At 41.3% G+C, this 72089-nt stretch overlaps 2 protein-coding genes and 2 long non-coding RNA genes across 4 annotated transcripts; all 4 read right to left on the reverse strand.

Annotated features, from left to right (window-relative positions):
* Window positions 1-996: 996 nt before the first annotated feature.
* On the reverse strand, window positions 997-15549 carry HTATSF1 (HIV-1 Tat specific factor 1). Its single transcript, XM_053990322.1, has 9 exons — window positions 15259-15549; window positions 11529-11733; window positions 11173-11220; window positions 9845-9999; window positions 8661-8824; window positions 6980-7079; window positions 6361-6450; window positions 5741-5878; window positions 997-5372 (listed from the first exon to the last, which is right to left on the reverse strand). The coding sequence occupies exons 1-9, from the start codon at window positions 15427-15429 to the stop codon at window positions 5088-5090; spliced, it is 1356 nt and encodes a 451-aa protein (XP_053846297.1). The 5' UTR covers window positions 15430-15549; the 3' UTR covers window positions 997-5087.
* Window positions 15550-19438: 3889 nt separating this feature from the next.
* Window positions 19439-25840, reverse strand: BRS3 (bombesin receptor subtype 3). The gene is made up of 3 exons (XM_053990229.1): window positions 25342-25840; window positions 22349-22700; window positions 19439-21753 (listed from the first exon to the last, which is right to left on the reverse strand). The coding sequence occupies exons 1-3, from the start codon at window positions 25770-25772 to the stop codon at window positions 21346-21348; spliced, it is 1191 nt and encodes a 396-aa protein (XP_053846204.1). The 5' UTR covers window positions 25773-25840; the 3' UTR covers window positions 19439-21345.
* Window positions 25841-34399: 8559 nt separating this feature from the next.
* On the reverse strand, window positions 34400-38456 carry LOC128814420 (uncharacterized). The gene is made up of 4 exons (XR_008439371.1): window positions 38287-38456; window positions 37596-37697; window positions 36052-36210; window positions 34400-35381 (listed from the first exon to the last, which is right to left on the reverse strand). It is a non-coding gene; the product is annotated as an uncharacterized LOC128814420 (long non-coding RNA).
* Window positions 38457-68348: 29892 nt separating this feature from the next.
* On the reverse strand, window positions 68349-69000 carry LOC128814610 (uncharacterized). The gene is made up of 2 exons (XR_008439422.1): window positions 68741-69000; window positions 68349-68523 (listed from the first exon to the last, which is right to left on the reverse strand). It is a non-coding gene; the product is annotated as an uncharacterized LOC128814610 (long non-coding RNA).
* Between the last annotated feature and the right edge of the window lie 3089 nt (window positions 69001-72089).

A 72089-nucleotide genomic window follows, 5' to 3' on the forward strand; every position in this document is an offset into this window, starting at 1 on the left:
TACGTATGAATCCACCCTCTGCCCTTCCCAGAACAACTTAACTACCAGGCTGGGAGAGTTCCTGTGACAGTGCTTAGTCTTTTATTGACACACTGTTTGCGTAAACACGTTTTCATTGTGAGACAGACTGGATTCCAGTCCACCAGCAGGGCAAGAGTCTTCAACATCTCCATTCCTCCTTCTCTCACTCCCTTTTCTAAACTGTCTCATACAGCAGAGATTTCCTCTGCTAAAGCTTTTCAAGACCTTAATTGAGATCTTCCTCTCATGCTGACAGTTAAAGCTCTCCTCAGGTTAAGATGGCATCAGTTTAAAGCTCCTAGAAAGGACTACAGGGTAAAATGGGATTTCAGTCCCTATTCTTCAATACAGGAATTGAATGACTGATTTCAGGTGCTTTTAAAGCATCCAAAGTGTCAAAACTTTGAAGAAAAAAAAAATTAAAAACCTTTGAGAATAAAAATTAAAATTCTACTTGTCCTTATTAAAAACATCTTCACAATCTCAATTTTAACTACGGTATCTGCAGTGATCCCTCCTGCTCCTCTTCTCTCCATGCAGGTCCATAAACACCCCAAGCCAGGAAGAAGGTTGAGACCAAATCCATAAATAGGGAACAAATACCACGCTCCCACTTACAGTTCCAGCAACGTGCCTAACGGGTCCAGCTGGAAGGTCTGGCATGTTAACACATGTGGTTTATAAACTGAAGCCCCTGTGCACCAAATGCTATGGTATGTTTTACTGAGGAAAAAAAGACAAATGCGTTACCTTGAAACTAATCAGCAGAGACTTGTTCTGTTCATGAGTTTGTTTATTAAAAAGGTAGTATAAAACACAACCCCTTTAAGAAACAAATCGAAGACAAACAAAGGGTATTCTCAGATGCTGTCACAAGTCTAGACATTATTCAAATAGCATTTGCTTTGTAATGTTTTTCTAAAGGATAAATGAAAATGATTAATTTATTGAAAGAAAATCACCTGTCTGAAAAAATTTCCAAGTCTACTTACTGAAAAGTTTAATCTAACAATATACTTTTCATATTACAGAATGAGCAAAAAACCAGTTTGCTGCAAAAGATTTCATAATTCTATAAATATTTTACAGAACTTTCAGAGTATTCTGACAGTAAGATGTCAAGCTATAAAGAGCACTACAATATACACAAGTCAAATCAACACAAATACACAACTCACAGAATTCATTTACCATACTGCAGTATGTTTTCTCAAATGCAGAAATAAAAATAAGAATTTAAAATCCAACTAAAATCTATAAAAATGTATTTTTAAATTTTTTTCTCAAATTTGGTTTGGTTTAGTTTCAAGAATTGCAGGTATGAATATTGATGAAAGGCAAGTTTGGGTTTCTATGAAGCATCCAACACCTTCAAGTTTTCTTAAGTGAATTAAGCTAATTATTTGTAACTGTTAATAGGTTAACCTTAACTGAATAATGTGTAGGATATGTTTTAGCTAAAATGCACTGCATTTAACATACTAAAGATTTTAAGTGAATTGCAATCCTTATACAAAACCTAAGCTGTACGAGGGACTGAAATTCAATTTTAAAAATTTTAAAAAGCCAGCAGGAAAAGCAGATACACATTTTGATGCAAAATGAAACTAATTCTCTCTTTACACCGGTATACAAACATTTGAGAACCCACAAAAAAAGAGAAAACCTTCTAAAAAGCCTTTTATTTTGAGGCTTTTTGTCTCCAAGTGTCTACCTTGGTCATGCTCCTCCAGCCACGTAATGTCTGGTGAATACCTGTAACTCCATAAAAACTCCTTCCCAGCAAACCAATGAATAGCATTTGAGTCTAAAGCAAACTACCAATTTATCCTGAAGCTAAGCAATTATTTTGGATGGTTCAGAAAGTGATTCTGCCAAATTACGCTGAAGGATCAGTTAATAATCTGTTGTGTTGTATTTAAGTGGCTTTACATCCATTTTATTACACTGAAAATTGGTAGAAATAACTATTTCTCTAGTTCAAAACTGAGCAAAAATAATCATCCACAAATTGTTTCAGCCTGCTGCTAGTTATTGTTTTCATCATATACAGAGGAAAGAAGACAGAGTCTCTTAAAATGAACCTCTCACCAAAAGCATAGGGATGGAGGAACATTCAGTATACTTGAACACTGTAATGGGACCTAAAAAAACCCTAGAAACTGAGCAAAAAGGTTATTTTTTCACTTCTAATGAGCAAGGAAAGTAATTAGAAAACACTTTTAATTAAAGAAAAAATAAAGTGAGAATTCCTTTAGGGTTTTAATTTCTTACCAATTTGTGTATGATGTTGATCACTAAGAAAAATACGTAAGTTAAAAAAGCAACTTTGCTTGTTCAGATTTGTTAAAATGTCTCAAACATTACTGCTCTATACTATAAGAATTCCATAATCATACTTCAAAATAGCAATTTTAACTTCTGTGAAAATTCTTGATTTCTGTTCAGATTTATAGAAATTTCATAAATTCAAAATAATTTCATAAATAATTTCAAAAAGGAAATATCTAAAGAATTTGTTTTTAATGAAAATCTGCTGAAAAGAGTCACAGCTGCATTAACCTCTCCTTGGACTACTAAATGTATCAATAACTCAATGAATAGTTTATAAAAATATATTTTGACATTCTACTGGGGAAAATGGAGGTAGACAAAAGGAAAATACAAGTTTGAGTGTAATTCCACACTTGCACATTTGCATGGAAAAAGAGCTGTTATTACTTAAGATCCTAGTTAATAGGAAAGCCAGTAAAGCATTTGGTCTCAGTCTTTTTTGGTGCTCTACTTTAGTGTGATGTCTAAAGAAGGTGAAAAGACTAAGAGCACATTGAACTTCCGCACCAAGCCAGTCAAATTTGCACATGAATTGGAGAGAGGAAAGTTTACTGCACATACAGCAATTCCTTGTTTTTCAAAGTCTTATTTCAAACACTAACACTAACCTTGTTCTCCATATCTGATACCATGATAAGACTTCATAGAACTTTACAAGTTTTTCACATTTTCACAAGTTTCCCTGTATCAGTTGTAATTCCTCTGTAAAACAGGTGATTTAACTGTGTAGTGTTACACAACTGGGCTCCCTTAAAAAAAAAAAAAAAAAGGAAACAAAAGACAAGAGATCTATAGCCTAGAGTCTAGAAGCTGGATGAAAAAAAGGAGCACTGAAAGCAATATTCACCACACTAAACTACACTCCTCATATGCAAACACTTCCAGCTCTTAAAGGTCTGTGGTGCTTCTTACCCATAAAATAACTAAGGCAGAATCAACACAACCCAGAAATGTGTCCGAATACACCACTACATGCAGCTACTAACCAGGCAGTGTTCCAGATTCCCTGAATTCTTCAAACACCTGCTTTACTGAAACACACAATCCACACACCTGGAAAGATGAGAAATTTGACTTTTTTTTAGCTGGCAAGAGCTACATCTCTTCTTTATAATGCAACTCAAACTGGGAAATTTGTCATATCAGGGTATTATGAGCCCCCAGACTTTTAACCCCTGAATTCAATTATGACAGCTATTTTTGTCACAAAAGAAGTAATTTATAACCACAATGGCAAGTGTTAACTTAGATGCTCTCGCTGGCATAGCCACCCACACATATTGACTATATATTAAAAAACCCCAACAAAATAAACTTAGACAACCATATAGAATTCAGGAAAAAAAATCTGTATGGCAATCTCAGAGCACAAGGTTTGAAAATAATATTTTCAGAGTATTCTGATTACCTCATGATGGAAACACAGCATCTATAGTTTCTTGCAATCCAATATGAATTAAAAAAAATTAAAAGGATCCTCCTTGCAAATGTGTAATGGTAGCCATCCATATAAACAGCATGCAATGAATTTTTAATTGTTTAGTGCCTAAATCCATGTTCTTCTATCCTCACTTTACAACACAGTGCAATTCTAAATTAAGAATGACTATGCCCAAAACAGCTCCCCCCAGTTATTTTTGACAGCCTGCCACTTATTAAGATATCTTAAGTTAGAATATCTCCTAAGTCCTTGCTTTTGGAAATATTTTGAAGAGGCTAGCATTTGCTTTTTCAATATAAGAGCATTATTTGAAAGCATATTTTAAAGTATTCAACTCTTGCACAACAAACTGCAGTTTGAGCTGCCAAAAGCATTTAAATTTCATGAAATATGGAAGATCCTCCCCACTGTGAAGAGCACACAGAGCTAAACAAAAATGTTGAGAACTCACGCTCATCATGCTAACAGAGTTAACAAAAAACCCTTACTCTAATATAAAAGCAAGAACTAATAAAGCCACCAAAAAAATCAAAAGCCTATTTTGATACTTACTGCATACAGACCATGAGAGTGTAAAACCAATGTTATTGTGGCCTAGAATACATGTGTTCATGCACTTCTAGTCTCCTTGAGATAATTCCAGCTTCTAACATCAACAGAAGGGGAAGGAAAACTTCATTTGCTGAATGCTGTGATTTAATAACCCCTCTTCACTCAGTTTGCCTTAGGGTTGCTACAGCAACACTGTCTGCCACTTTCTTTAAGCTTGTGACCTGATACTACTAATCAGCCACCTAATACATAGCAACAAATCCAATGCATTCACCCTATCTGGATCACAGCAGATGTTCCATAAAATGATCCAACATACCAGGACACAAATTAGTGAAATACCGAGTTCCGAGGGAACTTGACAGGAAAATTAACAGTACAATCCACAAATCTTGTAAAAGCTTTGCATTACATAAGTTACATATAGTTACATCAACTTAAGGGTTGAAACATATTTCACACTCACATCATGAAACGCTGACAAGCATAGTTAGAACAGAAGAAGCCTGATGAGTTTTACTGTGTTCTTGAAAACTTGAGTTACTTCACGTGAACAGCCAATTAATACAAAGTTTTTGAACCCCATTAAATGCTGCTTTTAATGAAAACTTCAAACCACACAGTTGATGACATTCTAATACACCTACATTCATATGAATATTGCCTGCAGTCACTCTGAAGAAAGGGATACACTCAAACATCACCCTAAAAATCATGCTTTCATAAAGCATTAAAGATGTTATATATCAGCTTCACCATCACTGCCTGCAAGGCTGCTGTCTGTGGATGGAGCTCCATCTTCATGAATACCCTCACCATTATTCTCCCTCTTATGAGTTTCATCATTTGCCTCCTCTTTAGGTGTCTCATTAACCTCTGGAGGTTGACTCCCTTCGGGCAATTTAACATTACTTGATGCAGAACCCGAATCAGATGTAGTTTGCTGCTCCTTTGCATCAGGATCCCCTAAAAATGACTCCCACACCTTGAGCCTTTCTTCCCTTTCTCTTGCAGTCTCCTCCACCTGTTAAAGAAGTATTTATACACATCATTAGAGTCAGTCATACTTGTCAAAATGAGTATTTACTCAGATGAAACTAAACAAATATTTACATTTTATATATATATACAGAAATCTCAATGCTGTGAACTAATGATCTGTATATCCAGCGGCTAATCCTCTAAGTTGACACTTTCAGTACTCAAACAGGTCCTCTAATTTTTTTCTAAGTTGAATAATTGAGAATTATTTTTAGAGACATTCTACAACTTTTGAAGAGAAGCAAGATAACACAGGCATAGTCAGGGGAAGGAATGCCAAGGACTCCTAGAAATCAAGGAGATTTACTGTTTGGAAGACATATTGGATAAAATAGAACCACAAAAAGCTACCTGATAATCTGTTACACCATCCCATGTTTCAGCACTGAGCTGACGGCCACCAAACCACCTTCCATTTAGAGTCAGCTTGCACAGATCAGCTTCTGTCGCTTCTTTAAATGACACAGAAGCGACGCCATCAGGGTGCCTCTGTAAGGACAGGCAACTCACATTTAATAACATTCTAAATAATGCATTCATTCCAATAGCCTTTATACTGTCTTATAAAATCAATCAGGATATAGCTCCATTCTGATCATACATAATCATGTTTTAAAAGTTCAGTTTTCAAGTTTCCATACGTTGTTCTATTGGCACACACAACACAATTTTTGAACACAAAACAAAAACTATTTCAGCTAGCTTAGCTACAAATAATGTATACATACAGTTTCAAACTTGTAACATATATCCAAGCTCCTGGGAAGAGTTAGTTGTCTTTACATAGGCTGAAGTATACCAGTGCTAAGACAGTAAGTTCCAAAAGTTTTAAAGTACTGAAAGATTAAGTCAAGTTTCCATGGAGTAAACACACCCAAATGAATGCTCCACTCATATTTAGAGCAGCCTAAATGTTTTGCACCTTTGCACATTACATCAATTCTGCCAACACAACATATAAAAATACATACATCAAATATGAGAACCTTCTTTACTTGACCAAACTTTTCACATTCTGTCCGCAGATCTTCTCTTATTTCATTTAGCACTAGAGGGTCCTCCTAAAAAGCAATTACACAGCTTTAATTAAACACAAGCACTCACTTCTCTCAGCTCTATTTTAGCACCATCAGCAGTGGTACACATCTGTCAATCTGTTAAAAGTACATAAATTAAGTGCTGTTATGTTGCATTTTCAAAGCACCTGGGAGTTGGCAGACAGTTATTATTTGAATTTAATAAATACTACTTGTTAATAAAGCTATTTTGTGCTCATTTCTCCATTCTAACTACTACTGTTGTTTACTCCTCTTTCCATCCCAAAAAAGAGTATTGTCAGATATATAGGTTTTTCAGGCAGTGAAAAACCTTGACTTGAAAAATACGTTCTTATCAACATTTTCTCCTTGGTTTTGGAGAGAGATGAATGAATTTAAAGCAGATGTTTGGCACAGGAGAACACCATTCCCAAACAGCAAGTTTAGTTTTGTTTTCATTTGCTTGGCATTTTGCTACAATTTGTATGGCAGAAAGCTGAGACATGTTAACTTCTAACAGCAGAATCTACAGAAGCAAACTGCATTTTCCTACCTCGAAGTCCTTGGGGTGAAACATATTCCTGATAATAACGATGCGTTCATGCCGCATTCGAGTTGCCCCATCTTTCTTCTCCGGCCTCCAATCCAGCTGTCTAATGAAATGAAGCAACAGTAAGAAGATATTGTTGCGGCTGTCTTCAGTTTCTACAAGTATTTGTTGAAAAAAAAAATCATTAATTCTGCATTTCTTGCAATATATTAACATGTATTTTGACACAAAGAGTTATGTTATTCTTCTAAAAAAACACAGTAATTACCCAGGTTTCCTACTGCTACAACACATTTGAGGTTTTAAGGTACTTAAAGGCTCATAGAGGGAATATAAATAATTTTTCAAAGTAAAGTATTTTTTAAAACACTGACAAAATATTTATGAAATATTAATTCCTTCCTAATAGCAACTCAGATACAGGAACCAGCTGTTTTCAAGTGCAATTCAAGTGTCAATATCTGGAAAAAAGGAGATCCACTATTCCCCTAGGTAAAATTTAACTGCTTTTATTTAAAAGAACATGCCAGGACACATTGACTCTTACACAGTTATTACTACAAGATGTATTTTGTTCCCCAGTGTAGAGCCACTAACACAAACTAGTCAGATAACCCAGCACATCTATTCTAGGACTTTGCCTTCTCACAGCAAATCTTACTTCTCATAGAAATGCCTACTTCATATCCTATTACAAAAACCCCCACATGTTTACTTACACTTTTAAATCTCAACATCATATACTGGGGTGGGGAAATCTTAAGTTTCTTCTTGTACCTGCTACTTTATCTGAAGAAAACTTGGATTTCCAATAAGAGTAGTTATACCAGTAAATTATGCTCTTCAACTCAAAAGGAACACAGTCCTTTTATTCACACAAATTGCTGTCAAATGCAATTTCATAATTTTCATACACCCGCCTACACACTGGAGACTTCTTACAGCAAGAACCATCAGTGTATTTTTGGGGCAGACATATTTCTGGCTTTAATTGATAAGATATCAAGTAGCCTTGCGCCCCTTAACTATGGGAAAACATTTCTGCACTACTATTTACAATGCTTCGTGAATGTTGCTTTCACTGAAGTATCAAAAATATTCCAACTTTTTTCTTCTTTAATCTACATATTCTTGGTTCCAAAAGGCAGAAGAACAATTTTTAAGAGACAAAATGAATCGAGGTACAACTCAAAGCCCACTATATTTTATAGCAGAGCGAGAGATGTCTGGGGGAATCTGCAGAGATAATTTAGTATTTGCTCCTGACAGCAAGCATTTCTTGCCCTTTGCAAGGGCAACTAGTGCAGTATGGCACTAAATATATGTGAGCAGCCACAGTGTTATGACCTTCCAACAGCCCAGATATTGTGACAGGACTTGCACGCCCACATCCACTGAAGAGGAAGAAAATCTTTTATTTCCCCAGAGTTGTAATATTTTCTTCTACATCTGAAGGCACCATTGCTCCCTGTGTATTGATTTAATGTGTGAATGACAAAGAAGTTAATCATATAAACACTTAAGTTCGGAGTTAGCCCCCTTCAAACGTGCAATAGTTAAGCTATTGCACGTCAGGTAAGACTTTAACCTTTGCAAAATTTAGTACTGTATTTGAAAGAAAGCACCGCTTTACTAATAGCACTTAGAATTCAAGCAATATTTTACTGAAATAAAAAATACCAACTTCTGCTGTTGCGACAATTTCTTCTTGTAGTCTTTACATTTCTTCTTCTTTTTGCTTGCATCATACTCCCCCTTCAGCTGGAACTTTGCAACTTCTACATGCAATTTATAGCCTCGGATTTCTGCTTCATCCAGAAGCCTCAAAGCAAGTTGAACTGATTCTCTCTATTTGAAGACAAAACACAGCACAAACTTTAAAGCACATGGCAAAATCAAATTGTATTCCAATAACATGCCATTAAGTATACTGTGCTAAGAATCAAGTCCCTGTCACTGAAAACCATAATGTCATCTTCTGACACACAGCTGGCACTGTTTTCTTGATGAAAACTCAGTATTTCTTCCCTCCTGTTGTAATTGATTAATACTTCCAAAAGCAGCTGCATATATTTCATTCAAATATGTCACAGACACTAATCTACAATATCTAAGCAAGCTGATGAACTTAAAAGCAAGAATAAAAAGGTTTCAGGGGACTGATTTCGTGTAAAACTTGTATCACTTTTCCAAGAACAGCAGATGTTGAGACTCTTAAGTAATTTTTCATGTTTTCCTAAAAGTCCTTTAGAGTGAGGACCGTGTTTACGCTTGTGTACTCCACCATCCTAACTACTACAATTACAAAAATAGCAGAGACTACAAGCCATTTGATTTAGTACTGCCTGGTGCTTCTTGCAGAACTAAAGCCGGCTGCACTTCCAATCACCAACTTTCCAAATGATTCACAAGTGCAACACATAAGGAAATAGTACTGCAGCCTAAATTTTTATGGCTTAATAAAGAATGAAAGCAGAATTCTGAACCAAACCAGTTCTCAATTAAAAGCTGTAAATACAGGACTACAGTATGTTTCTTCCTGGCTCATTATTTCTCTATTTTTGGTTACACAGAAGTGTATTGTCAAAGCAAAAGGTGAGAATCCTCCCATTTCAGCCCATCATCTCTGGCACCCACGATGACAGTACGTAGAGACATGTTCAGCAGGTATTATGGCCATTTGCAGGCTGAGGTTGGATAAGAGGAAACAAACGAGCTAAGTGGGCATTTCTGTGTGAAACTTTAAAACGGACACCCATATTCCAAATTGTGCTTTAGATTTTCAAGAATCTTCTGAACGTGATTCTGAAACAATGGCCATATGTGCCTTCAGTGGGATGGAAAACAGCATTTCAGTGCACCACTGACCTTCAGATAACAACAGAGGCCATCTCCTTTAAGATTTCCTTCCTTATCTTTATACAGTTTGATCTTGTGTTCTTCTGTCTGAGGATCTCGCATGATGATACCACATTTTGACATGACTTGTACAAATTCATCTTTCGTAATGTCTGGAGGTAAACCTGCAAAATAAATTCAAACAGAAGGTTTAAATATAGTCTATTTTTTAAATAGAACAAATCATTAGAACAAATCTTCCCGTAGCCTTTATTTAAACTAAAGATATCAAAAAGGACAACAATTTACATACACTGCAAGAAACCACTGCCCTTCGGCATTACCTTCTAAGCATTACTTCATACCAGCATTTTGAAAATCCTTGTACTTTGTAATAGGTGTAACGCACAGAAAAATCTCTGTGTTCCCTAATATGCACACCTAGAGATTTATTGTCACACATCATCAACACTGCAGTGGACACAAAGGCCTCTGCAAACATAACTCTCCTGCCCAAGCTTCAAGTTCCACTGCACTTCTAGGTATCAGAGACAAAAAAAAAAAACCCATAAGAACACAACCTATAAACAGACAACTGTTTTCTCCACTCACAAATTCAATAAAAGAGTAACTGATAATGTATAGATATTTTAAGAACTGAACTCCGAATTGAGAATAAGAAAAAAACCAAAATGGATGAGAAAATTATGTGTATGTCCCATGCTAGTTTGGCCTGCATGAAGATTTTTGAAAATGATTGTGAAAATGTAAGTATGTGCACTCCTGCGACTGCTCACAACCACCAAGTGTACCCAAGTATATGTATCTAAAAATAGCACCCCACCATCCAAAAGAGGTAGAAAAACACAATAAATAAGTGCACAGATAATTTCATTTGAACTTTCATATTACTTTCCCACTCTTTTCCCAACTTTTTTTTACTGTTTCCTCCTTCTTACCTAATAATTTTATTAGAACAAACGAAAATTATAGATTAAGTGACGCATATAGTTGATCCACTGTCTCATCATAAACTTGTCATTATCCTACCCCTTAAAAGCCTGCAGAAACTGTTGCTCTTATAAAAGAATAAATTAGTGACTTGGCTGACACAGCTCACAGAATATCCCATTTAACAAATGGGATACATCCATTCTATCCCATGTATTCAAAATCATGGAATACATCCATTCTACTTCTTTCCCACATCTGCAATTTAAAGGTCACAAAGACATTACTCAGTCAAGAATATAACATTAAGAGCTTGCAAGTGACAGACTGAATAGATAATATTAGAGACATATGAGTCTCTTTTACCATCTTTAGCTCAAAGTAGATAAATAAACACTATTACTTACCTGTCACATAAACATTTGTGTTCCTGTCTTCTTCAACATGAAACCACCCTAAATACAAAAGGTTTAATTCAGTTATGGTAATACATTAAACATAGGAGCATAAGCATTTATATTCCATCAGATTTATAAGAATTTTTGCTTGCTCACAGAGAAGTTCTGAACATGCCTTGCTTTCTTTCCTTTTGTATACAGATTCAGGAGGATACCTATGAAGCACCACACAGTTTTAGAACTATTCTGCAAATTACCAGCATAACCTTATCTTTGCTATACCAGGCAGCAACAATCAACTACCAGTTTTCCCTCAGTACAATACAGGTTACGGCCTACACAGAGGAAAGTGCTTTGTCACTTACCTGGCTCTAGCTTCCTTTTTTCCAATTTTTGTTTTGGATCCGTTTGTTTTTGTCCTGTCTCATCTGTTGATGCTTGTGCTCCTGATTTCTTAGAACTTACTGGTTGCTTACTTTCAGTGGCTGTACCAGAAGCAGATGAAGTATCTGTCTCATGTGGATGGAAGCCATAGTTGGCATGATAGGTTGCCAGGAAATCTTCTGTTATCTGAAAAGAAATTAAGAAAATTAATATAAAATTTCAAAGAAGTATAAATATAGGTTTGTATTTCAAAGTTAGTTAGGTGACGGTCATTTTCTGATCTGGCAACATAGAAAATAATATTTTAAAGCTTTTTAAATTATCTTTGCAAAGCCATACACACAACAAGAACAATCAGTTCAGGCACTACCTGAACTAGACCAAAACACAAATTCCATATGTATGCATATGTAGTTTTTACACAAATGTTTCACAAGTTCTGCGATTTTTCAAACAAAGCTTTCTGCTTTCCATGCAAGTTGGATCTGCCTGAAGGACAGAAACCAAAAGCTCCTGGCCGTGGCAAAGTGTTAAAGTGATACTGATGATAAGCCAACAACTTATCCACAGATGATGAATGACTGACATTTACAGGCATCTGCCTTTTCATGGAATCATTTCCAGAGATGACATATATTTGTGCTGACAGGCAGTAAATATTGCACTTAATTGGAGATGTATTTTAACACATTGCTTCTAAGGCAATAGGCTTTACTTTATATCCTACAAATAGACAGAGACTGACTATATTTGGATAAAATATAAGATTGGCCAACGCCTATGCTTTAGAGATCAAAATAAAAGAAAAAAAACCCACAAATTGCACACAGTACTTCCAGCCACTGGCAATCGCAGGCAAAGAGATACGTCACAGCTGCTTTTTTCAAAGCAAAAATCCCTGCATTATGAAGTAATTTCTGAAGTTGCACACTCTGAAATATTTTTTTCTCAAAACTGTGCTTTAACCTTTGAAAATCTTATCTGACTCTGACCTTTGCTGCACTTGCTTCACTTGTATTCAAAAGGGAACAAAACTTCATGCCATTAAGCTATTGTAAGAGTGCAATTTCAAGTGTCAGTGATGAAAATGTAATCTCTTATCTTTCATAATGATTTGAAGCTTGATGTTTCAACTCTAAAATTTCATTATGACAAATCAGAAATGCAAAACTGACAGTAACAGGCTTGTCAGGAATAACGCAAGATGGAGTTGGAGTCCAATAACTTTAAAGGTTAGCATAAAATAGCTCTTAGGCTAAACAAGATTTGCCACACACCTCAATGAAGAATGTAAATGGCTGCTCTTACAGGTATGATGTAACACAGCATCAAGACAAAGTACAAAGTACATTTAGTGGAAAAAAGAAGACTCTGCTCTAATCAGATTCATTATCTTTGACATTAGCCATCTTAGCAAATCCTTAGTGCCACAGCTGATGAGATCCAGAGAATTAAGAAGCTTCTGCACTTGCTGGTGAACAGCATTATTAATTTTCACCAGAGAATCTACTGGTAAATTAGTGATTAAACCTGCAAAAGCATTACTTTTCAGCTTCCAGGGGAATTGCACTGTGTGTAAACTTCCATTTATTCTTAGCAAGTTATCTACCAAAGACTAGCAAATTTTGCCACTCCGTAACAAAGATGTTTTTTGCATAAAATGTTATCATCCTACCACGTAACCACTACCACTACTTCACCTTAAAATGTCTTTTTACAAGCACAGAGGAGTTTATATACATATAAAGGCTTTTATTGGAACTTCTGTCATACCTGATGGCACTAAAAATAAGTAGTCACAGAACTATTTACTGGGGACTTCAATCCAGTTCTGGTGGAGAACATCACAGAGATCAGTACTACATACACACCCACACAGTCACGCAGTTTGGGGTGATTAAGCTTATAGAAAAAGAAACACAATACTACAGGACATGTGAGCATGTAATTAACTGCTGGTGCCACTGAAACGGAAAGGCATAGAATAACCAAATGAAGAACAGATATCCTGTGCTTGCAGATGACAGCCAATGTCTGTATTTTCACAGCAAGTGATGCAAGCAGTAGATGAATTCCATGTTATTTTGTGCTATGTCTGTGAAACGCTAAAAAAGTTGGTATTCATCAATACAGTACCATTGAAATAAAAATAACTAAATAATAAACAACACTGCAATTGCTTCTATTAAATATTTTACTGTCTCCAAATTTTTCTGGGGAATGCTGGAAGATAATATCATTCACTTTTTGCACTGCTTTGAAATATGCTTTAGGGGAAGTTCAGGAGAGCAGCAGTGCAATCCCAGTCAATAGGTAACAATTACTTAGACCAGTCAGAATACTTTCTTTTGTCAAGAAACAGAGATTAAAAATTTCATTACTGCCCAAGGAGAAAGAAGTACAGCTTCTGGTTACAACAGTCTCCTCAGTTTATCTGGATAAAATTTCTGTTATTAATCAGCACAAGAATTCTATGGTGTCCAGCTGGATAAAGAATCTTTGCGCAGCACTGTGGGTCATAGATAGGTCACCAACTTCTATTACACATCATACTCACTAATGAACTTTTCTGCTCCTATTTAACCTGCCCAACCCTTAATGCTATCTCCTCTCCAAGACAGAACAGATAAGAAAAGCACTTAGGAAAGATAAATGCTACTGACAAGAGACACATTTCCCCTTCTTCAGAAGAAAGGGAAGAAATGGGAGCAAAACAAGAATCCTCTTACAAATTACTATACTTACTAGATATAGCATCCCACAAGGAGACAGTAATGCTCATTTCTCCACTGCTCTGCTTTCTGAGTCTGGATTTTTCACATTTTTGCCCCTCCATAAGCCATCTGCTCCACAGACACCTGCCTAGGTTTACACGCATTCAAACCTGGCACTACAGGCTTCACTCTGCCTCAGATTCTTTGGATTACAATGAATTCAGTCACAAACTAGAATTGGCACATTACATCCATCAAGTAGATGCCATAAAATGTCTTAATATTAAATTAAGTAATTGCCCTCATTCATTGCTATACGAAAAGAAAACTACTATTTCACTCACAAATCAGTAGATTGGCTCGACGTATTAAATTTATGTTCATTCACCCCTTGAGGAACCATGTTATTATAGCAAGATCATATTTTATAGTTAAAACATTTAACCAACTTAAATAAACCTAAAAACTGTAACATATTTCCATGCCGTGAAATGCCACTAAGACAAATACCGTTATTGTTCAAGTGCACTTCTAAGACTGAACGAGATGGAACAACACATCTCTTATTTGACATAATCTTCAGATAACAATAAAAGAGGCATAATACTACTCTTTTTTCATCTAGACTTCGTAACATATTAATTAATTTCTACACTGCCCACAAAGAGATCACCACAACTACTGTGACAGAGACCTAAGCACACCCCAGGCACCTCCGATCAACATCCACAAGCATAACCGTGACTTCACCCCAGGTCCGAGCAACTCTACAGATTCTCCGCCCAGGCGAATAGCCAATGCGCAGCTCCTCACGACAGCGCAGCCGGTCAAGGACGGAGACGACAACGTAATTTAAAAAGGTGTGGTTTGGTGCTGCTGAGACTCGCAGCAGACACGATGTGTCTGATGTGGGTGAATGCGGACACCTGCGTACCGACGAGATCCGGCATCAACTGCTCCTTCTTCTCTCCCTTCCTAGGGGCTTCCCCGTACCTACCTTGGGGAACCAGGCTTTCTTCTCCAGGTCCCACTCGTAGGCAGCCCCGTCCGCCGGGTCCACGTAGGTAAAGGGGTCGGACTCGCCCTCGCCCTCGGCTGGCTTGGCCTCGTACTGCTGCTGGAGCTGCAGCTGCCGGTAGAACTCCTCGTTTCCATCCTCGCCGCTCATCCTGCCCCGTTCACTGAGCCTAGGGCACCAGCGGTCCTACCGCCGCCGTCTGAGGCACGCCCGCTCTGCCCCTCTCGGTGGCGGGAGCCCGCGCGGACAGCCCCACACCTCACGCCGCGGCCACCGTCCCGGGCCCCGACGCGCGCACAAGACCGGAAATACTCCACGCGCCGCCGTACCTTCCGCCCGCCCCGCCTCTTTACCCCGAGCTATAGCCAATGAGACGAGCGGCATTGGGGCATGCGGGGAGCGGCGGAGCCAATGGGGAGCGGGAAGCGGGGGAAGAAAGCCCTTCCTGGGGAGGGCGGACGCAGGGGGTCGGGCTCTGAGGTCAGTGGGTCCGTCGTGGGACAGGGGCTGTCGCCGCAGCGGCCCTGCCTCTTTTTTCTTGCCGAGTTTTTTTTTTTCCTTTCTTTTCACCCTCAGACTGCAGCACTATTTCAGCACAGGCAGGGGCTCTGCATGAGGGCAGCTGCCTCTGGCGCACCAGGCTGCTTTGGGCAAGAAGCTGTATCTTGATCGGCCTTGCATGGGAACTACTGCAGCTTTACTTACATGAGAAATAAAAGTTTAGGGCACAATAAAAGTTTAGGGCACAGAAAGTCCTCCCTGCTGCATGCTTTTGCCTGTTGCGCCTACGACAACACTGGACAGTGAAGCGGCTTGCTGCCAGTGGTGCTGTGCAAGGCTGGCTGCCGTTCAGCACTGGAAGTGCGCGCATGTCCTAGTAGAGGCAAAGGTAGAACCAAAAATAGAAAAATGAGATTGAAATGGCACTCTAAAAGTCAAGATATCACATTGCTTCTCTCTGCCCTCTTGGCTGAGGGTGTCCAGCGGTTGTGTTCACGTAGGAAAGGGTTGGTACGTCATATTAGTGGGATGAAGCTCAGCTTCAAAACACTCAATTCCTTTTGCAAACCTCAACCTAGAGTTATAAAACCGTGTGTATCAGTGTGCATGTTATAAATAAAAATTTAGCTGAACAGCCCCAACAAAGCTGGCAGTGGCTGGTTTCCAGGGGCAAAACAATCTTTCCACTCAGAAATAAAAATTATAAAAAGAATTTTTCTGCAAATCAGTATACCAGGAACGAATGGAATGATAATAAAATCAAAGACGTGTGATTGTGAAGCCCTTGCAGGGAGAGATGAACATCAGCTCCCTGCTTGGGCACCAGCTTGTCAGACAAAATTGCTGAGGATATAGAATTCTAGTAACCTTTGCTGTTGCACAGGGAACGTACAGCCTAGTTAATGACATCTTTGATGCTTCAAGAATTTTCTCTAGGCAGGTCTATTACAGTAGTTGTCCAAAGATTGCTTTGTGATCCCTTATAAACTTACCACCTAAGGGACATTTGTCTTCACTTTCAAACAGTTATTGGATTTTGGAGTGGAGCATGAGAGGCTTGATATAAACTGTACTTGCTTATAAAATTTGGAATTGGATATATATTTGGAAATCAGGTAATGACAGTCCTGAACTTTGTAAGAGAAATATAATTTAAGTCTTAAACTGCTTGTTTTATTTTTGCAGGGTTTTTAATGTTTATTACCTGAGTGTTTGCAGTAAGGTCTGTACAGCTTTTCCTGGTGTGTAGATCTGCATACAGCAAGGCACTGGGTTAGTCCTGGGGAGCAGGAAATCCAAATTTATTCTCAATCCAATGGGAGTGAGAGAGTGCTTCTTGTGCAGCAGGGTTAATGCTCAATAAATCTGCTCTGCACACTTTGATGTAGTTATGAGGACAAACTGCCTCGAGTTCCCTCACACTTCCTTTGCATAACAGAACGTGTGACAGCAGCTGCTGCAGCGCAACTTCCAATGATGTCACTGCCATCTGTTCCCTCCTCCTTGGTAAAGACACAGTGAACAGCCCAGGGAGACGACTCAGCTGGAAACTCGTCATTTTGTGGGGTCGAGACAACTTTCCTCTCAATCTCACCCTTGAAATTACATAGATCATGGCTGCACGAGCACTGCTGCTGCAAGCTGCATCTTCTGAGGAGGGTGCCAAGAGCTCAAGCATTCCACAGCTCAGATCAGTCCAAGCTGTCAAGAAACGATGTTTTAAATTCTGGCAAAATGTCTCAAAGTAAATATTAAAAGGAGGAATTAGCATGATGATTCTGTATCTGTGTCTGTGTGACATGAGCCAATTTTGGCTCATCAGAGCTGATTGATGTTCTAAAGATACAACCTGAATGTTGTTCTAGAGGGACCACCTACTAAAAATACAGATAAATTGGTTTTTCTGAAGTGTTTTGCTCCCTTTAATAGGGGAACCAGCAATTTACTGGCTAATCCTTAATTAGGTAGACACTATTTTCCTGAGCTGTTTTGTTAAGTCAAGGCAGTAACTAATGACTAAGTACAGACAGGCTACTCCTCTTTGAGCTTTTCAGGGGTCTGGAGCCTGTAGCTGTTACATAGATTACTGAGAGTGATGAGGAGTCTTCATGGTAAGAAAAATTACAGAACCAGTACAGATGTACTAAAAATTCAATATTGTGTCCCATACATGGAAATTCCACGTCACAGTTCACCTTGCACTGAGGGGACCATCTGTGGCAGACCCAACAATTAAATGCTGATTAAAGCCCATATTACATTTTTAAAGTAACACTGATAAAATGTGTAAGTGCTGTAGCTGTGTGTAGTTTTGGGTTATTCTTTAATTGTAATATTCTCGGCAAAAACACAGGAGCGTCAACAGGCAACCCATGTAAAATAAAACAACAATTTTTATGGGAACAGGAGCAGGAGCTTTGAAATGGCTATAATTGTGTAACTAACTTTTATACCCCAGTCACTCTCACTTTAGCAGTGTTGCACATAGGCTTCTTAGTTTTTGTGGATTTTGGGGGGTGGCGATTAACTAACTACAGATATTGAAACTGTTGCTAATGTGCACATGAAATGTGTACATCTCATTCACAAAACAAATGAAAAAAAAAGTACATCCTAGAAATTGTATTTACTTTCTCAGTATGACTCCGTATGGACAGAACCTTTGAGGGAGTCAGCCTTTCAGCACTTTGTGCCTTTTTTTCTACCTAGTCTTATGCTGTGGACGTAAATAGGGAACCCCTAATTATTCATCCCTTTTATTTGCGAGATAATACTCAGTACTTATGTAAATAGATGATATTCCCATACGCTCTTATAGAATCACACTTGTATTACTTAGGTGTGAAATAATCTGATTTTGGAATGCCAAGAAAAGATTGCCAAGGAAACAACCCTTTTCCCTTAAATCCAGTTATGGTAATGTGGGGAGTAGATGTAATAAATAATGATGTTTGTGGGGAGTAGATGTAATAAATAATATCACATTGGTTAGATAAAAATATATGTTGACCCATATATCACTCCAATACATCATGCCATGAAGATTTGAATATACAGAATTATCAATTCATAAAGTACACAGAATAATTAAATTGTGTCTTGAAATATTGCCAGTCTTTAAAAAGAAAATGTGCAGAATATAGCAAAAACATTAGTTCTGGAACAGAATATATTCACACTAGAAAGACAATCCAGTTAGAGGAGGAGTTACACAAGCAAAAAGTAGCTGCATGCAAAGGAAGAAAAATGGTGATTTAGGAAACTGGGTTTTAAGGGTTAGCCAAAGATTTTGCAGTGGGAAATTTGGTCTGTGACAGAGACAAATTGTGAAGTCCAGAAACATGTAGATCTGTTTCCCAAAGGCATTACTAAGCTAGAATAAAAAATGCTGTAAGCAATGGTATTGTTGGTGGATATTTCTTTTGTTTAGAATTCCCTGTAGTAAGATCCAGGAAGATAAACGTAGGTTCATATGTGTGTAGATTTATCTACTTGTTTCAGTCTCACCCTGCAGCTCCATGAAGGAAAGAGAGAAGAAGAAAATAGCAGTGCAACAAGTTCATATTTGTACAAGGTTCTCTTCCAGGCAATGTGTTTCATTGAGACAAAGAGAGTAAAATAAGGTCTCTGGAGTCCGCTTTGCCATAAATTGTATTTCTATACTATTGTATTTCCATTTCTTTCAGTGATCCTATCCTGGTGTGCAACTGGTACAATAAAAGGAGGAATCTATTGGAAAACTAGTGCTTGTAGCCTTGCAGCTTGTAACATGAGGACCATAGTAAAACAAGGCCAGGTCTGATGGGATTAAACTGGTCCGTCATTAACTGGTTTACGATGATGACAGAGGTTGTTTTGCAATGCCCCTGGGATTTATAGTTTGGCTTTATTTTTCTGATTAGAGCAGGCAACAGAAAGAGTCTGTAAATACATTTTCTCATCTTATAATCAACTTAGTTAATGACACATGAGTGGATGGATTTCTAGCCATATGTTGCTAAGGGGCTCTGTGCAGTTGAAGGGGGGCTATACCTTCAAGGGTTAGTTAAAATTGAAGCTTCTGTGACTGACAGAATTATTTTAGTTCATATGTTGCAACTTCTGTTCTATATTTTAACGCACAAATTCTTTCTTGGAATAAAAGTCCCTTAGTTTAAACAATAGAAAATCTATTTGTTTTCTATTACCAGCTTCCACAGACAAAATTCTAGTTCAGGGAACATAACATTCATAAAAATAAGTGTCACTCAAATATTTTGTAACATGAGGTAGGAAGACTAGTCTCCAGTACTTCCTGATGGGAAGGCAGTCCCTGTCAGCAGTGCTGCTGAGCATGGACATGCTGTCCTGGTTTGCTTCTGCAAACCCAGTCATAAAATCAGTGGATTTGAGATTAGAAGGCCTATGGCATTAAGACAGCCTATCCTAATGTTAAAAAGGGATGCAACTTGAAGAATAGAAAATTAGTATAGTAGAAAAAATACAGCTCTCCCAGTGTGCTTGAGTATCTGTAGGCCACTTAGATACAACCACATACACTACAGCAGGAGTGGATCTGTGCAGGTAAAGGGGTCAGTCTGACTCTCCACACTGTACATTTTTCACTTCAAACTCACTCTAGCCTGGTTTGGTGGATTGGACACACAGTTCCATCTTAGAGAAATCCAGGCTGTGCACTCAAGACCACTTTGGGATATAAAGTAAGGCAGGAATGGATGTTTGAGCACTTCAAAAGTGCATCATAAATCCCAAATAGAACTCTTGATACAGATCCACCCCAATTTATTGTTATTAAGTCACTGTAACAATAAAAAACTCTGCACTATTGAGATGTTTTACCCATATATCACAAAGAATTTTACAAGTGTGATTAAAGGTGATTATACCTTTCTCAGAGAAATGATCACCTGCTCATTCCCTTGACTTCCTTAGGAACATCCATCTCACTACAAGGCAGTCAGCTCTTACCCAGAATTTCTAAGTCACTGACAGAGCAACAGCTACTATGGATCTGGCCCATAATGCTTTTTCTTTTTTTATTTCACAGTGCTACAAACCTTAGCCTTTCATTTTAGCATTATTTTTCATGTATTTACCCATTTTTAACATTCAGGACAAGAAAATAAATAAATCAAAAATGTGCCTGGTTGATCGTGTTATGACCAAGTGGCTTTGCTTGCTTGCTGTGGATGCAAGGAGTTGTCAGAGGGAGCTCTCAGTCATGACTCAAAGAGCAGGTCACCAAGAACAAAACTATCCTTACAGCCATTTCTTGCACCAAGTCTGCTAAGTCCTCTCCTGCCCAGTCCAGGAATTCCAGCTAGGAATCAGTGCTCATGCCTGGGAACATGAGTAATCCCTTTGAGCTTATGCTGGAAAGTTCAGCTGTTGCTGCTTCTTCCCCCACACAATTTGATTTTTTTATTATATATTTTGAAAAATGAGGAACTCACTGATGAACACACTTTCACAGACAGGGCAAGCCATGGCACCTCTTTCCAGGATACCAGTAGCAGTGACTTGATAGCAATGACTCCGTTTCTGTCCTTCTTCTTCCCACACGGACTAAACACTTTCCTCTTCTTTCGTGATGCTATAATCTGTTAGCAGTGTAACACTGATTTCTGAGCCATGCATGCTGCCTGTGACTGACAGGGCTCTGGTAGGAGAACTGCTCTGGGGAGCACTGGAAGGCTTTGCACAGAATGCTGCCTTGCAGCATGAGACTTGCTTTTTAAAATGTTGGCGGAAACTTTTACTCATCCAATAAAGAGCAAAAGGATTGACGCAGGAATTACTGAAGGCCAAGGTGCGGGAAAAAATAGTTGCTATCAGATGAAAGGTGGAAGCATTGACAGAAGTGTGGTATGTGAAAGAGCGGTACAGGTAGAGGATGTGGTTGGGCAGCCAGCAGAAGGCAAACAGAGCCACAAGCACCAGCACTGTCTTTGCAACTCTCTTGCGGGATTCAATCTACAAGAAGGAAATGCATAGCTGGCATTAATAGCAATTAGTAAAAAGTTTGTGTTGTTGGTGCTGATTTGCAAAGCAGTGTAAAAGTCTAAATGCTGGAGTAACCAAAAAAGCAAAAAGTAAAAATGAAATTAACAAACAAATAAAACCCCAAACCAGAAGATCTAAACTGGAAAATAAATCCACTTCACAATTTTTTAACAAAGCATTCCCAGTGAAAAGCACATTTATTTTCCATTGTCAATCATATGACACTCTCATCTAGACTAGGACTTAAAAATACAGTAATTAATATGTCAGTTCACATGAATGAGGTCCCAGTGTTAAAATCCAATGTTTTAACTCTTCAGCTTACAGGGTCATGATAAAGCACGACATACCCGTCTCTCTTTAGGAAAGAGTGGGCACTCACAAATGATGAGTCATGAGCAGGCGCCTAAGTGCACAGATAAGTTTGGATTCAAATTTGGTATGGCCTAAATTTGTGGAACTTTTTACTCCATTATCAGGTAAAGTTTTGTACTTAAGAATTAGTATTTAATCAGCACAATAGACTTTGGAAAATTGGAGAGTTTAGTGCTTGATCAGAGCTTACCTGCTTATGGGTATGAGAGTGTTCTTCTGCTGGCATGTTGGATGTACTTTTATATAAAGTTCTGGCGATAAGAAAGTAGTAGACAGAAATGACAGCTAAGGGCACAATATAGAACACTAAGAAGCAAACCAGGGAGTGAGCTTCCTGCAGAATCTTCTCAGATACAGGATAGGGGGCACACGCCTCAAAAGTTACATTTTTCTCAGGATTGCTGAAAGAATACAAATCTGAAAAAACAGCCTCTGGGATAGAAAATATCATGGAGACAATCCAAACACAGCCTGCTTTACAGCAGGTCTTCAGGAGCGCATCTGAAGTTTGCAGTTCCAAGGGTTTAACGATGGCTCTGTACCTAAAATGACCAACATCGCTGTCAGAATAAACACAGAAATAATGTGAGCACAGACTGCAAAATTCTTAAGACTAAAGCCATTACTGTTCTTGCTAAACAAAGGGTGCTGGAATTCTCTTGGAAATGAAAGCAGACACTAGCTCTTTGGAATCAAAATGCTAAAATTAATTTCAGGCATGAATTTTAATGGATTGACAGGCAGGAGTTGCCATTAAAACTTTCCTATGTAAAGATGACTTCTAAAGTTTGGATTGGACAATCGTCACTCCTAATTTTATGATTCTGCCTTGAAAGATAAATGATGGAATTAGTATGCAACACCAATGAAGGTATGAAACAGGTTAACTATTTTATAAATAGATGAAACCAAGCATGTTCACCCCTCCTTTCTTCTGTCTTCCAGAGACCCCTGCTGAATGTAGTGATGTGACTCAAACTAATGCTCCAGGATTCATTCTTATTTATAAAGCAGGAGAGGGCACCACTGCTGATTCATGCCTGTGATTCTGTCGTATATGGACTGAGTCAGGCATACAAGAAGAATCTGGATTAATCTATGGGTGTGTGATGATCTGTGTGGAAGTGGGACATGGAAAAAGGCCAACTTCCATGAAGGCGGATGAAGCACAGGAAACAACATACCCTGCTCCTAAAGGACCAGGGAGTCTTGGTAATGCAGAAAGAAGCAACCCCTCCAGGGAAGCACAAGGCTGGCATGAAAAGGTGGTGAAAAAGGACCCAGAGGATAAGAAAGTTTAGTTGTACTATTTTGCACAAGCTGAGGATCTGGTCTTTTTCTCCTCTAGGCAAATTTAAATGGAAAGCTGGAAGCTGGCTTGATATTTATCAAACAAATAACATTTTTATTGACTTTGAGCTCTTCTAGTATATCGGAACACAACAGTCTGTCATTAAGCCCGTGACTGATCGGAGCTTGTTCTGTAAGTTTACAATGTAGTTACTCTGTGAGAATGTAGTGCAGAGTATTTATATAACAGCTACCATGAAGAATTAAATACAGAAGCAAGTGTCTAAACCATAGAATCAGAGGAGAGTTGGGGTTGGAAGGGATCTTTAAAGGTCATCTAGTCATGGTGAATTCTTAATTGACATCCTACAGGACCAAGACCTTGGAGCTACAATAGGTAGTTAAGTGTAAACATTAGCTTCTCTTCAGCAGTAGTTAAAAAATCCTAAAATAAACCCAAACTAAAACAGCAACAAAAAAGCAAAATGTTAGGTAGTATTAGAAAAAAATGGAGAGCAAAAGAGACAATTGTGCAATTACCTGTATCCCTGATTAATGCAACTTTTGATTATCATGTGCTGCTCTGCACACCTTAACTAAAAGAAACACAACCTAAGGATGGATTAAAACATGAATAGCCTGGAGACATGAATAGGGATCACTGTCTCTTCCGACACAAGAGCCAGCACCATCAAATGAAGCCGTGTGCAGTGCAGAAATAAAAGGAGTTATTTTGTACAGGCAGTGACAGTCAGTACTAAGCAAGTTCAAGAAAAACTGAACAAGTATCCAAAAGAGAAATCCTTTGAGGTTATTAAATAGACAGAAACAACATCTGTTCAGTTTCATCTGAAGGCATAGGGTTAAAAATGTAGTTGGATAGAGGTTTTTATTCTTCCTATGTGTCTTTTCTTGTCCTTATACTACCACTGCTGGAGGCTGGTATTGCTCTACATGGATCCTTGATTTGACCCTATGCGGTCATTCCTGTGCTGGCTGATTATTTTGGAGTACAGTAACAGTACCACTGGTAAAATTCTGGACACATGAACAATTTGCTATTACATACAATGCACAATTGCTGGCAGACAAGATGATTTTTTTCTCTCTTAGTACTAAATTTATTTTTTTTTCCTATTCCTCAGTGCTCCTGCTGATTGAACTGAAATCTCCTTAGTTTTGTTCATTCGAGAAAGAAGTACACAGAAAACAGATTCAGCACTTCCTGACAGCAGTCAGAACACTGATCCCTCCTAGCAAGGCTGTCATTACAACCTGAGTTTCATTTCAAGGCCCCTGGGCTAAAATATTTCTGTAAAAGATAGAAGAACTACAAGAGAAAAAAAAATTTATATATATATGTGTTCTCAAGGTGAAAATTACATTAGCCATCAAATCACAAGAGTCATTCCTTTGTCCCCTAGTTCTGTTCTGTGTTTTCTTTTGGCTTTTTATCCCATGTCAGTCTTTTATGTTCTAGGATTTTAAAGCTTCCCTGAGTGCATAGGTTAAAGAATTTTCACTCATAATCAGTTCTACTTCTTATCTTCCTTGACTACTTCAGTATACCACTAGATAGCACCAATATACTGTCTTTTTCTCCACTTAAGCCATCTCCTTTTTCTGTGCAATTGAGAAAAACCCTTGTACTGTACCTCAAACTAATAAAAGGTCAGAAGAGTGAAAGAGTTTTCCTCGCCTCACTCCCTTAAAAAAAGTGCTACAATTTTACTAACACGCAATTTTAAATTACATAGGAGACTGATAGTTTGTGATTTTTAGTCTATTACAATGTGCCATTTAAGACTGTGCAAAATGATAATATCTGCTATTTTATTAATTTCTAACTTCAAACCTGCAGCATCTCCTGGCAAATCAGTTGCACAGACCCACCTGTCAGCGCTGAGAACAGTCAGGGTAAACACTGATACTCCAACTGATGTTAACTGGATAAAAGACAGCAGCTTGCACCCAATTCTTCCGAAGAGCCAGGTATCCACAGTGTAGCGCGTTGCATCTATAGGCACACACGTTAACAAAAGCAGCAGGTCTCCGAATGCCAGGCTGGTGATGAAGATGTTGGGAACCGTCTGCATTGATTTAATCTTGAAAAAAACTTTGATGAGTATTGCATTTCCAAGGAGCCCCACTGAAATGATCACAGCATATGTAACATAAATTGTGCACAATATTTCTAATCCTGGAAAGGAGTCTTCAGTCCATTTTTCATTTGTGGTTTCATTATCAGAGCTTGATTTCAGTTCTGTACCATCCACAGATGCACACAAAGTCTGATTAGCTGATTGCAAGTATAATTGAGACATTTCTTTAACTGTTTCTTCTCCCCAGGCTGGACTTCAATTGAGAAAAAAAATGTTTAATATTTAGCTTGCAGCATGTCAGCAGGGTCAATGGAAAGGTACAGGTTTGTGTCTGAAACTCAGATTCCTGTTGCACATTAACTACTTTCACCCCCTTCTGGATCTCAAAACATGCCTAGGAGAAATGCACATAGATCTTGTTCTGAACTGGAGAGGAGGAGAATTTTTTTATTGGCTTTTCAGCTAGTGGAACAGAGAGGGAGGAGGAAAAGAGAAACGGAGTTCCTTTAAATACATTAGCTGAAATGAGGTGGGATTTTTACTGGAGATATCTGGCAAGTAAAAATCATATTGTATCAGAACTGTAACATTAGGGTTTGTATATTACATAGCAAACCTTTATTGCTGTTTTTCAAAATTTTCTAAAATGAGAATATAATGAAAACCTGAACTAGTTTTCTCAATAGTAGGGGTAAGCAGAGAATATACTATATTAACACAAAACTCTTCGGTACACATTAATGGCAGATAAAATATATCAGAATATAGTTAGTATTTTCTGACAAAGCTATAGAAATGGACTATGCTCTTGTCGCAGCATGGCAGGGTGGTAGAAATGCTGCATCCTTCTTTGAAATGTCTCCTTCAGAAGCCACTCAGAGTAAGGCCACAAGAACAGCCATTTCAAGTCCATGCACATGCACACGCCACAGATAGCTCAGCGGAGTAAAGATGGGAGGGGTCTTTGCATGATGTAGTCCAGCAAGGGTTTATTGCATCTACCACACCAAAGGGACCAGAGACAAAAGACAAAACCACGTGGTCTGCACGACTTGAGTATGGGGTCAGTGACCAATGACCTGAGGCCACAGAGGTGGGCAAAGGGCAGCAACCTGTATGGAGGATGAGGGATGAACAGTTGGGGTGGGCAGTGTCAACTGGCCAATGAGGGAGCAAGCTGATGTAGATTAGCAGTAGTGCTGCAGAGCATCATGAGTTAAGTCTTCTCTATCAGCCTAGGTGGGGAAAACTCTATGATATAGTCTTCCCTGAGGGGGAGGAGTCAGAGGATTCCACATGCTCTGATTAGCCTTTCTATCACAGAAATGCAGTGACCTTCCAAAAGGCAATATAAAACCAAAATTTATGGCCACAGGCCTGGTAACACTTAGGTTTTTTCCCTTGAAACAGTCCCACTGTTTCAATTTATGCCAAAGTATGAACAAGTTTATAGGTAGGTGCTGGATAGATGCCTGTTATCTTGCAGTAACCCAGGTACGTATTGGCTTTGAATGGTAGAAGTGATGAGTCAAATCTTCTGAATTAGGATTCCTGATTTCCTGATGCTTTCTCAATCGGACATGTTAGTAGTAGTATGGGTTTTCTCATCTTTAGATAAGTCAACAGTCAAATCTCAAATAATCTCATTGTGTGCTCAAATCATCTTACTTTGAATAACTCCTTAGTATACAGCCCTTTCTGTATACTAAGATACAAGAAATGTGGTGCATTGAGCTAAATCTCCTAAAATTAAGCCAAGATCTAATTTCTAAATAGTGGGAGTGGAAAAGGGATCAAAGGACTGAAGCCTTATGCCTTGAAAATTAAGATCAGTCGCTGGAGTATTTTTCCTTCGGATTGTTCTTGAGCTGTGACACAAAGCACCCTGCTCAAATCACAAAAGCAACCTTATAGCTGAGTCCCTTTAGCTGCACATATGCAGACACACGAAATCAAGCTTGTTTCATTTACTCAAAAAAAATGTCTCTAAGTACTATGCATGAAAAGCCTTATTTTTCCTCCCCCAGTCCCAATCCTTTCACATATAACCATGCCATACATATCAGGTGGTGAAAGACCAGGTGGTAGAATTTATATCAAATGGAAGATCTGTGCTGTGGCATGGTGGGAGAAGGAGTCACTGATGGAAAGAGTATTCACGGGTTAAAAATTCCAATTATGTTTTTTGAAAGTGCTTTCAGAAGAGAAGCTCTTGTCATCATCAACCAGAATATGTCCTTTCGTGCAGGCGCAGTATGTAGGTTGCTCACAGATTAAGGTACCTTTGAGGATCCTGATTATGTTGTCCACCCACACTGGCGTAGTGCCATGCATTATGTTTAATACAGAGTTCAGTAACTGTAGCAGATTGTGACAGCTTAATGTCATATACTTACATAAAATGTTTCATTTTCCTGTATGGGAGATTCAAGGTGTCACCAAACATTGGGAACCACTCAACTTGAGTTGAGTACTCAAGGGTGGCATCTGAATGACGCATCAGGTGTTTAGCTGAAACTGGATTTGAGCTGAAAGAAGCTCATTGCTTGCCTTGAATTGCACTAGATGTTGGTTGATGCACCAAAGCTCAGCCATAGCAGAGATCCCAACCAACTCTTACAGTCCCTGAGCTTCCAGAGCTGTCCGAGAGATTCGGGCTGGCAAAATGGACTCTGAGGTTCAGTAGTTCTGTCACTTGAGCATTTTGTATGCTGGGATGAAGGACCTGAACTGATATCCCTCTGTGCAACTCATAATCCACAGGACTGAATTCCTGAGCTGTGAGTTGCTCCCAGCAGTTGGTTTGGGGGATGATTCAGGTATGAAGGGAAAGCAGACAGATCTCCCAACCCATATCAAAGCCTCTTGAGGACATCAATATGTGTCACAGATGCAAGCAACTCCAGAAAGTGGTAAAAGCTTAACATTCTCTTTATTCCCAGTACTTTGTGTGCTGTTCATCCCAAAGAGTTTGTGTATCTGGACCCGAATGCCCATTCTGATGCTTCACGCTTTAGAACCCCCCACTATCTGGAAACACAGACTCATTTTTCCCTGCTCTCTCTCTCTCCACAGTACACATGTCTAACACTGCTCAAAGCAGCATGAAATTCTACTTGATTTTCTCTTTCCACTGAGAGACTGCTTTTTCCCCCTCTTTCTGCCTCCCTGGGGGAATGTGGCAGCAGGAAGTTTCATCATTTCTCACAATTCTTTCCTCAGTCCTTATATTACTGGAGCTTTTAGGTAGTTGCCCAGCTTCTCTCCTTATGGAAGCTAAAATACTGTCTTAGTGGATCAATAGGAGGTGAAAACCACTATTTTCAAAAAACACACAAAATAACAATGTCTAGACCCAACAAAAATCTGAAGGACAGACAGCAAACTCCATCTGCAATTTGTTTACGATAGCAGAATTTCAGCTATTTCCAATAGATTTCTGTTTTTCAAATCTAGCTGTAAAGGAAGAGAATGGCATTATTATTCCAAACTGTAAAGTACTCTAAGGCATTATTTTAGAGTTTTGCCTCCTGGCGTGAAAAGCAATTTAAGTAATTCTGTCTAGTTTTTCAGGTTTCACCTTCACAGAAAAGAAATGCTCATTTTGAACTCCTTGCTGAAAAAAAAAAAAAAATACTCAAGAATATGTAATTTAGCTGTATTTTTAATGTAAATTTTCTGTTTTAATGCAGTGTGACTACTGACTTAAATCATTGCCATGTGCTGCATAGTCATCACCCACTCGGAAAAATCTTTCAAAACCATTTGTTCTGCACCAAGCCAAAATATGATGAAAACAGCCAAAATCTTAACTCACTCATCAAAGAAAATTATTTTCCAAAATAGTATTTTTTTGTTGTTGTTGTTGCTTATTTTTGGTATTTCAAGGTGCATTGGTCATGCTGCATTGATGGTTATTTATAAAAATATGTAAGAATGCTTTGTAGCTAAAGTGCTAGAAGCACAAAACTGATGATACATGCTGAACTGCAGCTCTATTAGCCAGCGCCTGGCCAAGATAATTTTATTAAAGGTAAGATAATTTTAACTCACTTTTTTCAGTTGTTATTTGTATAATTTCTGAATAGAACTACTTAGTAGTCTTAATTATTCTTTTACGTTTCAAACTCATTTTAAGCCCTTTGATTGTCTCTCCTAGCAGTTTCACCATCTGTTTATTGCTGGCTGATGCATCCTTCTGTCTCTCCACTGAGTGAACTGACGTTTATGTTTGTCGGGTGTTAACAGTAGAGTGATTCTGAACAGCTTGCCTATCCTAGTTCTGAATTGGGTAGACTCTGTTGTGGCATCTTCTCTTAAAAAAGGCTTTTCTTAGGTTAGGATCTCTCCTACAGATGAGCCTGGTTGCTGTCCATGTGCCCAAACTCTTTAGTACAAAGCTGGACTTTCTGCTGGGACACCACAGGCACATTCCTCCTACTCCTCCCATGATGGAAGAAACTGATTTAAATCTAGGAATCTGACAGATCAATGTAAATCTGTCCCTTTCAGCAAATCCCAGTAGCCTTCTTTTTAGGTCATGTTTTTCTGACATGATGGAAAGCTTTTTGCTACTTCATCAAAAAGTCCTGACCTGGAGTCCTTTAACAACTCCAGCTTATGACACAGACTTTGCATTTGTAACTAGAATTTCTGAAATGTATTTTTCTTCCTAGTGTTTTCTGAGCTGCCTTTGCCACCTTTGTTCTGGGAAGAGGAGTCCCTGCTCTAGAGACAACCTTCTCAGGGATGGGTGTGTGTGTGTAATTACCTTGTTTCTGACTTACATCAGTCAGAATGTGTTACAGCTTTAGCGTCTTCTCTTTAAACTGAAATTGCCAATGGCATTACATGTAACGGCGAGATGAGGGGACAAAAAGCCATTTTATGGCTGTGTGACTGTTCCAAATCCATTTTCTAGTTTTCAGGCAGGCAAGTATTAAGTGGAAAAGCCTGAATGCATGCCGGAGTGAGCATCCATGTCAGAGAGAGCAGTCCATGTTCAGAGTAGATTACCAAAACATTCAGGGTTGTGTTCTGTTCTGTTCTGTCCTTCTGGGAGAATGGGAATACGTCATTTCTAGGCACCACATCGAGTGTCTCCCAAAACATAGAGAACATCACCTCCCCATCTTGCCATGCATCTATTTCAGAGCGACGAGTCTCAGGCAAAAGGGGAGGAATGTTGCAGAGGGCACTGCCCATGCTGGGTTTCTTCACTTGTGATGACAAGAGCTTGATTTCAGTGTCTGTCAATCTGATCGTTTTCACCACTAAATGGGAACATCTTCTCTATCCTATATTAATTTTTTTTACCATTGCCCAGTCTCCCGAGCAGCTGGAGACAAAGCAACTACTGAGCTATGAAAATGAAAAATGTTTTTAGTACTCTTCAAAGACAATTTCCTCATCTGTGTCACATTCATAACAGAGTGTAACCATTTATTGTAAAAGACTACCTAGTTAGGAGAAAAAAACATTGATTTATTTCTGGGTTTATCTGTGTGGAGTTGATTTTACACCAAGGGCAGAGGGAGCCGTGCAGGTACTGAGACTCAGGGCATCAAATCCTGCACCAATGTTTAATTGGAATGGTGTCCCTGTTTTTTGAAACTAAGATGAGATACCCAATTAAACTTTCAAACACCACAAGACTCATCAGCATGTCTAGGAGCAAAAATAACGCCATCCCAGCCCTCACTGTTACAAAAGTGAGATGGAAAGTCAGTTTAGGGGAGCTGTCCAAAGGAGCATTCTGTGATGCAGCAACAAGATGGGGTATCTTTTCGGTTAAAATATTAGAAAAGAGTTTCAGATCTTGCTACAATGCTCAAATCCAGACTGTTCAGTGGAGTTAGTGTGATGCAATTTGCCTGCAACAGGATCTCAAATGCTGTCATTAATCTATGGCTCCACATACCTTTTATCCTGTTTTTCCATTATTGCATCCCTTCCAGCCCCCTTTTCCAGGAGTTTCCTCAGCCAGTTTCAGTATGGAAATGGCCAGTGAAATATCGGTGTCATTTCTTAGAAAAGAGAGAAAAATAAACACTGGAACGAAACCCTTGCACTTCTCTAGTTACAGGAGCAATCAGGCAATGAAATAATAGAGCAAGGATAATTCTTCTGGGCACCCTTGAAACTCTCCATGATACATTTAATTTGGAACCATTAAAGTGCCATGACATGCTAAATACTTTCTGATACCTAAAAGCAGAGAGCATTGTGCATTAAGGCTCAACAATCATCTTATGCAATAGGCAGTTATCTTCCCGGTATTTTGATTTTTAATCTCAAATAATTTCCCATAATGACATTTCTTTCGCTGTCCCAGTAATAGCTGTCTGCTAAATTTAGAAAGAATCATACATCTTGGGTGTACTGCTACCAATACTGCAGATTCACACAGGCAGGAGGAAGCTTAAACAAGCTGTACTCACCTTTAGCTGTCATCCTATGTAAGATTTATCTGTCCCAGGTTACCAAAGCACTGTACATATGCTGAACTAGAAGACAGCTTTAGCTACTTTAAAAGTCTCCAGGAACCCATGAGTGGGCTGTCTACATCTTGGATCTGCACCCCCTAACCTAGCTAGGATGAACAGTGGTGGAGTTTTGTGCCAGTCTCAATAATAAGGTGGGAGTGGGAAGTTTTTTGTTCAATTTACCACAACAACTGCTGTGATTTTACTGTCATTTTTTATTTCTTTTGTATCATCTAACCTATTGTTAATAACCCACTGAGATCTGACTTCAAATAATTCAAATAAATATACCTTCTGAAATCCTTTTATTGCTTTAAAATACAGCACACATTTCCTAGTGTACATATCACTAAAAATAAACAATCTGGGAGCAAATTGAGAACAACTTAGAAATCAAAGTCGCTTTTACATTGAGTCATAGAATCATGGAGTGGTTTGGGTTGAAAGGGACCTTAAGATCATCTCGTTCCAGCCTCCTGCCACGGGCAGAAGTCAACTCATAGAATCCAAACGGGGAGGAGGAGGATGCACTTGTCTTGGTAACACACCGGTCATGGCTCCAGCTAGAGCTGCAGAAGCTGCTCCAATCATTTAAAATTATCAGGATGTGAAACACAAGCACTTTGAAATTGTATTAGATTTGTTTCTGTGCATGTCCTCTCCCTGTTAAAACCATCAATGCACAATTCTGTGACAGAATGTCAGCGCAGATATCCTGGAGAAGAGCAAATGCAACAGTGCTGGTGTGGAAGATATTATTTCAGCCCAAGGAAAATTACACATCTTCATTCCAGCTGACAACCTACACAATGCCATGCTTGAAACATAAATGATACACTGTTTAGCTGGAAAAGCCATTAGGCATGTGAAAGAGAGTGGAAGTGAGCTAACCGCCTTCCCAGAACAAATAGCGCTTTGCATTTTATGTAAGCAACTTGACAGGTTTTAAAAAGTTGACTTCCAGATTTTGCTTAAAAAAAAAAAAAATAGAATCAGCAGGAAGAATGGAGACCTCCGTTCTGTGCAGCTTGCCCTTCTTCCCACTGGTACACCTCCAAAGTGTGAAGCATGCTGATGGAAATGGCATTTCCAGACTTTTCTCGGCAGCCTGAGAAGTCTTCCATATTCCAGCACTTTTCTTGCTGCTTGTCCAGCTTTTACCTGAATCTTTGCTGCTCCTAATCCTTCACGAGGGCATGTAGCAAAAACTTTAGAAAATCAAGGTACATTTCAGCTTTTATCAGGAATGTAAAAAAAATAATTAAAGGATGCAGGAGACAAGGCCAAAGCCAGTCTTATATTGCTCTCATGTTTTGCCCTCTTCTGCTGTCTTTTATTTTAAATTAGAGTCATAGAAAACACATCTGGGAGGACTTGCTCTAAGGCAAAATCAATCTATACTAATTCTGGCAGGTATTTGTCTTACCACCCTGAGTGTTTTTTAAGACCTGCAGTGATGGCAATTCCATGTGCTCTCTAGACCTCTTATTCCTTAAAAATAGAAATTGTTACCTAATGTCTGAAATGTAAGCCTATTATTTTCCGTCCTCTGAAGTGAATGTAGAAAGAATTACTGCACAAAGGAGAAAGTGTGGGTCAAAGCAGGTTGATGGAGACACATCAAACTGTCCACCCACCTGGTCTTATTGATGTAGTGGAGACAAACTAGTCTCAAAGGGGCTCAGGGGAGGACTAAAACTCCAGTTCCCCCAAAGAACTATACAGCCTCCTTCCTTAGTCTCTCAGGATCCCCCTGGGGTGTGCAGCAGCCAGGTTAGGAGTATAGAGGGGGTTAGGCACAGTGTTGTGCTTCACACTGGAAAGCAGGGAAAGCTTGTATTCAGCAGCAGCTTGTGGAACAAAGTGTTTACTAAAGAAAATAAAAACTACAATAGTTCATGGCCAACATAATGAACTACCTTTGTTATTGAATTTCAATCCCCTTGAAAGCAATTTCAAGTTAGAAAGACGTGGGTACAAGGTGGAACTTGTTTGCATGTTTTTAATGCCAAGATTTCTCCCATAAAGCCAAGGAACTGAAGGGTATCTGTCTGATTTCAAGTAGATTGGCTGTAGGTACTGTACCTTAAAATATTAATCTTTTTCCACTAATTGCTATGTGGGAGTTATTCACTGAAAGAACCTTTTGTATTTTGTATCACACATACCACTTCTAAGATGTCACTTCATTACTTTATTTTACTCCTCCGTCATGGGTACAGCTTAGTGTTCCACTATAGTAACAACAATTTTAAAATCTTTACTTGAGTGATACAGAGAAGGGCATTCAAAACGGAAACTAGGATTTGGCTGAGCAGGCAAGTTACTGGTTTGAACACATTTGCTGTGTTCAGAAGGTGAGGAAAGTTAAGTCTCTCTTGTGATGTCATGAAATGGAGTTTACATTCTGCGGTATTCACAGTAAAGCAACACTAAAGGGAAAACTTCCTTATTTCCAGCTCCAATGATAGTAGGGGTTTATCTGCTATTTCTCTGTTTGGGTTTAGTTCTGGAGTTTTTTTCAGGAGAGGTAATCTGAAACCTACATCATACATATGGATACCCCTTGAAGGTGAGAATTTCAGTGTTTATTGTTTCCTCATTCCATTTGAAAATACTGGGCAACATTTTCAAACATTTAGACATGCATCTATGTCTCTTTAGGAATCAAAGTTCAAGTCACCAAGGACAGCATGTCTGAAAATAACATACAACTGAGAGGAATATCTGGGTCCAATTTCTTCATGTATAAGTTGGTCAAAGTCCATTCCAGAAAAGTAAGGAAAGATACTGATCAAGGACTCTAGATATCCATGCCTGGGACAGTCAGCCAACAGTCTCAAAAATATCACTTGTAACTCAGTGTTACAGGTATTGAATTCTGAGATAGGTATCAGAGGAAGATGGAAACAGAGGGCTATCAGGACAGTGGAAAGTGGGGAAAAAATAGGAGGACGAACTATGAATAGGGCTCAGGATGAGGAGTGTTGCCAATCTCTGTTTAACATGAGGACTAATCTGAGAAACACAGTGGGACCAAATCCTCTTGTGGTCAGTACTGCTACTCCTAATGAAGTCTAAAGTTGAGTCATGGGATGTTTTAGCTCTATAATTGTGTCCAGTGATAACTGTACATTAGAAGTAATTCTTTAGCACTATGTTTGTTTCTCAAGCCTCAAAAGGAACCATCATTAGATAAGCAGAGGAAAACAAATTCAGTATCAGTGTAAAAATCCTACTTTCTGTGGATAGTGCAACCCTGTGTCCATGGATAGTATTCTTTGTGAAAAAGGATGGTTGGTCTCATCATCTTCCGGAGATACACTGGGGTTGCAATGGACTTCAGCTGTGGGAAAGAATTGGGAACATTTTTGCATTATAATAACTTGGTTTAATGTGTTTAGAAAGAACCTGCCTATGAAGTTTTAATGTCTTTGGGGAAATAATAGAAATCAGCATTTTTTTTTCAAAAAACAACTAGGAATGTTTGGTGCTATTTCTTTTTCAGAATACGGCCCTGCAACAATTTCTCCATCTTTGAAGGCAAAACGTTCCGCTGGGATTCTTCTGGTTTAAAAAGGCTCACAACATGACTTGTTTAGCTTTCCGTAATCCCCAACATCTTTGCTCTTTTGGGAATGCAATTCCAGTTAAAGAGCACCATAGTCTATCTCAAGACTACGGTGCTCCCTAGCTGGGAATAGATCCCATGTGAGTGTCAGTCGGCTGGCAGAGGGTAGAATATTCCTTAGGCACCTAAGGTGGCAGCTGAGCAGGGAGCTTCTGTCCTTTTGGAGAAGAGCCATCCCAGGATTTTAAGAGCTTTCTTATTTTCCCTAGTACAGCAAAAGCCATACTGTAACTTTGCCATTAATCCCCAAGCAGAAGCCCGGCACAGACAAAGCAGTGAAAGGTTTCCTCTTTCTTTCCATTAGTTAGGATTTGACTGTCACCATATGGAATTTATTGTGGTACGTATCAATTATAGTCTACGCAGTGTACGCAGTTTTTCTTACCAATCTTAAAATTTGTATCTGGAGAAGTCGTGGGAAGCAAATCTGCATTGAAAGTTGAACTTGTTCCATTAGAATGTAGACTCCACAAGGCCTGGGATGGTGATCTGTGGTTTAAATGCTTTGGCGTAGATCCAGCAGTTGCACCTGACCCACTCCAGTCTGAAATCAGAGAGTGGAAGGTGCAGAAATAAAATTCTGTACAGGTGCCACATCTCAAACTACCAGAGAGCAGAGAGAAGAATGGTCTGTGCTTGCTTTCTGTACCATCCTTATTACTGCCTAGCGGCTGGGGGCCTCTGTGCCACACAGTGCACAATTCCCAATGTTAATTTTTACATTAGCTCTATCATGCTTGTGCAGGTGAGGCTGGATACCAGCAATTCAGTCTTCTATTTCCCCTTGAGGACCCCGTCTAGTAATACTAATTTGATGAGGTCACACAGAAGGAGTCACACGAGGGGTAGGAATTGCAGCCTCATCCTCATTGCATCATACAACACTGAGCTGGCTCCTGCTCAAGGGAGAACAGTCTGGTTGCTAGTGAGAGCACTTGTGCTGAATTCCCCCTCTGCAAATGGAAAGCTGCCTCTTCCTCAGCGACACAAGGTGCACAGGATGCTGGTCACGAGACAAAGGTATTAATACCAGATTTTTAGTCTGGTTTCCTGAAAACCAACTGGTTAAGCTTCTCCTTTGTTATACCCATTCATAACATCATTTCATTTTGATAGACACACAGAGTTATTCAATTCTTCCACATTTCAGTAAAAAAATCAACATCACTGGAGTAGGCCAGAATAAGCCCATGCTATTCCTTGCTGAGCTGGCAAATAGAAGAATCTTAGAAAAATTAAGACTGGAAGGGAACTTTGGAGGTCTTTGTTCTAGCTTCTTGCCCAGAGTTGGATCAAGTGGGTCTGGCATCTGTCCAACTAAATTTTGACTCTCCAAGGAGAGGGACTCCCCCCACCCTCTCTCTGGGCCACTGCCACCCAACTAGAGAAAAAAAAAAAGTGTTTCCTTACAAATAATGTGAATTTCCATGGCTTGGGTCCATTGCCTCTTGTCTTCTTGCTGTGCACCTCTGAAAATCCATCTCTTTTCTGTAACTACCCCTCAGCCAAAGACAGCAAGACTTCTCCCTCCTCCTTCCCATGCTGAGCAAATCCAGCTACCGCACATAAAAAAATGACAACTTGTATGCCCAGTATTCTGCATAAATTTCAGAATCTCAGCTTTATGAAGACTGGAAAGCCACCAAAAATATGGCTCACATAAGGGAACACCGAATGGCACGTGAGAACAGAATTAAGAGACCGAGATGAAATAGGTTTTGGAAATCCGCAGGTTTTACTGCATGCTGTCACCCTGTTATCATATCACGAGCAGTAAATGCAAGAGGATAAAGACCTATTAAAGAACAATTATCCAATGCAATGCAGAAGGGCTGTTGAGAGGAGCCTTATTTCTTAATGCAGAACAAATGTGACACCAGTAGCAGACAAAGATTTATGAGTCAATGAATAAATCCCTTCAGTGCTTACCAGAATAACTACTCAGACGAAATCTTCCCCAGCAGAAGTGTACTCGGCACTGCTTCACTACTTCATCCTTCATTAGGCAGTGAAACACAAAGATAAAGAACCCTAAAGAAGAAAGGAGAGATTCATGAGTTTTCACGTGTGTTCTCCAACCTGCTGCCCCTTTTCTAAACTTTTGTCATGCCTCTGATACCAATGTGTTCTGTGTGGGCAAAGTGTCCCTGGCCCAGCACCAGGATCTTGAAGATCTCTTCCAACCCAAGCCACACTACTATTTTATAATCACGTTGGCCCAGAGTTGCACTGACTTCTTCGTGCATATGAAGTGTAATAGGAAGAGTTTTCTGCAGATTTGGTTTAAGAATAATCTGCAAGTCAATGGGGATTCTATCAGCCGTTTTTATGCCCAGATGAAAAGGATCATGCCAGCTCCTGACAAGGTGCATTTACTGGGACCTGTGTTTCCAAGGCATGAATTTATGTCTTTAATAGTCTACCTATCACAGCAACTTATCTAAACGACACTGTCATCCCACTGCAACAGAGCTTTCCTTTTAAAATAGCTAAAGCCTCTAATACAAAATCAGTATCAGTTTTCCTCTTCCCCCATGCTTCAGTGACATGATATTACAGATGTATTGTTATTTCACATCCCTAAAAGTGTGTTTATAGCACTACTCCATTCAGAAATTACCTTGCAAGGTGTTAAAAATGCTGAAGAGATACAAGAAAAATATCCTCGCTGCTCCCCAGGCAAAAAAGGCAAAGCCCCAAGTTAAGCCCAAAAGAAACATCAGGCTGAAAGCACTTTTGAGATCTTGGAGAACACCCTGTTTCCAGAATCTGGATGTATTTTGTGTCCTTGTTTTCACAGAGTGAACTTGAAGGAGAACAGTGATGAACATGGCTGTATTCATCAAAAATATTAAGAAGAAATAGGCCACAACAGAGACATAGAACACTGTGTTGTCCTGGATCCAGCAACTGCAAGAAAGGGAGGTATGTATTCAATAAGGAGTTTTGTGAGGGGGAAACTCAGGAAGCCTGGTTCCCCAAATAAGCATACTATATGGTTATCCAACGCCTAGTTAGGGGCATTCCCTAGCACTCGTTATTTCTCCCCAGTGAGGACATTCATAGAATGCCTGCACTTGCCCTTTTTTATGGATGTTATGGAAATTTGGTAACTTCAAGACATGGATATTTCTGGCAAATTCAGGTAAACCTGATGATTGTTTCACAACTTAATAATGTATAAACACAAAGACACGCTGCCTTAGGAAAACCAAGTTGAATATGACTTATCTAGGGGTCTAAGTAATAGCATGCCACTGGTTAGCTTTTCCTTAGGCATAAATTAGTGAATTTTACTTCTTTTTTTCTTTGTGTCTTTTTGTTAAAGATTGGAAACAACTTTCCCTCTGAGGTGTCACATGTGTGTGTAGCCTCTCTGATGGGAGAAAATTCAAATACTCCAGGTAATCTTCACCAACAAGTGATTGTGCCAAACAAGAAGCAGGTGAAGAAATGGAAGCATTCTTTGCTATAAAAGCATTTTAGAAAAGGATGAAAGAAGGCAGTGTTTTCCCACTGGAAAAGAGAAGAGGTTGAGACGATTGAAATAAAACTACTTGAAATTATGATGAGACAGCGATGTGAATTGACATTAAAAAAAAAAAAAAAAGCACAGAAGGAAATGTACAAAATACTGGAGCAATTATTGTGCCTTTAGATTTTACCAGAAACCCAGAACATGCAGAAGCACATACAAATATCCCATTAGACTGCATTAATGCAACGAAAGCAATTCACAGAAACAACAAATGGAGTTGACTGGCAGAAACCCTCCCTGTCCTCAAGCCAAGTTCAAATTACTCCATGTAGTAGCCATGCATCCAAAATGTTCCTATGAACCAAACCACTGAAAGGAGAGGGTAAAGATGAGGGAGAAGAGACAAAAGTGAGTTATTTCTAGTTATTCCTTGTATTTTTCAGATACTCTGGTGGCCATCAAAAAGCTTAAAGTATTATACTTACAAATTGCTGTAAGGATGGCTCTTGGAGAGTGACCCATTGCCATAGAAGTCCTTATTTATAAGGAGCACAAGAATAATTACAATAGCTGGTATTCCTAATGTGGAAAGCAAAAGAAAAATAAATAGTTTGATTCAAAAGAAAAAATTAAGAATACGGAAAGATGTCAGTTAATCTCTAATACGTAATTGCAGCAGACGTGTGCATCTTCAGATCAAACTCTACCCCCAGAGCTCCTTGTGAAACAACTGTAATTAAATGTGTAGCATAGCAGGTTTAATCTCCTTATTTATGCAAATTACAAATGAGTAGGCATAAAAATATCTGTGTTTGCAAAATGTTTCTGAGTCTTCAAACATCTCCAGAAGGGATCCAATCTGGTAAAATAAAACCAACTGATTATTACAAAAGCTGAGTGTCAAAGGATAAGCAGACCACAGCATTTTAAGAGCTCATAGAGACAGATGTTTCCCAGGCAGTGCTTTATCAGCCTTCCCTTTCACAAATTTCCCAGATTTTTTTTCAGTTCTGGCTTTTCTGTAGAGAACAGCTGCTGCCAACAGCACCATCAAGGATGGCTGCCCCTGAGAACAATTGTCTGGGACATCAGATCTGAGGATAGGGATGATAATATGCTGCACTCTATTCAAGAGAAAAAAAAAAAAAAAAAAACCAACAAAACAAAAAGAAAAAAAAAACAAAAACCTTAAAACAGTATCTAATGGTGACCCAAATAATACAGCCCAAATTCCGCTCTAGGTCAGTGCCTCTGATAACACCTTTTCTACAGGTGAACTGGAATTTGGGTTCTTTTTGGTATGTTTCACCCAAACAAGTCTCCGATACTTGTCAAGGGAAGTCCTTGGGAGAGTAATGAATGAAAGCCAAATCCACTCTGTGCATGGGAATCAGGACGAGAATGCCAAAAACGTACACGAGGCCCAGAGAAGGAGTTAAAATCACCTTTGAGCATCCCCACATAGGGGTGAAGGCTGTGGGCAGCATTACTGACACAGTCACACCCACTCATGCGAGATACCCTGATAAATCATCCTGTAAAGAGAAGAGGGGTAAGAAAGCAGTGCCTCGCACACACTTTCAGTTGGATATGACCGTGCAGGGACCAACAAGCACTCTCTGCTAATGTCTCTCGAGACAGAAGAGATTTAAGCTGCACAGCCTAGGGGAAGAGATCCATCCTTACAGTGCAGGGTGTGTGTCTCATTTCTGCTAGCTCAGTGTCTTCACTTATTTCTGTAAAAATGCCCCGATCTTAGAGAAGCTGACAAGCACAGAAGTGGGGACGAAATCAGTCCCCTTACCCCAGCCAGCAATGCAGCATTTTAGGATGTACTTTGGCACATAAACATTGAAAACTTTGACAAGAGCCAAATAAAAGTGAACAGACTCCAGGCACATCCACGTGAATGCTGCAAGAAGGAAATAGTGGAGGAGCATGGCCACAGTGATGCAGAGGCCTGGCTGGTTGAACGAAGTCAGCCAGGAATTGGTGAGGAAGACAATGTTCAGCAGCAGCAGCGCAGCACAAAGGTTGAGCAGGATTTTTGAGGGGTTATCTCTCCGCACCTTCCTAAAAAGAAGGGGAAAGTCCACAAGGTTATCACTGCATCATCCAATTTACAGCCTATTTACTCCCTACAGGAAGGGGTGTGCAGCCTAACCCTATACACAGGAATATTCCAGATTCTTGACATAATATCTCATCCGTGTCAGGGGTAAATTTTTTAAATGATAGAAATTTTTACTCTTTACAGACATTTTACTGTGATAGTGGTGAGGCCCTGGCACAGGTTGCCCAGAGAAGCTGTGGCTTCCCCATCCCTGGAAGTGTTCAAGGCCAGGTTGGATGGGGCTTGGAGCAATGTGGTCTAGTGGAAAGTGTCCCTGCCAATGGCAGGGTGCTGGAACTAGAGGACATTTTAGTAATCCCTTCCAATCCAAAGCATTCAATGATTTTGTGAAATTTAGGAACATAAAAATTGCTGAACAGTTCAGACAGGTGCTTTTATTGAGGCAGGAGTATTCAAATCTCTCTAAGTGTGCAGCAGTCAGACATCAAAATAAAGCAATATTTATACTGTCAGCTTTCAGTCTTCCCTTTTATGCATCACAGCATCAAATACTAGTAAACATTCTAGTAATTGCTGCAAATTCCTTATTGCCTAAATATTAAAATCAGTGTAAGGAAAAGGATCATACTTACTCAAGGGTTAGGTATATTGTGAGCGTTATTCCCAAAAAAAGGGAAGAAGCACCACATCCTGCATAGCTTATCAGAGTTAATATATGATCGTGTGTGACATCTATTTCTGTCCGGGCCAAATCCTATGTTACAAGATAAAGAAACAGCTGTTTGCCAAGACAGATTTAGAAAATTCCTTTCACATTGTGAATTACTGTTCTGCTTACTGCTACTTTTGGAGATTTTCCATTCATATATTTATGTGTTTCTTATTGAATAGGTCCACAGAATATCCAAACTAGTAAATGGTAAATTAACCCACGGTATTTAAAGTATCCAGCAATAAGTTGTGAAGCTAGAAAGGCAGTTCTTCAGAAACCACAAATTGAACATGGATTCCAGGATCTTATCAAAACTATTCCACCAGGAGCTCGCTTTGTAGGAGAAACTACTTGGTTTCAGTGGCAACTGCCATGCTTGGGAATTGCACAAACACGCTAAATGTCTTGGAGCGTGGTAGAACCTCCCTGTCCAGAAAGAACCACTGCAAAATCAGACAGGAAGCTGGGCTCTGCTTCTCCACAGCTGCTGCCAGGAGGAACATTGAGAGGATTTTGTTGTTCCCTGACACAGCTTCTCTTCTATTTTGTGAAACTTTGAACCTCAGACTAGTAACCTACATCTCTGATGTCCCATGGACAATGGAGCTGAAGACCTGTAGCTGTGCTGATTACCAAAGTGACAGTGAGAGGTGTGCTCTAAAAATCAGACTTAATTCTTCTTGCTTGAACAAAAACTTGAACAAGTGTCTGGAATCTGAACCATCTCAATTCCTTTCTGTAAGGCCACTATTTTACTCCCAGGAGAGCTTTTGCCTCTGGAGCAGGGTCATGCTGACCTCTAGGGGGAGCATCCAAAGGCAAAGGTGGGGGGCCTCACCCCATCCCGTGGGCTGTGTCCTACCAGGAATAGACAATTTAATCTACTTGATTTGCTTAGAACCCACCTGTTTCTTTGCCTTTTGTGCAGCCCATTCTCAGGCAGTTGTCCCAGCTTTTGACATTTTGCTTTTAGAGGCAGTTTTCTCTGTATTGCAGAGAAATAAGAGGTACTAGATAATGACATCTCCCATATCTATACTAAACTTCACTTTCTGATGGAGCATAGATAGAACTTTCAAGAAGGTGTAATGTCATTAGTTGTCACTGGCACTTAATAAATTTAACACAGTACTTCCAACGCATACCAAGGTTGATTAAGTTACACTGCAAAGTACTAACTACATCTGTAAAACAAAACTGCCTCGAAGCAAGTGACATTTAAAGGACTTTACATCATTAAGTTATTATAACTGTTTTCTTTGTTATTGCTGATTTTGGCAACATTGCAGATATCTAAGAGCTTGTATAGATACAAATCTCCCATGTCTTTTCCAAAGCTAGCGATGACTTTGTTTAGTGCCACGGGACTTTCTGGGAGATGATTCATGGAGTACTCACCAGTAGGACTCCAAAATGGGTAAGATGGTTACAGAAACAGATTGTATAATTCATATCTGTATATTCCATTCCACATCCCGATGCATTCCAACCACCCAGTCCATCTGTGTAATAAAGAAAAAGGATTTTTAAGCAGAGTTAGTCATCCTCCATCATTTATAGCTCTGCAGCATGCAGGGTGTGTGAAGATGAGCTCAAGTTAGTACAGATTGGAGGGTCATTTAGCAGCACACAAGTGAGATTTCACACTGAAACACATCTTCTGTAGTTGCCTGAGAACCTCAAAATTTGGATGAAAGCTTTTAGTGGAATGAAGAAATATTTAAAGTCATTTACGTATCTGCACACATAGAAAGAAGATAAAAAACCTAGTGCTGGGTGAGATTGTGCTGGAGGATGTGGAAACAGAAGATGAGAAGCACGCACAGGGCAGAGGGTTTGTTTAGGCAGAGTGCAGCACTGAAACAGCCAGCTCTTCCCTGGTAAGACTGAATGTTATGACCCTATTTATGTGGTCTGCGTCACATATTCAGAAGCTAAGATTCTGATCAAAAAGAAGCAAATCATTTCTACTCCTAGTAATTACAGAGGAAACCTCTCCCACATGCTCTGAGTTAACCCAATTCACAGTTATCTCTCTCTGGTGACGGTCTGAGCCATTTTAAAGACCTGACCCCAGCAAACCCCCTGCTGTATTCAGTGAAGCCATGGTAAGAGTTCATCTGACATTTCATTGCATTTCTACCTTTTTTTTTGGCAAAGTCTTCTTATTCATGCAGATGCAGCACTGCACAATGCCATACCCATGTCCCTGGGAATAACACTGAGTAATGAGGTGTTAAAATCAACACGAAGCAGCAGCACAAACTCAGGTTTCAAGGTGCAATGTCAAGAAACCAAAGCCATGGTTTGATGCTGGGGACAGAGCCAGCTCAGCAAGTAACACTTACTGTTTTTCCTGAAGTCCCAAAAGACACAGTGCACTGCTGCCTTGCCCTGGCAATAGAAGAAAGGAGGCTGTGACATTTCTTCAGGACATATGCACTCCATCTGCACTTGCAGATGGTGGATCTCACCTCGAATTGGGGTCCATAACCAAGGCACTTGGATTTGATTATCCCTGCACTGCTTGGCAGCAAAGCCCACTTTGAGTGTCTGTGATTATTTGTGTGTGGTGCTGCAGGGAGTATGTGGGTGAGTGGAAACACCACGAGGTACGGGACAGCCGGACACTTGGGCTTGGGGAGCCAGCCAGGATATTGGCCATCTCACCCATGGCACTAAACTAGCAGAGACCAACTTTCTGCCTTCCCCTTTATCAAGGAAAATCCTGCGAGTCAGTGATTTTCCCAGTTTTACGTGTATCTTTCGATACCTTGTAGTTTTTTAAGGACAGCAGCAAATCTGACAAATCATTCATCTAAGACCAATTCCCGTGTCTAATCTCATTGGGTTCATGTGGTGCCTGAGATGTCACACCAAATTACTGGTGAAATTTGAAAGTTATGACTAAGACCTGCAATAACAACCTGAGATTTTATACATTTGAAAAAAAAAAAAAACCGCTACAAGAAAAAACCTTTACTTTATAATTTCAGCAATTTCCCCTCTCTGAAACCAGGCAGGGAAGACAAGTGAGAGCTGAACAGATGTAAATGGATATTCAATGCAATGATTTATCTTGGGGACATTCTAGTTTGTTACTCATAATGCTGCAGCAAACTTTTCCAAGGCACAGATTCATTTACTTTTATTATTATTACATCATTAATAATGTTTAAAAATGCACAGAGTTTTCAGGAAGCCAGCCTAACAGATAAGCTGTTAAGATATGTGATTTGTAGGCTGTCAAATATAATTAGGCACAGAGGCGAAGGTGTAGGTTTGGATGATAACTCATTAAATATTTAATTAAGATAATTTTAAAAGGTCAAGGAAAAAATCTGAAAGGTGCCAGATGGCCTGGTAGAGTAAAAATGACAGAAGAGAGGGGATACCTGGGTGAAATTTCTGGGTATATGTTTGATGAATGGAAAGAGCATTTTGCCATGAAAGCAGCAATTACAAGTCCTCATTAACTCAAACTTTAAACTAAGTTCATCTTATTGAATAATGTTCTTCTGCCTCGGGTTTGTAATATAGTCATGTGGACCTTAAACATTGGCAGCACAAAAATGCTAAAGAGGAATTCAGTCAAGAAGTTTAGACTTCTAAATTCTAAAATACACTTTAACTTAAAGTCTATTTAGACTTTAAGACTATTTAGACTTTAAACTAAGTTTAGACTTAAAGTCTAAACTCAAATTTAAAATAGACTTAAACAAAAAAAGCAATTTGATTTTGAATATATCTTTGCAAGGTTTTGTTTTTTTTTAAAGTTCCTCTCTTTTGGTGGCTTGACCTACTTTCGTAATTCACATCAAGGATAAATCATTTCAGTCCAATCCAAACCCCACTATTTTCTGTCAAATAAACTATTCTTTGAAAAAAAATGCCTAGATCAGAACAAGGAAACAATAAGAATGTCCCTTGTTGCTAAGTATGGATTTAGAGTGGAGACACAAGCTTTAGTGACCTGCAGGAATTATTATATACTGAGATCTGCGTGGTCAGTCAATGTTTGGGTCCATGTATCATGGAGAGGTCAGGCAGCAAGGTGTTTTAAGTTTATTTGTCCCATTCCCAGTTTATTGAAAGGGTAAGTGAAGTCAGCTTTGCCTCACCGCATCCCTGATGAAATGAACACATCCTACCCTGTTCTGGTGTATGTGGTGGAGAGTGACAGTCACGGGCTCGTTAAGGTTCTGAACTGATGCATTTTCAATGCTGGCACTCACAACATAAGTGTTCAACCTCTCCATCGTTAAACTGTCATCCTGCAGGGGGAAAGCACACACATGCAAAATTAATCCAAACTGCCCTGCTCTCATTTTTTATTTTTTTTTTTACTGTATTCCTAGGATATGGTGATCAGCTAAACTCCATGGGATGACCGATGTAATTTAGCTACTTGCTATGTCACTAAAAACATAGTTAGCTGCAGCCCAGGGACAGTGTCCACATCAGCTGAAGCGAAACTGAGTTTCAGATGTACCAGTTGGATTGAGAAAGCATGTAATCGTTTCAGTACATTTAAACACTTGGTTGTACATCACTAAGCTCATTAGACAGGAGACACAACTGTGAATGCTCCTTCATTGTGCAAAGCATTGTTCAGCACACTGTACGAGCCATCATTTCAAAGAAATGTCTCCCTTTCTAAATTATACCCACCTGTCCTTAAGAAAAGTAAGTGCTAGAATAGTCATAAATCCTGCACATCATGCTGCTACATTATTTTAATAGAGACATAAGTCTTGAAATTATTTTTGTGATGTTTGGCACATGCTACGCGTCATCCTTACTATCAGAGAAGGTTAGGGCATGTTCTTTTCCTGCAGAACAGGAGGACTAGAATAACATCAGCTACAGAAAATGAGAAAAAGTCTAAGTTCTACAGGCTCTCTCAGAGCATCCTTGCCTCAGAGAAGGTTTTGCCGCCTGACTACATTTTGCCTGCACATCCCTCCATCAGTCTGATGCTAATGTGCCCGTAACAGATGATGCTGTTGGGATTTCTTTTGTAGACACTGAGAACAGCTGAGCCCATTCCTGCTGTGTTAGGGTTTGCTGGGAGTCATAGTTACCAGAAAAAGTGAAGTAGTGCCAAAAAACTTGAACTGGATCTTTGAATGCATGACTGGGTCAGAGTACTCGATGCCTAGGAAGTTCTTCAGGGATTTTGGCAAAAACACAGAGGCCAAAGCCTTTCTGAAAGGGTTTTCTTGTACACTGATCTGCAGGAGAGAGATGATATTCTCAGAGGTGCCATCCTCAGGTCAAATTCAAAATTAGGCAAAAGACTGGGAGAATTGTCTGGTTTAGTCAGTGGTCCCTGAGGTGATACTTTGCTCTCACCTTGAGATCCACACCTCTGTTGTAGGAAGCAATGCCAAAGGCCAGTCCTCTAAACAGGCTGGGATCTGGACGCAGCACCATGAGGGCCAAGGACGTGGTTACGACTGACATATTTCTCTCTGTGTAGGCAACCTTATAGCCCATCTCCTCAGTCATCTTCAGGATACTTCAACAAGAGCAACAGAATGAAAAAAAAATAAAAATACAACTCTTGAAATGTTCTGCTGGTTTCATAATGCACACCCAAGAGACTGAAAGCCTTTCCTCTGATTTATGATCACAAGGAGCAAGCACTAGAGCAGAATGGGTCCATTTTGGGGTAAATGGTGCTTTGTCTACACAGGCTCAGGTGATGGTAAGCAGTTGAGTTGGCATGATTCAGTGGCCTCTGGCAGGTGGAAGATACCCTCCCTGCAGGGACCACAGAAGGAGGTTCTGAGAAGACCTGAGTCAAAATCCACATCCAGTCAAAAATTGCACTTCATCTGGAAAGCAGTAACTTGTAAAATCTGCTAATTGGATTTTTTTCAATCATCTAATTGTACCAGGAGATGAAATATCAGAACCAGAACAATTTAGTCTGGTAGGAACCTCTGGAAGTCCATCCTCCAACTCCTCACCACCTCAGGCAGGATATGCTCTGAAGGCAAAGCTATTGCTCAGGGGCTTGTCCAGCAAAGCTCCAAATGGGCAAACTCTGTGTCCTTGCATTTGTCCTTGTCAAGGTCAGCTGCACTGCTCTGGGCAGTGCTTTGCTCAGACATTCAAAACCAGGTAGCTGAGTTCCCTTTAAGACCTCAAAGGAGAGAGGTGCTTTAAAAGCTAAGAACCTCGATTTTAGCATGTGTGAGAATCACATCATGGATGCAGCATCCTAAATATAGATTTTGAAGACTAATATTGAATAGCCATGTTTAAAAAGTCTTTATCAGCAAGGGTAGAGGGTGGAATAGAGTTGTGTTTCCAGGCTGACCTGCCCACAGCCCTCACTGCTGAGCCACAAAGATCCTTGCAAGAGGAGATGGCAGCTGAACAGTCCCTGGGCTGCCTCCAGGTTGGGATGCCCACAGGGAACAACAGTGGAATGGGGACTTCTGTAGAACGGGCTCTGCCAAAGGCACCTTTGACAACACAATAACCAATTTCTGCTGGTAAAAGCCTCAAATATGTTTAAGATTGGAGTACAGAAATTGCTAGCTCTGGTGATGATATTTCAATAGACTGAATAAATTACACCACAGTACCATTTCAGCCTAGGAAGCGTCTTCTGGGCAAGTTATCTTACTTACCTATTGGTTATTTTTCTAAAGTTCTCATCTTCTATTTCTTGCAGCAGAATATAGTCTAGTATAGACAATACACTCTCTGCAAGTGTCACATTCACATCTGCAAGCTCTACAATATCAGAAATTTTACTTGCAATGATTTCTAGCTCTTCCGCACGCAGTGTTGCATCAGGCAAGAGGTATAAAATATGCTGTACAACATCTTGAGCATTCTCTGGAAAAACAAGGAAGTGCGCATGATTTATGTGGCATAGCTATCTGTCTGGCCATAGGGCTACATGTCTCTCTCGAATGCTCCTGATCTGTTGCAAGCTTATGTCCTAAGAACAACATGTCAATGAGACCGGCAAGAATTTCTAAGTAAAATCTGCATATCCCAGATTGTATTTTAAAGGAAGAAAATAATGTACTCTTCAAAAGAATACAGTCACCTGCCTTTGGATTTATAAAGACTGTCTGCAAATAATATTTAGTTCTAACTTTGGTTGTTTACAAGAAAATTTCTTGTGAGCTACAAATTACAGAAGATCCGTCCCTAATGCTGCTTACCTGGTACAGCATCAAAAGCAAATTCTGAATGGCATTTTGTATTTGTCATTCATCATCTCATCATCCTTCTATAATTTTTTTATAGAAGCAGATTTTACACCCTGGGAGTCAGACAGACTGTGTGCAACCGCAGATATCTTTCTATGACCTATTATTTGATGTACTGCTGAGGATAAAGTTAATTGGTATTGGGTTTGTTCACCAACTACTCGTACTGTTTGGCATAGCTTAAAAAAAGTATAAACAGGTGGTAGAGTTCATCTCATAGCTTACGTTACAGCACCAACTTTTCAACTCCAGACACTGATTTGTGCTTCTTTCCATGACATACGGTGAACTGCTTTGATGTGCTAACAGAGTGTATAGACAGGCAAAACCTGCCACATTATTCACCGGTTACTTACCCAACTATAAATCTAAGTGTAGACTTTGAGAATAGATGATTCAATAGAAAATTTGGAAGCTCCTGTAAAATTCATCAACAATAAAAACCTTTAAGATGACCAGATGCGCAGGATCCACAAAAACAACCTTATCGCTTCTTCAGATGTGCAACCTGAGCATTATCTAACTACAACTATTTTTACTGTGATTCACTGTGTCACTGAAGTATCTGGTGCCATACCTTCTGTTAGCTTGATATCTTGGAGGTCTAGGATATTATTTGGAAGTTTTTCCAGTAATTTGCATTTAGTTACGTTTGGTTTCTTCCAAAAAGTTTGCTCAAGTTCAATACAAATTTCACTGAAAAATGAAAACAATGCACATTGTTACAAGAAAAAATATATACTCATGATGTTCCTCATATATCCCACTCAGGTAGCTAAGAATGCAATTTATTAACCCAACTTATAATGGACTTTCAAGTCAGAGCTGATTTACCACTCACCCAGCAGAGTAGGGGCAGAGCCCAAATGCCAGAGCCATGTGAAACACACTTTGAGGTTTTGAAGAGAATGCACAAAATGCTAAGGGGCAAGGTTTCCCCTTCCTGCCCAAGCAGAAAGTCAGGTCCCTGCGGCAACAGCAAGTTCTGCCTGCAGGTGATGGGAATGATGCCACACCCTTTTCCTGCAGCCCATGCAGGACCAGCCCTGGATTTCTTTGCATTTTCCTTGGCATGGCACTGCTGTGTGCTGTGGCAGACCGCCATCTGATTTGCCATTACAAAACCTGCTGCTCCCTCCTGTTTTCCATGGAAGAATCAATACAAGACATCTCGTCACTCACCAGCTCCTCTGAGCAGACTGCAGAGGGTTTTTCCTGCAGCTGACCTCTGTCTCAGAGGCTGGATTTTTTACAGGCCTGGAATAATTCCCCTTGTACCTCATGAAGAAGAAGCTTTCTGGACAACCCACTAGCGCTGAGGAATAAATAAATAAATAAAAGCTCTTTACAAAGACTCAATAGCCAAAAACAAGGCACTGCCCCCCTCCCCCCCCGCCACCAGGTGGGCCAGCTGTCCTGTGGACCTGGTCTCCTGATAGAAATGAGTTCTAATTTGCAGACCGGGTAAGAGCATTTTACATGTTTACTGTCTGTATGAAAACATATTGTTTAAATATTTAATCTCTTCTACAATTTTTTCTCCTTTGTTTAACAAGCTCAGTTCTCAGGTAGAGAGTTTCCAGCATCACAAACGGTATTCAATGACAAAACACCCTCCAGGCTTCTCTAATCTATCAGAAAGTGCTTTACATTGCCCCTTTTTAACCCATCAATGTCTTTCCTCCAGGCTTGTTTTATCATCTGTATCTGACGTCTTGCAAATGATTGCTATAAAGAGGGGTTTGAATCTCAGGTATAGTCTGTTTGCTCTTATCTCTGGCTTGCTCCTGGTTTTTAAGGAAGAACAGAGACCGTAACCAACTTATTGGCGTAACTTATTCACCGTAACTTATTTGCCATCTGAGAATTGGTCCAATATGCAGAGGCATTGAGAAAATGCTGGCAGGTAGATTTGGTTTGGTTGTTTGGTTTCAGTCTCCCTGGGGTACTTGCCACCACCAGGAGCTCCTGGATCTGTAGCTGCATCAGCTTTACTCTGCCTTCATTGCAAAGGTGTTCAGACCTGCCTGGGCTCTGGGACTCATGTTTGAACTGTCTCCATTCGTCTGGAACCCAAGTTTTTGATATCAGTGTCACTGCATGATGTTCCACAGATTGTACATCACATGAGGTCAGTCTGGTTACTTGTAAGGATGTTTTCTAGCCTAACCTCTCCACAGAATATAAATTTGACAAAAAACACTTATAGACAGAATTGTAAAGTAAGTTATTTCCAATGAGGTTTCAGTGAAGCTTTACCTATCGACTTCACAGCCACATCTTCAGGTTTCACATACAGGGAAAATGGTCCCTCTTTGTAAGTGTCATTCAACAACTCTTTGATCTTGAGACTCGGGACTTCTTGTATTTCCAGCGATGTGGCCTTTACAGTGGCCTTACAGACATAGCTACAAAGAGAATACACAAACAAGGCCACCATGTTGGTAACATTTCACAAATATAAAGGGCTACAAAATTAAGGAGTAATCCATATAATTACACTGAATTGGATAATGTATGTGTTTTTCTCACCATAAGTGCATTCTTAATGAAGAAGAATATTTTCTAAAGTAGAAAATATTGGGAATACGGGTACAAGAATCTCTCTATAGTTTCACAGTATATGCCTCTAAAGGTTTCCTAATAACATTATCTCAGCAAAGGAACATCCCTGTCACAAGTAAGGGTTTTTCAGCACTTAAAGTTCAGAGAGAGCCAGTCATAAAATAGTGAGGTGCTTGTGACCCTGTGACTCCAGGGCTCTCTGGAAAACAATGATTTAACCAATCACTTTCAGTATCTCTGGTGGATTCCACTTCTCCTCAGAACAGCTTTTGCTCTAAGTAATTACGCTCCTCGACTCTGGAAGGTTTGGAAAGACTGTATCTCCTTGACAGGCACATCAGAAAAATGCAAGAAACCCATGGATGGACCTGTAATTTAACTGAGGGCTAACGAGTGAGACTTCCTTAGGGCTGGGATATTTCAAGCTTTTTCAATTCACACAGTTGTCCACCACTCGTCATGGTCTTTCTAAACCATTCACAGCCCCTTGGAGGTGATGGGAATTCACCTCCTCCTTCTCCTGGCCTGGAGTCAGAAGGCAATTAGGATTTCCTGCAGAAGAGGTGCAGTATCCCTCTTGGGCACTGTCCACTCACTGGTTCTGGCCCTAGCGAAGGCCCCTGCTTAGGGCCAGCTCTTACAGGGAAGTATAAACCTCACAGCTTGCCATGGAAGCATTGTGAATCTCCCAAGATCTGGGGTGTGAGAAGGAAACCTTGGATGCCCAAACATATTTCCCCCAAGTCAAGCATTCCTGTGGTTCTGACCTCCAGGTGCACTTTTCTGGTCACTCTGAAACTCAAAGAGCCATGGACGGATATAATTCCTCCTCCCCCTAGAAATGAAATCAGTACAAACTGTGTAAATCCAATTCATAACCCTGGGTCTTACCTTTGTGATATCTGCTTTACCTTCCCCTTCAGTTCGCATGGAAGGACATAGAAACTGGTTAGAATCAACAGGCACGAATAGTTTTTTAAGGAAAGCAATTAGCAGAAACTCAGTGTGCTCTTTAAAACAGAGCCTGTTGCTTCAAGTCTTGAAGCAAGTGCTCCTCCCTGACACCCGGGAAGAGCCTTTGTTTCACAGTACTGTGTCATCAGGATAATTAAATAATTTCAACAAAACACAATAGCATCGACATTTAGACCCTTCAACTACTATATTCTCTGTGCAGAGGTAAGAAAAATATAGCTGTCTATAAGAGGTATCAGAAAATAACTAATTCCATACGTGAGTCCTCTTATAGGCACCATGGTGTGGATAATTATCCCTGAAAACAAAAGAGAACAGAACAATTATTTCACAGTAAGCATGTAACTGTAACATGCCCAATTCTGTTACCGCCTAAAAAAAATCTTGTGACCACAATAAGCCGGACTTTACAGCTCAAAAGTCATCTTGAATTCAGCATAGGTATATCTACAGAAGTCACCAGGACCAAATGCTATAATGGATACGCATGCCGACAAAAAACATTTCTTCCAAAATGGGAAGAACCTCCCCTTAATGTTCTACGGATTGGATTCATCCCATGTGAACAGTGCAGCGTGCTACTGTATTGTCATCTATAAAACAAGCAGTACCTGTGGAAGTCAGAGAAGAAAGTAGGAAGTCAAAATAGACATAAAATGACAAAATTCTGCATCTGCACATGTGACATGTTTACAAATTGCTAAAATACCCCTCTCCGCTGCTCACAGTTTGGATGTGAATACAGGTGGATTGGGCTAAAAGGAACAAAACTGGGGAATCTGGTGCAGGAAACCATTGTTTCTAGCAGCGTTTTCAAACTATAACATCCTTTCATTAGATGCTTCCACACAAGAGCCAGTGTGATCCTAGCCAGTCCCCGGGATCTGTGAGCTTTGTTCCCCTCTGTGATCCCCAAACAGACCGGTCAGTTGGGAAATGGGTATCTGGAACTTGACTGCTCAAAGCACAGAGGGTTAAGGCGACACTACCACACAGCCAGAACCTTACCTGGCTTTAAAATTTGTCACAACAAATCCTTCTCCAGTAAGTATGATGTTAAACTGGAATGAAAACAGTAACATTTTTATTAACATGATATATCAATACTTTTTCTAGACCTGCTTGTAAATTAGAATTGTCATAAAAATCCTAAATCCTACTGAAAGACAGCTAAGAATTTTTGCAAAAATTGTTATGCTTTTCCCTTCCTTCAGAATTTCGTTTTGTCCTGTTATACATTGAATAACATACCTCTGGAACACCAGAACTGTTACATGGATGCACATTTCTGTGTTGTCCCAACAGTTTGCATCCTGTACACTGGGTGTGGGACTAGGTGACCTATAGAGGTTTCCCTTCCAACCCAAAGTATTCTATGATCCTACCAGCTGTCCTCATGTGATACTTGCTAGAAACACGTGAGAATGAGAAAAGCAAGCTACTCACCCAGTGTTCAAGAAGCCTCCTTGCATCATAGCAATCAGGTGCTCTCTCCATTTTGTAGAGAAGAGAGAAGTTCACGTGAACATTAAAGAATCCGACTGTAAGGAGAGGACAGAGGTGAGAAACATCCTGCAGCTTGTGCAGAACGTGCCTGCTCCTCTTCCCATCTCCTCACTCTCCTGTAGAACCACGGTTGTGTTCCCATTCCCACACCACCGAGGCTCTTTGGGAAACCCCAGACCGCAGCGTCCGAATCTACGTTACGGCTGCGTCGATAGCAATTTTATTAAAGACTTCAAGGGCCCAAACACACAGTTACATTATCACACCTCAACAACAAAGCTGTGGTTCATACCTGAGGTGAACTGTGTCAGTTTTTACTGCCTGCTGAGAATGCATAGGCAGAGACAGGAGGATTTGCTGACATGGGACACCTTGCTAAGCATCTGACTTCACTTGTCACATCTATGGTGTTAGTTAGTGTCAATGACAAGCACGATAACATTTAAAATGGCTCCCTGAGCACTTACGTGGCATGGTACCATTGGTACTGGCTGGAGGTACCGGGGACAGCGTGAGGGCCCTTGTTGAGGATGCTTGACTGAAGGCCGCTGTAAAGAACCATAAAAGGCCTGAGAATCCACACTGGCAAAAGCGTGAGGGAAAGCACGGTTCAGGGTGAGAGAAAGGTTTGAGTACTTCCACGAAGGTCATTGTTACAAGGACCTGCTGTGGTTCCACAGACCTCAGCAGGGTGAAGGCAGAGGGCAAAATACACCCACGCAGGGTTTTCTTCTTTATAGATAGGTCAACACAGCATAACAAGGAAGAAAACAGGATCTAGATCACAGGGAAAACCAGAGCTTATGCACCTTAATCCTTTTTCACGTCTTGTGTTGGCAGACAGTTATCCGTGTTCCCTTCTCACCCGTGTAAGCTGTGCCAGCCTTCAGGGAAAGGCATTTGTAATGCCTGTGAAACCTGGCATAAGGATTCCCATTTTAAATGCTGGCCATCCTGCCTGTTGTTTTCAAAGTAAACAATTCCGGGCATTCATTCATAGCTAATTTTCCTTGAAGCAAATCACCTTGTCAAAACAGATATGACTTTTGCATTTCGCATGCAATCTGCCACATCACCAGGCAGACAGGGACGAAATGGATGAGGTTTGTCACCTGTGAAAGGAATGAGTGTGTCTTTACAAACAGACTGTTTGAGCCTGCTTGTAGGTAAGACCAGAGACTGATAGATAAGATAGTAACAGAAAGGAACCACAAAATTCAAAGGAATGGTACTAATTGACAAGGAATGTTGCTCAATCAAAGCCACATAAAATGGCCAAAGCCATAAAATTCCAGAATTTAAAGAAGAACAGAGATACAATGGGGGGGGGGGGGGGGGGGGGGCAGATGCGCATATTAGGGGGGTCACATAGCCGGTGATTTGGGAAGTCTGTACCTCTCAAGTACCTCAGCCAATGGGGAAAGAGAGAGGACGGTGTGGCCAGGAAAATAGGATTAAAAGGACACTGTATTCTCCAACGATTTGAGAGACCCCGAGGGAAATGCCCCATGGCCTCTCACTTTATTTGAATAAACTTACAGGCCCCCTCTGTCTCCTTTTTGGATGCAAATCTCTGGCATTGTGAATATTTCTGCACACATGTACAAAAGAAAATTGCAGTGAACTGAATCACCCTGTTGCATTACAGGCCTGGGTGCTGAAAGAAAAGCAGGATCACAACATTTTGCCCCAGAAGTGCCATTTCCTTGTGAGGATGGTAATTGGTGTTTTTTACTTCAAACTCTGACATGACTGTCAGAGACTTGACGTTTCAGCTCTGACTATGAGAAATAAATTCAACATATGAATACAAAGCCAAATGGCTATGAATAAGGAGTGTGGTCAGAAAGAAGCAGGATGAGACCATGCTTCATACGTAAAACATTGTTCTCTCTACTGTAGTTCAAGTTAAGGAGACTCACCCATGCTCAAAATACAACAGTCCAACTCACTCAAATCAATGACAATTCATCCATAACAGACAATAACAGAAACAGGGGCTGGTAATAACTTGAAGTCTCCTATTTATATCCTAAATGACTTCAAATTGTCTTGTGAAGTTCAAAGCACAGCTGAAATCAAAAGCCCCTTCTGAGAAGGCATGCTACAGTACCTAAGCTTCTACTTGCTAGGCACAGAATTGATATTTCCCTTTGCACTAAGCCACAGGCTGTGAAGTCAGCACAGAGTCAAACCGGAGCAAGTGGGCAATAAAGCGACTAAAATCCAGCTCTGAGTCGTCATGCCCTATCACTGGAATAAATGCTTTTTTCTTTCCTACAGAAATATAGACATGATATTAGGATATGATCCATTGAGAACACCTGGGGTTTGACTCATCTCCCTGCACATTCCAGTGCTGCAGACTGTCTCCAGGTAGGATTGAATCTGCAGTGATCACAGGCTCCACTCCATTCCTGTTGTTATCAGTGTAATATTTTGAAAACCATTGCCTCACAGGTGATGTATGGTATCACCCAGTGTCAGGCAGGCTGGATCAGAAAAATCTGCTAGGGAAAAAAAAAAAAAAACAAAAGAAAACCCAACAGAGAAATTGAAAAAAAAAAACAAACCCAAACCCATTCTGATTAGGGATGTCACTCGGAATTCTGTTCCCGTCTCCTGACAAATGAAAGCATGATTACAACGTCACAGATAGTACTTTATTTCTTTTGCCCTCAGTATCACCAGAAGGGAAAAAAAAAAAAAAATCTGGTTATTCTCACACATCAAGGAACATTACCAGCAGGCAGGTGCGGGACCAGTGAACTGCATCTTGTAACTTCATTTGCTTTGATTAACATGTATGTGATTCCGCTTGTGAAAAGAGGACTGAGATATGATGGCAGACGAGGTCTGAAGCCATGAGACTACTGTGCCACTGACTTTTTAAAGTCCAACTCAAGGATTCTGATTTAATAATTTAATAAATGGTTTATTTGGCATCCTGTAAATATGTATGGTTTCCAACAGGTGAGCATCAAAAATGAGACTAGCCAATAAGAGGACTGCAATAAATATATTTTTATATTATTAGCAGTCATTTTCAGATATTGAATATTCATCCCTCTCTGAGATTATTTAAAACTAACAAGAAAACCAGAAAGCATGTGTGGGTGAGGCAGAGGGAGGAAGAGATGCAGACTGAGTCAGTGAGAGGATGAGAACACACACTTGGACACATATTTATCATTCCTCCCCAGTAAATCCAGGCATTTTCCATGCAGAGCATGCTTCTGTAAGCAAACTGCATTGGGAAAGAGAGTAAAAAAGGGAAATAAAGCGTCACTTCCAAAGAAAAAGCTGCCCTACATCCTCATTTGAGTACCTCCCTGCATTATGATTAAAAAATTTAAAAGTTTATTCTATTTCTCATTTCTGCTACCTTTGAAATTTAATTGAGATTGCCACGCTACCAGTAAAAAGACAAGTTTAACTCTGCAAAAGAAAAAAAAGTCCTCAAGATACGTCAAATAGGAATCAATACACAGTTCAGCCCTAGGGTGCACGTGGTCCAGTACCAGTTTGGGTGCTCGATTTTCTCATCCGAAGCTGAGAGAAAGTCGATAGATTTGGCAGGAGCTAGATGTTAATTCAGTCTTTTTATTATGAAGGTTTTCTTTGGGAAGAGTCTGAGTTTTCCTCAACAGCCCAGCGCACTGGAAGTGACCCCAGTTCTGCAGGGTGCATTTTAGAGGCTGAATTATCTCTGTGCCCTGCATTGTTCTTGAAGAGAAGTGAAAGAAAGGAATACAAAAACCAATATAGAACTAGTTATTGTTTTGCTGGGATTTATGTTGGAGTGAAAGGATGCTGAGGGTGTTCACGACGCACAGCTTACCGTGTTGAACTCGGGGACTGAATCATTACTGCATGAGTTGGTTCTGTCAGTAGCTTTGTGCATTTCCCAGGACACCAAGGAGCAACTGCACAGCTCCTATTTTACAGTGACCAAAGTAAAACTAGAAAAAGACTATGCAGAAATACAGAAGACACCCAGGAGGGAAAGAAGTGAATAATGACAAAACCACGAGCCTTTTCACCTCCAAACATGAATGACGGTTGCGATGCCACCAAAACCTGACATTTCACTCCTTGATGTATTTTCTTATTCGTACTGACTCATCTGCAGCCCAGACTGAGCCAGCATCCCAGGAAAGGGTATGAATTGTGTCCAGACTTGCAGGTCTCTGGCCAGTGTGCTTCAGGGACCACCGTAATGGCTGAAGGGAAAGGGCCAGAATAAGAACAGCTGCTGCTCTGGGGCAGAACATGAGGAAAGCAGGCTCCTGTAGAGATAAACTGCGTGTGCACAAATCAGGACACCATCAGACACTCTCTGGACTAGGGGATGCCCAGAGTCTGCTGGCAGCACCATCCATGTGATTAATCCTGAGCGGGATTACTGTACCTGTCAGGAGAAAAAGACAAGCAGCAGCCACCCAGATGCAAAGGACCTCATCTGCAGAGTGCTGTTCAGGCCAACTCAGGATCCTCTTCATTTTCTAGGCATGTTCTGAAAAAGAGATGTTGATGAGCACCCCCTTCCCACTTGGCTGAGAATTCTGAGAATCCTGCAATCTGCTGGAATGGCATTGACAGCACAGAAGCCCAGAAGTCCTCGTTCCCTGTGACCGGGCTGAGTCACAAGATCAGCCATCTCTGTAAAGGTCACAGCAACACAAACCCTCTGGATTCTGCGGGTTTCTAAAAGAGATGAAGTTTATACAACGACACTGAACATGTTTTGTTCATCCGTCACAACTCTGTAAGCCCGTTAGCAGCTTCCAATCTGCTTTGACAAAGCGGCGAGGTTCCTAAAAATGTAGGGGGAAACGGGAAGAGAAAGCCCAGCCAGTGCCTCTAAGACGGGTGTGCTTACCTGCAGTTACATCCTACAGACTCTAGCGGGATGGTAAACCACAAAACAGCAGACAGGCCAAAGGGCACAGGAAGAAACAGGACACTGCTCATGGACAGCACAACCAGTAAAAGTATTTGTTCTCACTCCTGGGCTCTGTCTACAAGCAAATTTTCATCAGTGTAATTCAGCCCTGGGAACATGCTTATAATTGAGAAAGGCTAGTTCTGGGGTATAAGCATATACAGAACACTTAAAATCCAAATATGCCAGTCTAAATCGAAAGGACTTTATTCTGTTTCGTGCTTCAGTTTGACTAAAGTTGCTTGCAAAATGACTACAGTTAAACTGGAGCAATGAAGTGGACGGGCAGTCTCGATGTCCAAGCCCCAGACTCGCTCCCCATGCCCAGCAGCTCCCCTGTGCCACTCTGCTTCCTCTACTCACTTCACCAGGCACCAAAGGAAAGACTTAACCTTGGTCTAGGACCCCACTGGACGAAATCTTCACCTTTTAATGAGTTACATAAAATGACTGTGAAGGATGAATTAGATCCTAAGATGGTCAAAGGTGGCCACGCTCCATTCAGTGGAGTCGCCTGGCTTCACATCAGACGCAGCCCTCGCCTGGGGCTCCCCACCAAGGGTTACAGCATCCCTGCCCATTGGCAAAACGGAAGCCGTCCTTTTGAGCTGAGACACGTAAAATGAACACTAGAAAATTATAAAAACCTCTGAGCTAATAACTCCATCCATTTCCTTTAAAAATTGCACGTTACAAAACTTACAGTGTTAGGAAATGTCATCCAGTTTTCCATTTACTGCTGTGACAGCAAATCTCTTCTCCCAGCTTTCTACGCTATTACTCCGGCAATTTTTTGCTGACTTTTGCAGTAACATTTAAGGAATAAAACATTGTGCTCCCAGGCTGTGGCACGTAAATAGCACTTCCCATATATTTTCATACTTTCTTCTAAGAACACCATAGTTATTTAAAGGCTCTGCTCAAAAAACTCACCTCCTTGTGTAGCACAGCTCAGATAGATTTTTTGCTCCACACCGTTTCTTCTGTCAGATGCCAAGAGACCGGTGAAGAAAATATGAAGAGGAAATCAGATGGGATGTCGGGAGCAAGTTATTCTGTTCTGAAACCACATTTCTTAGGTCCTGGAAAATCTGCTGCAATAACTAATCTCTGCTTCCAACCTTCTCCTTTATTACTCCAGAAATGATTTGTTGACTTTTGCAATAATATTTAAGAAACAAATCATTACTCTCCCAGCCTGCAGTACGTCACAGGCTCGTCCAGGTTTTGTCCAGAGCAAAGTCCAGAGTATGCAGCACCGTAAAACACAAATAAGACAGAAACAACTGAAGAGCTCCCCTTGTTTCTGTTTCAAAAGTGACTGCACTAAAGAACACTAGTTGAAATGCCTCACAACAGCTAGCCCCTATTTGTAGTACGTAATACCATAGTGTAAAGATCAACACCGGTATCTTTCTTCCCTCCTGCAAGATATTCATTAGTCATTGCCAAGTTCCAAAAACACTAATTATCGCTTGCTGCTGAGAAAGATTTCATGACTGAGATCTCAGAGAGAGTGGCTCCCGAGAAGGACACCCCTGTGTGCCTGTCACTTTGGTCGGCCAGCGATCACCTTCTGATTTTTGTGAGTTAGCTCCAGAGGGAGAAAATGGGCCCTGGAGGCCTGGTGGCTGTCTCCTGCAGGAGTATGATCTTAAAGGTTCTGACAGCAGCTCCTGGTTGTTCACTTCCCTAACTGGATCTGAGAGGGATGTAAGAGGAACCAGAGAAAGCTTGAACTTCCCAAGGCTTCTGAACACCGCACGCTACTCCTCCAGGAGCTCCTTCTCCTTTGGAGCTCCTCTGGGCTCCAAACGGAATAGAAGCGTCTCTCCCTTCTGCTTTCCTACATAGCCTACCCATCCATCGTCACCTTATTGCTCACAAATCTGTCTCGTCCTCTTGGTTACCCCTACTTAAACCCCAGACTTCAAGTTTTTCCTCAAAAAACTGAGAGCACCCCTTAGCCAAACTGCTTTATATCCCAGGAGCTCTTCTCCTGCTTTGCCTTCCCCCTGTGCACCCGCACAGACCCTCTCACAGTCAAGTAGCCGCAGTTGAGCACCCTCCTGCCATCCACCAGCCTCGACCGGCAGGTCTCGGTCTCCTATTACAGGCAGGTCACATCCATGGAAATTGCTTGGCAAGCGCTGCGTCTCACCAAATCCATGCTGCATAGCTTCTATAATTTGCATAAATTCTTGCATGGAGAGCCTTTCTTCTGAACAGGGAATGCACAGGACTTTTCAATTATTTTAATTTCCTTCATCTTCTCTTATCCGTTTCCACATTTTTCAGTTTACTTCATGCTTAAAATCATTCAGCACAAGTTGTTTATCAGCTTCACTGGACATGATTGCAAAGGGTCTGGAATGCCACGAGAGGGCATCTCTTCTTTAACTCAGAGGCAGAGCCTGATCAAATAGCCAGCATCCATTCCTAGTCAAAACTTTCATGGGGAGATTTAGAAAATGACCTTTAGGACTTAGAGCAGGAAAAGACTGTGTCTGAGGAGTACAATGAAATGAAGCAGAGAGCCAACACAGAACACATTCAGGCTCACTAAGTCCATTCAGATAAAAATAAATTTTGCTTTACATTGGATGAGCAAAGATTTTTGCCAGGAGGTTGCTATGGTGACTTTTCAGCTCTCCCAAACCTCCTCATACCATAATGCCATCTCAGAGCCCCGGAGCTAAGAATCTGCGATTCTTTGGAGGAAGAACGTGGGTGGCTGACTCTTCAGGATGTTAGTTAATCAGCCATTTTTATTCTAAAATGAAAATATTCATATACTTGTGCCTTTAACAGATGCTTGCCGTTTCTGTGAACTCTTCAGGCATTTCTGGCTGCCATGCTCCAAGACCTTCTTGAATAACTTTTTAATTAAGAGACTCCCTCTTCAGAACACCTCCATCCTGCAAAGGTTAATTAAAGGATGTTTCGCCCCAATTGGGCTGAGCTTTCTTCAAATCACTGCACATTTCACTTTGGTACCTAAACTAAAAAGTGCACAATGACGGCAGTATTTTTGCGCTTCCTCAGCTTTTGTCATTTACGTTAGTTGTCACTGACTGAGCAGCGAGAACACAGAGGCTATGCAAATATTATTCATGCTCTCTAGTCATCAGACTTACCCAGTCCTGCACAGCTCCTCTGCGATAAGGCACCATTAAAAAAGAATTAAAGCCTAAAATACATATCCTTTGATTTAGAAACAATCAGAAGGCCATTGTTCAAAATAAACAGTGTAAAATATTGAACAGCAAAGGGAACCGTTACTAAGTTTCAACACACAATTGTCACTCTTTTTCTTCCAAACAAATGCATCAGCTGCCTTGCACAGCCACACAGCACAGGGGAGCGGGTCAAGGGAGAGCTGGAACTACCCTCAGGACACTGACCTGTAAATAGCATCATAAAATCATAACAAATAGCATTTATGGTTCATAAACCAGAAGCCAGTAAATTTTATTGTAAAATATTAGATTGCTTCACTATGTAAGGGCAAGAAAAGATAGCAGGGTGTTCAATGTCTCTTTCAACAACCTTGAAAGATGTAAATACTAGGGAGCATTTCCTGAGAGCTGACAGCTAGTCCATACAGACTTCCAGATTATAAATTGCTTTCAGTACAAAATTGACTTGTTTGTTTTTTTAATTTCACAGCTTGGAGAAAATCTTTTTGACCATGAGTTACTGAGTCCTGCAGTGAGTATTCTAGAAATCTGGCTAAAATCCCCCACTCCAAGGTGCAGCAGTAATCACCACCCACTCCAAGGTGTAGCAGCTCCAGGTGTGACCAGTGCGGATGAGGAGGGTGCAACTCCTGCCAGAGGCTGCTTTCAGAGGGTAAACCCAGGCACACCTGCACAGGGTCCCGTTAGTCCCGAGCAGGCAACGGAGGCATCCCGAGTGTCCCTCCAGGAACGACAGTTGGAGCATCCAGCAAGGGCTGCGGAGCAGGCTGCGGAGCACCTGGGCACAGAGCATCCCTTCCAGAAAATGCCGAGGGAAGAGCCCTCTTGCCAAGGGGCAGCACCTGAGCAGGCCAGGCAGCATGTGGGGTCCTGGGGGGCTTTCAACTTTCCTCTTTTATCAGTCCCTCCCCCAGTGCCCCCAGAAAAGAGAGGGGTTATTAGGAGAAAAGGGGTTAAATTGAGGGGAAAAGCTTCTTTTCCCACAATTGTTTGCATTCAGGTTGAAGAGGAATCCGCTTCCCCTGCAATTTTAGTGGTCTCAATCAAAGGAAACCCTGCCTTTTCCATGCTGTTAGGGGTATTAATTGATAGGGAATCCCCATCTTTCATTATTTTGCAGTTTAAATGGAAGGGGAAAACTTTGATGATGATTTTTTATGGGTTTGAATTAAGAGTAACTCCCCCCTTTTCATCATCCTAAGGCTTAAATTGAGGGGAAAGCCCAACTGTCCCTCCTTTTCAAGGGTTTGAATTGATGGAAAAACCCCCCTTTTTCCATCAGCAGAGAGATTTAAACTGAGGAATACCCCTCTTTGCCCAGTATTTTAGGGGATTAAATTAAAGGGGAGAAGACATTTATTTACCATTGTATTAGTCTAAGCGGAGGTGCCTGAACATGAATGCCAGTCCTTTTCCCTGTGAAACAAAACTTGCCACCCCCGTGTGTTGATATCAGTTTAGAGGAGGTGTTTGACACTTCAAGGGCTGCCCGAGTCCTTGGTGCGGGCAGCTTTGCTCTGGGAAAAATCCTGTGCTGTTCGGACTTGGAGGAGGCAGAAGGCCACTCGGGGCCACAGGCCCCCGGACACATTTGCTGCCCCTTTTCCCTCTGAAACCAAACTCACCCTCCCAGTGCATTATCTGTTCGCAGGAGGCGTGCGGCACTCCAAGGGCATCGAGAGTTCTCAGCGTCGGCAGCTGCGGTCTCTCAGGAATCGTTCGCTGTCCGCAATTTTAGAGGCAGAATCCCAGTTTTGGCCACGGGTAGAGAGAGAGAGGATATACGGTTTATTTCCTTGGAAAGTAAAGTCTAGCACCCCATTGTTTACAGGGTAGACGAAGGGCTTTGTAGGGGAGGGAACTCCCCACGGGACCTTTCTTCACCTCATCCCCCACTCCACGGTGTAGCAGTTCCCCGTGTGACCGGCTGCTTTTAGAGGGTTACCCGGTGCCACGGTTTAGAATGGGAGGAAATTCAGGGAAGCGATACAAAGCTTTTTGTGTAACTGGCAGCTTGTAAAGGTGGCGGTGTTGGAGTAGTGGTTGCTGCTGCCTAAAATCTGTCCCCCACAAGCCTCTCCTGTGGAAAAGCAAGTTGACATAACCTTCAGGCGATGCAGTCAGACCCTCACTCAACACTCACTGCAGCTGGCTCAGTGACAAAGGCAAGAAAGGCTCTTTTTGCATGGTTTTATTCCAGCGGAGGATATCACATGCGCCTGAAGGGAACCCAGTGAAGTAAAAAAAGAGACTGACCACGTGCAGGAGACAGCTTAAGAAGGGGAAGGGGGCAGAGCTAAGGGCTGGGCAGAGGGGTTTGGTCTCCAGGGAAAGGGGGGTGGCCACCAGGGATACCAATCCAGTCACAGGACAGGGAAAGCAGGAACCAGGGGAAGTTACACACGGAAAGTTGTGGCCGAAGCCCAAATGGGAGACTGTTTTTCTCCCCAGGAGGACTAACTCTACGGTGAGTAGCTACTGCCTTTGCCAGGGGCGAGGACTTGGGAATTGACTGAGGTGGGAGAGTTCATGGGATGCTATAAGCTTGTTGAACCACTGCGAAGCTGGACACGCCTCAGTGAAACACACACGTTAAAGACGAAAAAAACCCGGGAACTCTCCTTTCGGTCGGTGAGGAGGTGGCGGGCCCCGGCCCCCCATGTCAGCCAGGCCGGTCCGGGCGGTCCCGCTGCGGGCCGGGCCCCTTCTCCCCTCCCCGGGCCGTCCGCCGGCTCCCCCATCGGCTCCGGTCTGGCCGGGCCCCAGCAGCTGCCGGGCGGGAAGGCGGGGGAGGCTGCGGAGCCCTGGCCGGAGCGGCGCTGGCCGCGGCTGTGAAGCGCTTACCGTCAGGGCCCGTCCCCCTCAGCGTGGCTGAGATCAGAGACCCCTGCGGCTCGCGCCCAAAACCAAAAACCTGCCGCGAAGCCAGTCCCGACACAGCCCAGTCGCAGATCCTCGCCGCGAGTTACGGGCGGGTCAGGTGGGCCTCAGGCGTAATGGTAACCCTTTCGATACTTCAATCCTCCCTCGAGTAAGAGAAAAAAACAAAATGCAAGCACATAAAAGAACAACATAAAGGCATCGAAGTCAGTAAAGTAGAAGTTAAGTCCCGAATGGGAGGGAGGAGGAGATGCCCTGTTTTTAGAGCTAAAATCCTCTTATGAGTTATGAAAAAAAGACTTTTTCCTTATAACACACGAAACTATGAAGAGATGAAAGTGCTCAAATTGATATCAAGCAAAAGCCTCCATGCTAAAATAAACAAATGTTAAAATAACTGTAATCCATAAGAACTTTAAACAGAAAAAGAAGGAAAAGTAGTCTCCTGTGCTTCTCCAAAAAGAAAAATATTTCTGTTACCAGAGATAAAAATAATTTTAGAGATAGATAATAAAAACTTTTGCCTTTAAACAGCTCATCTTTAAAACAATCCCCCATAAGTCAACATAGCCCATCAACAAGGTGTGGAAAGACTTGTAAAAATGAAAAAAACTTCACGATAGCAGAATTCCCCAGACAAGCGTTATTCATAATGAAATTAAGCACCGCAAGAAAACTGGTTTTTTTCCTCTTGTAAAGAAATCTCCATCACCTTAAAAACACGGCCTTTTCTCGCTAAGTAAAGTGGAAAAAAAACTATTTTAAAAGTAATAAACTGAGTACAAATCTTACCTTTAGTTTCTTTATATTATCAGTGGAAAAGAAAAAGTTGTGGGGGAAGAGAAGCGTTCTGAAAGGTTTGTTTTAATTTCTTAGTACCTTTTTTTCCCTTCTAGTTACTTTTAATAAAATTTTCTTTGTACCCTTTTAATCTACTTTACTTTTCTCCTACCTCCCAGCAAGAAGTGAGTGTTTTAGTAATTAACCAACACCAAACCCGCCACACCCGGGCACACCCGCACAAGGAGTTGTTACTCCAGAGGCGTTAACGAGGCTTCCCACTGTCCTTTTAGGAACCGTCCATCGGGGCCTGAGGAGCAGCCGGACGGATCTGTTCACAGAGTATCGCTTCAAGAAAATGCCGAGGGAAAAGCCCTCTTACCGAGGGGCAGCACCTGAGCCGGCAGGGCAGCGTGCGGGGTTCCAGGGGAGAGCTTTCAACTTTCCGCTTTTATCGTGTCAATCCCTCCCTAGAGTCCTCAGTCCTTCCGCAGCACCTCCAGAAAACCGAGGGGTTATTAGGAGAAAAGGGGTTTAAATTGAGGGGAAAAGCTTCCTTTTCCATTATTTTTTGTGTTCAAATTGTGAGGGAATCCCCTTCTCTTGCAATTTTAATGGTCTCAATTGAAAGTATTCCTGCCTCTTTTATGCTGTTAGGGGTGTTAATTGACAGGCAATTCCCATTTTTCAGTATTTTCCACTTTAAGTAGAAGGGGAAAACCTTGGCAGTGCTTTCTTATGGGTTTGAATTAAGGGTCACTGCCCCTTTTTGTTGTCCTAAGGCTTAAATTGAGGGGGAAGCCAGCTGTACCTACTTTGTTTCATCACTGGAGAGATTTAAAGTGAGGAACACCCCTCTTTTTCCAATATTTTAGGGGATTAAAATAAAGGACAGAAGCCATTTATTTGCCATTGTATCAGTTTCACTGGAGGTAACTGCCTAAATTCCTCATTTTAAGGGGTTCACCTGATGGAAGCTCTTTCTTTTTCAGCATTTTAAGGGTTTAAAACTACATTTCAGGGCACTTCTATCTGTGACCTGGGACTAAATATCTCAGACAAGGGCAAGCCAGGCCTGTACTTAATCCTAATGCTGCCCAGGAATCTATTATTTTTCTTATTTTTATTTAGAATATAGATAGTGCTAATTAGAGGTCCCAAGGAGACTTGGACCATTTATATCATTAGTGTTCTCCACCCTACTTAGTCACATGTGGAATACTACTTACTAGTCACTAAGGAATAATTATGTAAGCTAACAACAAGTTACCCAACTTACCTAGTTATGCTGCCTAAGCACAAAGTTTTATTTCTTACCGCTTTTCTGCCCTTTTGCTCAAAGCAGCTGTAGAAGAAGAAAAAAAAACAAAAAAACAAAAAAAACAAGCTTTGTCACTTCCCTGAAGATCAAGCCCTTTACTCCCCTTGAATTCAAGTCAGAGGAGCCAAACAGCTGCAGCCCCTCTGAGGGCTTTTATACCTGGTGGGATTTGCCCCCCCCCCCCCCCCCCCCCCCCTTTCCCAGGCATCGTGGGAAAAAGAGGCGGGCCCAATCAGGGGTATATTAACCCCAGCCTTTCCTAAGGGGCTTCATTCCTTCTTTGGGATCCACTGGGGTAAGAGGTCTCCTCTCATTTCAGTGAAGAGGCTCTTTCAGCTTATCTCAGCTTGTTTTCAGCAGGTGCTTTTGGGCATCTGAAGCAACGGGGGCTTTGAACATACTGTGAAAAATACAGAATTGAACACAGGGAGTATTTAAATTCATGATTTTGGGTTGTGTGTTCAGGGCTGATTAGGTGCTTTTGTAATTTCTGGGTTTGTTCTTTCTATTTATTTTTACAAGGAGCACAACTTCCTGAAATTCCAGGCTGTGTCAAGTGCAACACTTCAGATTTTTTTCAGCAGATTCACCGTGTCACAAGAGGGACCTGCTCCATGTGGAAGATGATGTTTGAGATTGGGTCTTCAGATGAGTAAAGTTGAGGATTGTGACCAGGAGAGGGAGAGTGAGTAGATGTCTGGTTAGGAGTTATTGGGGGAGGGGGGGGTTTGAAGGCAGCAGGGTGAGAAATGGTGTCTATTTGAGGACCCCCCCAAGGTTTTTAGCAAGTACGGCAGAGGCATTCACGTGTCTTAGAGCACCCCAGCTCATCTACAGCACTCACAGAAATACCATGTAACTTTGGATCTCTCTAACCCAGGTGCTAGTCATAACAGCTATGGCCTCGGACCCAGGGTGAAGCTGGAGCCTTGAGGACCTAGGCATACTTAGGAGAGGTCAAGGAGCTGACTCGCTGTGATTTGGCCCACATAGCACTACAGTCACGCATTGATTTTGGTGTTCTTTATTGTAGCTCACTAAGAGGATAACCGGCGATCACGGGGCCTTCCGAGGCCGACTCATTTCAGGTCCAACGTGGATTCACGTCGCCAGTCATCCGAAAGATAAGTCACGGGCCACGGCCTGGAGATGGGATGATCGTCGGGTAGTGGACTGGAAATTCCTGGGACAGATTTAAAAATTAGCAGAGGGTAAAGGGATGTCCTCTAAGGGGCTTTTAGGACAGCTCAAGGGAGAGGCCCTACTTTTGATTGCAGCTGTGGGGTGTGCAGTGCAGAACAGTTCCGGTCTGTGTCGTGTTGTGCCGTGTACTGTGTTTCGTAGCGTATCATTGGGGTGCCTCGGATCAGGTATCTGCCTTTTCCCCTCGAGGGCCTTACCGCAAGCATCGGCCACGATCTCTAGGTTCTCGAACGCTCGCGCTTCTCGGCACGACGCCGATACAGTTTGTTCTTTTCCCGGCGGCCTCGGCCACGTCTCCGAGTCCCAGTTCAGAAGCATCGAGTCAGATGACTTTTGAGGCCTTGCTCCCAGCAATATCACCGTCCATCCTTTCCAGCCATGAGTTGTAACCTCCTGGTGCTTATAAGATTGTAGGGATACAGAGAGCATTCTAAATGTAGCATTGTCTCATGGTCAACTCGATCATTGTGACCAACAGTTCTTCTAACAGGTCACTCTGTCAGTCTTTTCTTTTGCTCCCTAGAGCTTCCGCCATCCACTGTTGCCATAGCATCAGGCAACTCTTTCGGCATCCTCTCGGTCCTTGCCATTATTCTTCTTGCCAGGAAGATTTCTATCATCCTTCTGTCACAATCTTATTAACATAATGCGTTGTTTGTCTTTAGCGTCCCCTCGTTTGTCACGTCCTGTCCTGTGTCACGGGTGTAAGCACCTATTTGTCCCGAAGCTGTTCTGCCCTGCTGCATTGCCTGGTGTAATAAGACAAGTCCCAGGGACTTGAAATTTGTAATGCAGGGTATAGTTGGACTCTAGATGGTATTCTTAGATTAACGTAAGGTGTCTGGAGCTGTTAAGTTATCCTGCAGCTATTTGACTTTTGTCCTTAACTTTCTTTCAGATGCGGGCGGATTAAATCCGTGGCAGAGGGCCCCATCCCTGGAGAAGGGGGTTCCCTGGGTGGGTCAGTCACCATTTCTCTCTGCAGCGGAAGTGTAAATGGCGACTGTGTGTTAGAGCACTGTTTTCTGTCTTTATATTTAGGCATTAAATCCGGATGTCAGCAATCAAGGTGAGCAGGTTGCAGAAGCAGTTGTTCTCGCTCAGGTCTCAATTTCTGGTGCAACTCTAAGCCTCCATTCTCATTTGTGCGTTTTAGGCGATCTACTCGGAGTATGCCAAACCCCCATCACCATCTGGCTGATGGACCAGGTTTCCTGTGCTTGTGAGCCGTCTGGAAATATTTCAGGACTCTGTGATGAAGCCTTGAAATCTTGTATTTCAAGGTGACATCCAGGTAGCCTTTGGCAATGGCTGAGGATTTGCGGTGAGTTAGGGAGATCGGGAGGAGGAGCCAGGGTCCACTTAGGTTTCAGCAATGGCACATCACTTTGTCCCTTCTTCACCTAGGCATACCCTGTGATGACTGCGTCAGCCTCCGAGCACGGCCGAAGCGTGCGGCCCGAGCACCCGGGTGTTCTTAGGAGAACGGTGAGTAGCGGAATTGCTGGGTTTTGTCTATCGTGCAGCTAAGATCACGCAGTGCTGTTTGGTTTTCTCGATTGTAGCTGAGCAAGGGACCACAGCCCGGAGATTGCAGGAAATTCCCAGGAGGCGAGGCAGCCTTCCTTTGCACCCAATGTGGATTCTCATCCCCGGACGTCCTAGAGATAAGTCAAGGGCTACGAACAATAGAGGGGGTGAAAGTGAGGCGCTGGGAGGGCTTTTTGAGTCAGCTTTGGTGGCGGGGATGTCCAAGAAGCGTCCCCTTAGGCCACCTAAAGGGAAAGTGTTTCTTTTGATCACAGTGCTGAGGTGCTCAGGGCAGAGCAATCCTGGTGTGTGTTGTGTCACGTGTCTCTTGTGCATTCTGTGTGTTTGGGTATATCATGTCATATGGCTTTTACCTTAGCCCTTGGAGGGGCCTATCAGAAACCTGGCCTCATGGCATCTGTGATCTTTGCGTTCCTTGGCCTGGCACCAATGCAATAGGACTCTTGATTCTGTAGGTCAGACAGGCATCCGAATTGCATCTCTCAAATGTCTTTTAAAGTCTTGTTCTGAACGGTGTTGACAGCTGCGCACCGCAATGATCCGTTAGAGCAGATTAGGACTTGTGAGAATGCTAAGCTAGCTAGAGCCTTCTTTACATAAGATCCTTGGGCATTCATCTTTGTGATTCTCTGAAGAAATCATTCTGTTAGCATCTTGTTCCTTCAGGGTTCTCTGACCCACACCGGCTTGCCGTCAATCTCACCTAGGTCATCTCGTTCTGCAATCTCTCGGTCCTCGCAGGCATTCTTCTCTCCGAGAGCTCTCTCTCCCTGTTGTGTCCCCTCGTTTGTCATGTCCTGTCCTGTGTCACGGGTGTCTGCACATATTTGTCCCGGAGGTGCTCTGCCCTGCTGCATGGCCTGTAACAGGACAAGTCCCAGGAGTTGAAATTTCTGATGCAGGGTGTAGTTGGGCTCTAGATTGTATTTGTAGATTGACACGTTTGGTGCTGTTAAGTTATCCTGCAGCCATTTGACATTACTCCTACCTTTCTTTCAGATGCAGATGGATTAAATCTGTGGCAGAGCCCCCAATCCCAGGTCAAGGGGTTTTCCCTGAGAAGGTCAGTCACTGTTTGTGTTTGCAGGGGAAGCATAAATGGTAACTATGTGACAGCACTCGTCTTTGTCTTTATTTTTAGGAAGTCAAGGCAGATAGCAGCAGACAAGGTCAAGTGTGCAAGGTCAGTGAGCAGTGGACAGAAGCAGTTGTTCTCGCTCACGTCACAATTTTTGGTGCAACTCTAAGCATCCGTTCTCATTTGTGTGCTTTAGGGAATCCACCCGGAGTATGCCAAGCGCCATCACCAGCTGGCCGATGGACCGGGTTTCCTGCGCTTTTGAGCCCTCTGGAAGTAGGACAGGGCCCTGTGATGAAGCCTTCAAATTTTGTATTTCAAGGTCCCCTCTGGGTAGGCCGAGGGAATGGCCAAGGAGTCGCGGTGAGTCGGGGAGGTAGGGAGGAGGAACGAGGGTCCACTCAAGTTTCAGGAATGCCCAGTCACCTTGTCTCCACTTAACCTAGGCGTACCTTGCGACAATGGCGTCGGCCTCCGAGCGTGGCCGAAGAGCGCGGCCTGAGCACTGGTGCTTCTTAGGAGACGGTGAGTAGCAGAATTGTCAGGTTTTGGCCGATGTGCTGTTAAGATTGTGCACTGATGTTTGGTTTTCTTTCTCTTGGCAGACTAAGAGCCAACAGCCTGGTGACAGCTGGAACTTCCCAGACAGGGAGGCGGCCTTCTTTTGCACCCGACAGGGATTTGCATCCCCAGATGCGTGCAAGATAAGTCGTGGGCTACAGAGGGGATGGAAGCGGGGTGCTGGGTTGGGACTCCCCGGGAGGGGTTTTTGTCTCCGTTTTGGCGATGGGGATGTCCAAGAAGTGTTCCCTTAACCCACCTAAAGGGAAAGGGTCTCTTTTGATCGCAGTGCTGAGGTGCGCTGGGCAGAGCAGTTCCGGTGTGTGTTGTGTCACTTGTCTCTTGTGCATTCTGTG

Source organism: Vidua macroura, chromosome 14 (genome assembly GCF_024509145.1).
Source record: "Vidua macroura isolate BioBank_ID:100142 chromosome 14, ASM2450914v1, whole genome shotgun sequence".
Lineage (NCBI taxonomy): Eukaryota > Metazoa > Chordata > Aves > Passeriformes > Viduidae > Vidua > Vidua macroura.

Coding starts and splice junctions, on each gene's coding strand:
- HTATSF1 (XM_053990322.1), bottom strand. CDS start 15,429: ATGAGCGGCGAGGATGGAAACGAGGAGTTCTACCGGCAGCTGCAGCTC. Junction 10,000..11,172: donor CACAAATGTTTATGTGACAG/GTAAGTAATAGT, acceptor TTTATTTTGCAG/GTTTACCTCCAGACATTACG. Junction 7,080..8,660: donor AAATTGTCGCAACAGCAGAA/GTTGGTATTTTT, acceptor TCATTTCATTAG/ACAGCTGGATTGGAGGCCGG.
- BRS3 (XM_053990229.1), bottom strand. CDS start 25,772: ATGTCTCAATTATACTTGCAATCAGCTAATCAGACTTTGTGTGCATCT. Junction 22,701..25,341: donor ACTGTTCTCAGCGCTGACAG/GTGGGTCTGTGC, acceptor TGGTCATTTTAG/GTACAGAGCCATCGTTAAAC. Junction 21,754..22,348: donor ACTCTCATACCCATAAGCAG/GTAAGCTCTGAT, acceptor TCCTTCTTGTAG/ATTGAATCCCGCAAGAGAGT.